We start from the raw sequence: 71,744 nt of genomic DNA, 5'->3' as shown, positions 1-71,744 counted from the left end.
TTAGGATTGTGCCCTAACTGAAGATAACATTCCTCAGTGGATGTCTGAGAGTCAGACATGGTGTAAAGGCCCTGTTTCCCTCACCCCTTTGGCTGTCAAGGTTGTTTCCATAGTTTTGTTTCTTTGTCTGCAAAGGCCGATGGTTTTGTGGCCCCAGCACTGCAAGAGTGCTGCACCTTGAGAGTCTTTGAGCACAATTGAGACTGAGACCAAGATATGCTCCTGTTCAGGCTGTTCTCGTTGCTGCTGCTGCTGCTGCTTTTGCTTCTGCCCCATGTTGTCAGCAAGAACTCTAAATCCAGTTGGGGTCTGCTGCCCGACATTCAATGCAGCCTCCGAGATTCTTCTTCTGATGATCTTGTCATTGGCGAATTTGTCCCCCTCCATGTTGCTGAACTGAAGGAGGTTACTTTCAGCAAAACTCCGGATGTGTCTTCACTGGAGGCTTAGTAAGTAGCTCTATTTTGCTTGAAAGTTGTACCAAGGGCCACACTGGCAGTCTGGTTCTCCTGCTTCCCATGTATGGTTGTGTGGTCATAGCGCTGTGAGCATCCATGTCACCACGAATGCCTTTGAGTGCAGTTTGGATGGTGGCCTCCTTTTCTCAGCCCCATCCATTCAGCTGTGTGTGTTCATTTTAATTCTCGTAGTTGCCCTGATAAGTAGCCTGGAGTCCCTGTGGTTTCTCTGAGGTGATGGGGAGAGCTTTGCAACTAAAAATAGATTTGAGTCTGGGCTACTGGTATCCAAACACAACCCTTAGTATCTGCTTAATGCTGGATTCCCACAGTTTTTCTCCTTTGAGTGAGAGGCAGAAATATCCCCAATTATTGAGTTGAACTGATAATCTGCACTTCGTTAAAACCAAGGCACAGTTTCCAATGTGGTAGTGAACCTGTGTCTGGTCAGTTCCAGTGCAGACTGGAGGCTGGGACTGCAAGATAGATTCCTGAGATGTTCAAGAGAGTCACACCACATATTGAAATCCGTATGGACGTCCTGTTAGACCTGATCAGCACTGAGGCTAAATACTCTTCTCCTGACAGGGACGTTTCTGATCATTTTCTTTCCCCATTGATTTCTGTAGTAAAGAAAAGGTGTAGAAGGGAGGTGGGGAAACTCTAAAAATAATTTAGATAATGATAAAGTATGAGAGATAATAATAGAAAGAAAACTAGAATTTCAAGGAGAACACCAGTCTAGAACCCTTGTCCTTCATATACTAGCTTTCTGCCTGCGTGGATTTTATTTTTGTACAGAGGAGCATATGAAGCAGCACAGCCAGGCACAGAATTATTTCTATACTGAGAACTACATCTGGTCTAAGAGGCAGGAAGGCAGTGAGGATCTGTCAGGCTGCTGTCAGAACAAAAACCACCCACCCCATAGGTTGGCATCTTGAGTGTGTGTTTATTGATTTAATCACCTGTTCCTTAATTGTAAAATGTACTGATTCATTTGGACTCTGGGCAGATTACAGTATTGACCAACAAATGTACCTGATCAACTGCATCCCTCAAAAGGTTCAAAATCTGATTTAGGAAATGGAAAAGATGTGGGGAAACAGCGGCAGACCAAAGTAATATAGCAACCATCTTTTCACAATGACAGAGTATTTATGAAGGTTTTGCCCTAGTGATGCATTTACACAGTGACTAGCATGCCAGTGACACAGGGGTGTGCAGTGGTGGGGAGGCAGATGAGACAGAGCCTCCCCACTGGAGTTCTTTGAGAAGCTCCGCCGCCATTTGAAGTGCCCAAGGACCCACAACCCACACACTCTGTACATGGGTTGTGGATGTTTGGGTGCCTCTTATGGCATCAATGCTTTTTGAAGAACTCTGGTAGGGAGGCTCTGCCTCACCTGCCTCCCCACCCACTTAACATCCCTTCGGTAACAGCTTCTAAGAGTCAGAAAGGCCATGGTGGGTACATTAATCCAGCAATGTGCATTGGGACCTCACACTGCATGTAAATCTCATTTCAGCATAATTCTCAAGTACTACCACCATGTCCTGGCCTTGGCATTTGCTGTGAGTGAGATCAACAAGGATGCCAGCCTCTTACCCAATAGCACGTTGGGATACAAGATCTATGAAAATGCTTACAATGCCTTAGGAACCAGCTTTGGAACAATGTCCCTCCTTTTTACAGGACAGGGGAACCCCCTGAACTACCACTGTGGTGGGAACAGGAAGCTGGTGGCCATCATTGGAGGGCTCACCCCCCAAAACACCAAGCAGATGCCCCATATCCTACATATCTATAAGATGCCACAGGTAGTTGTAATTGTCTAGATGGAGAGGTGCAACTCCAAAGAAATGAGATATTCCTCATCTCTTGGTTCAAAGCTAACTGCACTATCTATTCGAACAAACACATTCCAATGTTGATGCCTTCTTTCAAAAAGCACTTTAAGAAAGGGGGATCAGAATGGGATAATGGCAGAGGTGAGGAATTAACCTGTTCTCTGCTCACATCATATACAAATTAGCCAAGTGTTAAACTCTTCATTTAGAAAAGTAGGGGGGGAGGGGTCTTTGGGGTGAAGAAGCTCTAAGAAACCAGGGATCCCAAAATTCAGGCTTTTGCACCAACTGTAGAGTGTCTTTTGCCCTAAGCACCAAGTGAGTTCCCAGGCAGAAGGATTTATTGCCCTGATTTTAAAACACTGCAAGGCCATTCTTATAAGTACCAGAGCTATTACTACAACACTCCGCTGAGTTGCTTTGGTGAACCAAAGGTGCCTCTGATCTCTTGGTTCTTGATAGTTGGGGTGAAAAGTGACATCTTGTGGGCTTTGGCAGAAGAAAGAGAGAAGAAACCAAAGCAAGTGGAGAAGAAAAGGAAGATGAAAAAAGACCTGCCCTTTTTGGATTCTGCATTAGGGGAGAGGTTTCTTGATAACATCTCTATGTGACTGAAACACATCAATATTCAATAATTTTTTTGCCTTTATCACGTATTTGAGGCGTTCTCTCTTTCTGAACTTGAACAGTAGAGAGAAATATGTGAGTATTCCATATTATATTCCCACCCACCTTCAACCCAATCTAACCTGCTGTGCCTTTAAGATGGAGCATCGGACAGTGCAATCCTATGTGTGTGTTCTCAGAAGTAAACCACATTCGGTTCAGAGGAACTGGCTCCCACCTAAGTGCATATTGGATTGCCAGGCCTTACTAGTCTGTCACTGACTAGGTGCAATGTGACCAGCCACTCTGAATGTATCTTTATCTCCATTCCTATGGATGTTCCAAGATGAGGAAGGAGCAGTGTTCTTTAGTATCATGTAGTATCACGTCCAGGGTGCAGAATCCTTGAATTTTTAGCCTAATATATACAAGAAGATCAAATACCATGAGAACAAACTTCTCCCTTGTTTGTCATTTATATTCAGGATTAATGGTCAATGTGTCATGCCAAAGAATCCACTCTTTTCCTTCTTAGATGATTTATGGCTCCCTTGATCCTGCGTTGAGCGATAAAACTCGATTTCCTTCTCTTTATCGGATGCTCCCCCATGAAAATGATCGGTATGCTGGGATTGTTGCACTGCTCAAGCATTTTGGATGGACCTGGGTTGGCCTCATTGTTTCTGAAGATGACAATGGGGAAAGGTTATTGAGGACTCTCATTCCTCAGCTCCTCCAGAGCAATTTCTGTCTTGCTTTTAAGGAAATTATTACAACCCCGAAGTCATACTGGATGGAAGAAAAGAAGTTATATGAAAATACAGAAAGAATTAGTTCTACTCTCTTATTGACCCAAATTAACGTGTTTCTCGTTCATGCGCTTTCACGGTCTGTGGACTCTTTACGAAGGGCTCTTTTTATAAATGAACATTTTTTAAACCGCACAACCCGGACAGTTTGGATAGTAACAGCTCAGTGGGATTTTGAAACGCTGTTCAATTGGGTCTTGAACAGCCATTAAATCTTTTAATGGCACCTTGTTCTACACACCACACACAAATGATGTAGCAGGATATGAACATTTCCTGGAGACATTAAACCCTTTTCATTTTAGACTTTATTCCATACATGAGTTTTGGTCTGTTGCATTTCAGTGTTCGTATAACGGGTACACACCAGGCAGGAAAATCTGCACAAGGAAGGAGAAGCTGAGAAATGCCCTGGGATCCCGCTTTGAAATGAAAATGTCTGGCCAGAGCTATGGTATCTACAATGCCGTGTTTGCTGTAGCATATGCTCTCCATGTGATGTATTCCTCTAAAGCCAAGCAGGAAGCAATGGGCTATGGAGGCCTTCGGAACTTTCAGAAAATTCAGCCATGGCAGGTGGGAATAATTTCTCCATCTGTAGTATAAAAATCAAGAAGTATGTAGAGACATTCTGCCTTCCCGGGATGAACTCAAGGATCTTGTTATTGGAGTCAATAATAGGTTGTCTGAAACACTGCTAATGTGAAATTTGGAAGAAGAAAAAAGATGTCCTGGTGAACAATTGTGTTTTATGATTTCTGAAGAGGAGATTAAAATAATGTTGCCTTCTAATGTTAAGATGATAGTTTAGCATAATAACTAAAAAAACTGTGAATTTTAACAACTTGTCCCAGTTTATTCCTTGGTTTGTCCTCCAATCTAGCTTCACTTCTTTCTGAAAAATGTCCACTTCAACAATAGTGCAGGAGAGCAAATATTCTTTGATGAGAATGGGGAGTTGGAAGTTGGATATGATATCATCAATTTGGTTGCATTTACCAATAAATCCTTCCATAAAGTCAAAGTTGGAGAGATGTTCCACCAGGCTTCTGGAGGAAAAGAGTTTGCCATTAATGAAAGTGCCATTGTGTGGAATCACAGGTTTAACCAGGTAGAAAGAACCATTACTGTAGGTAATGAATCATTACTGTAGAAAGAACCAAACTGTAGGTTTTACAGTTGCAAGTTGTAATCCAGGTTGTTGGGTAACTGTTGAGATACTCTTGGCTGCTCTTATAAAGCTGGTGGAGCTAGTTGACGGTGGCATTTGCAATATGATATACAGTCAACCTGCATCTTATTCAAGGGTTACATTCCAGAGTTGGCATGTAAAGCTAAAATTGCACATACTCAAAATTACCTTGCAAATCCTTATATTAATAAAATATAATCCTTTATATATAATTATATATATAAAATATAATTTTATATACTATAAAAAAGTATAAAAATACTGTCTCTTTAAAAACTATGATTGGTATGTGAGAAGTGAGACTGACAGAGAGAACAGCAGCTTCAATCTCCAATGTCAGGCTCACTCTGGGGTACGCATTTAGTAAGTGGAATTGCAGGTGGTGAATAGTCTGCAGTGTTTAAACTGTTTTCCTCTGATCTTTCTTTTTTTGCCGAGTGCATGTAATATACTTAAAGAGCTATTGGAATGATTTTTGATAATCAACTGCACATGTCTTTAAATGCATAATTTGGCCCTTGCGTGCTTTTTGGATATTTTTCACATAGGAGCCAAGAGGGCAGATGGATCTGAATTGGGGCTGCACTGGGGGAAAAGTGCTAAAGTCCCTTTTCTTTACATCACCCTCCTTATGCAGATTGCCCCCAATCTGACACCTCCTGGTTACAGACACCAATGATCTGAAAAGGGACAATCTACTCATTTAATGCATTGTGTAGTTTGAACCTCAGATACCATATGAAGTGCTTAAAATCTGCTCTATGAATGTGACATATTCAGACACTGCTCTCAAACATGCTACTTTTAAAAGCAGAAGAGTGCAGGGAAACAGTCTACTGTCACCTTGCAGCTCTCCCCAGAGTGCTTCAGGACATCTAATTCCAATTCATTGGGAAGTGAGTAGAGGGACGATGCATTCCCACTACAGGAGTGCATATATCTGTAACTACATTGGGGTGGCTGATGGTATAAGTATCATGAAGCAATATGACAATTCTCCCCAGAAAACCTCATCTGTTGTTTTGAGGTGCTGCCCCAATCCACATGTGTTGAGAGTTGTCGTCCTGGCCAGAGCAAAGTGGTTCGTCAGGGGGAGCCAGTTTGTTGCTATGACTGTGCTCAGTGCTCTGAAGGGAGGATTTCAAGCCAGATGGGTAAGTAAACACATTCAAAGCTAAATGGGGAGGCCATTCCGATGTTTGTATAAGTGATGTGCGGAAAGGACTGGTTCATATAGGCATAAATGCCTGCATTAACAGTGATCACACAAATGGGTGAATGATGGGCCAATTCTACCCTCTCTTTCCTCTGGTGGAATATGTGTTGTGCCGGCAGAAAAAGAGGATAGGATTGGGCCGAAAAGCGTTTTACGTTAGGCTCAGAGTTACTGGGCTAAGATCACTTATGGAATGTTTTGGTCAAATGGTGAATTTAATCTCGATCTTCCAGGGCCTTATTCTACCCACTGCACTACACTGCCTCTCAGGTTTGCAAGCTTTCTGAAGCTGTTCCTTGTGGTCAGTTTTACTAGGTATATGTTGCATTATTTCCAGAGGAATGCTATGTCCATAGAAATGTGTGATGCTGAATTAATTAGCTAAACTGGGACATGCCAGCTCCTCTTCCACTGGTAAAACAGGAAATTCTATATTATTTATTTATTTATTTACTCCAAAATGAGAAGAAGAGATCTCACACTTGAGAGAATATGGGGATATGATGAATATGATTTTTAATTAATGCTTTGTTCATTGTTTCTATGGTATACTACAACTTATGAAGTCTGATCATGATTCTCTGTCCATGCTGTATTATTATAATGCCAAATTCAGCTAAACAAAATCTAGCCCTGAACGTTAATCTGTTATCAGAATAAAAAGGTAAGGTAAAGGTTTCTCCTGCACAGTCGTGGTGCTCATCTCCATCTCAAAGCCAAGGGAGCCGGCGTTGTCCGAAGACGTCTTCTGTGGTCATGTGGCCAGCGTGACTAAACGCCAAAGCACACAGAACTCTGTTATCTTCCCACTGAAGTGGTACCTACTTATCTACTTGCATTTAGATGCTTTTGAACTGCTAGGTTGGCAGGAGCTGAGGCAAGTAACAGGAGGTCACCCTGTACCTCAGCACCAGGGTCTTGAACTCCTGGGCTGCCAACCTTCCAGCCAACAGTCTAGTGTTTTTAACCACTCAGCCACCACACCTCATGCTATTGGACCACTAGTGATATTGACCATAGGCCATGTGTGTGATTCATCTTGTATTGGTCCAATGGCATGTTTCATACCATTCAGGGTCAACCTACCATAAGACTAAGGCACTGATGCCACTAGGCTAAGCAGGTAAGATGACCCATGCACATTTTGATGTGTTAAAACAGTGTCCTCGTTGTTCAGATGCAGATCATTGTGACAAGTGTCCAGAAGACCAGTATCCAGACAGCAACCAGGATCAATGTGTTCCCAAAATCATAACGTTTTTGTCCTATGAAGAGCCCTTGGGAAACATCTTGTCTTCTTCTGCTCTGTTCTTTTCTTTGGTCACGCTCGTGGTGATGGGGAGCTTCATTCAGCACCGGATGACTCCAATAGTCAAAGCCAACAACTGGAGCATTACTTGCACCCTGCTCTTTGCTTTGCTGCTTTGCTTTCTATGTTCCTTTGTGTTCATTGGCTGTCCTGGGAAAGTGTCCTGCATTCTCCGGCAAACTTGGTTTGCCATCGCTTTCACTGGGGCCGTTTCCTCGGTGTTGGCCAAAACCATCACTGTGGTTCTGGCTTTTGTGGCTACAAAGCCAGGAAACCACATAAGGAAATGGGTGGGGAAGAGACTGGCGGCGTCCATTGTCGTTCTCTGTTCTCTTACGCAAACTGGCCTCTGTGCAGTGTGGCTGGCCACCTCTCCCCCCTTTCCAGAGTCTGACATGCATTCTCAGATGGGCCAAATCCTCATGCAATGCAATGAAGGCTCTAATATCATGTTCCACATTGTCTTGAGCTACATGGGGTTCCTGGCCATCATCAGTTTCACTGTGGCTTTCTTAGCCAGGACATTGCCTGATACTTTTAATGAGGCCAAGCTGATCACCTTCAGCATGTTGGTCTTTTGCAGTGTCTGGGTGTCCTTTGTGCCAACCTACCTAAGCACCAAGGGGAAATACATGGTGGCCGTGGAGATCTTCTCCATCTTGACCTCTAGTGCTGGATTGTTGAGTTTTATCTTTCTCCCCAAACTCTACATTATTGTGGTGAAGCCTGAGGTGAACACCAGGGAACAGCTAGTGCAGAAAAAGAATTTTAGCACTTGATTGATCACCTCCAATCTTTTTAAGCCTCTCTTTCTTCCCATTCAATATGGTGCCTTTTCTTTTATCCAAATGTTAACCAAAGGCTGTGGACAAGCTTGTGTCTGTTGGTATGGTTGTGAAACATTTAGGAGGTTTCAACCATACAAGGAATAAACAAGGATGAACTGACTTTTCAGACTTGCTTATTAGTACTGACCCATTTCTCTCACAATAGCAGCAAAAGGGATTCTTTTCTTTAGTTCTCCAAACAACAGATGTGAAGATAATTTGTTGTGAAGCATTCATAGATTCCACTTAGACTGTAAATTGGTCCAACTGTTAGACATGGAAGAATCAGAGATGTCATTAAAGAGTTGCCTTATTTTTGCTGGTGCAGGTACTCTGCTAGTATCCGTAACAGAACTGACACAGCTGAGCAGGCTGCCTCCTTGTGACAATGGCTGTCTGATGACAGCCTTGCATCACCCCCACATCCAAAAAGTCATCCATTCCCACTTTGTCCACCCAATTGGGGGGGGCACGTATATGGGGAGTCCAGGTGCTCACTCCTTGCATAACCTTGGCACAGGTTACATGGAATTTGCCACTCAGCCACTGTCTTTCACTACAGCTGGAACTCTGCCACCACCATGGAATGCGGCTCATGCTCTATTGGTGTCCCTCCATCTGCGTGTGTGTGGGGGGAGTAGGTAGGGTTGGGCTGACTCTCTCTGAATTCTGAGTGACTTTTACATCTTCTCACTCCATTATGACTATCTCAGTTGGCCCCATGATTTTCAGTTTCTCCCGTTATCCCCAATCCCCACCATTCATTTCATTCATTCACTGCCTCAGTGCGGAAGAGTTAATGGCTGTGGATCAAGCAGACGTGTTTCTTACACTTTGCAAAGATCTGAGAAGGCTGCTAGGAAGGACGATAATGATCTATGCAGTAATGATCATAATTACTGTAATCAGGAAGTGAATACTCCAACAGCTAAACAAAGACTCCTTCCCACTTGAACAACAAAAGCCACTGCACCTCTGAGGAGCTGATGACATGCTCAGCAACATCTACAAAGGCTCCTTGCAAAAGGACTAGTTCCTTGTGCCCAGTTTTTCCACTTTGGCAGATGCGAGAGTGCTTTGAAAGTGACTGATGATGCTTGGCTAATTGAACCAATGGATGTGGCCATCAAGCAGCTGGGTGTTTACGGGACAATGAAGGAGATCATCCTAGACTGGGGACCAAATGTCTTTGGACTCAGAGTGCTGTCTTTGCTGCTGCACCTGTATCGTGTTTCTGGCAATAATTGTAACCCCAGGTGGGGTGTCCTGTCAGAAACGGAAAGCGCAGTACTTAGTCCAACGCAATATCTCATCATTGGTGAATTTCTTTCTTTCGTTGTTGTGCATTCAAAGGAACTACTGTTTAATGAACCTCCAATTACTGCTTTTCATCATTAGTAAGTTCTTTTATTGTTTGAAATGATACCCCCGGAGAATACTTGATTAAAAGTCTTGTAGTGTGATGACAGCCAAAGAATTCATTATCCAAGAATGTCTAATTGTTCTGCTGAGGGCTGGAAGTGACATCATTAAGCAGATGATGGCCAGAAATAAGCAATTTGTTTTCGTGTAGGAGCTCATTAGCTGCAGATGACAGAGGAGAAAATATGCAAATCTTAATCTTATTTTCAAGATATGGGAGAGCCCAATTTTCATGTGGGTTACCCTTCCAGCATTGCCACTTTGGCCAGGGCATCGCTGCCCAGCTCAGCAGCTGAGAGGAGCTCTGCCAAGTACTGCCTCAGTAGAGGCAGCACTGCTGAAAGAGTGCCACTGGGACAGCCCAATTGTCACATGGGCCAGATCTAGAGCTTCTGGCCTGCGGGCCCTATCAGACTTGTGGGCCTTATGTTTAATGCCCCTGGTTTAGCCAGTTGGCCACTTCTGGCAGGAACAGTACAGGTTTAGGGCTAGGAATAGGGATCTCGTGCACATCTATGGTATGTAAGGACCTCAGGGGAAGCAAATACCCATCTCCAGGTGCTGTCTTGGGGATGCTGGCTGATGACCCTTAAGGCCTGAATTGCCAAGTGCATCCTAAATGCTTTCCAGCTTGGGATGAGCTGAGCAATTTTGCTGCCTTGACCCTGTTTCCAGGGATTGGTGGGGAATCAGAGGTTGGCTTGAGCTGGTTGGAGCCAGGGTGCTAATACCCCAAGGGGGACATGAACACCTGCATCTGACTCCCTCAGGGTAGATGTCCAGACCAAAGGGGGATGGGAGGAGCTCCCCAGTCAGGATCCACAGCATGATTGAATTGAATGAATTGTGTAAGCAATGAAGTGGCCCAATTTATACAATCTTGTCTCATGCAATTTGTAGTGGGTGCTTGTGCAATGCCCAGTATGCATACAGTCCCTCAGCATGTCTTATGTGTTCTGCTGGTGAACAGGAGGAATCAGCCACAACACATTCCATCACCAGCTTTAGCAAGAGAGGGAATTCGCACCATCCAGAGTTAAAGCCTGAAAGAACTACTGCCACCTCAGTGTCTAGCCTGGTGATATTTTTTTTTTTTTTTTAAGAAAAGTTTAAGGTGCTTCCAAGAAGCTATCATGATCATAAAACTTGACCTGAGACTAACGATAGTCCATCATACATACAGTATTTGCTAATTTCCCCCAAGGAAAATTGTGCCGGCTCAGGGTGCAGTTAGGATTGCACCCTTCATGTTGCATGCAAATAGGATCCTTTAAGTTCTCTGCTTCTGTCAAGGAGATTTTGAATGGGAGGAGGAATTTGTATCTGGAAGGGGCTTCTGCAGCCACACACTTAGCGTAAGCTATTGATCATATAGTAACTATGAATAGTTATGTGCGACTTTGTAAAGTGCTGGTAAGTCAAAATCACATCTTTTTTTGGCTGCTGGGAAAGTGGGGGGAGGAGAGGAGAGGAACCCAGGAGTAAAAGCAGTCATGTTAGCAATCATGGAGACTCGGGACATTTGCACCAGCAGCTCCAAAGTGCCTGATGGTAGCACCCCTCTCGTGTCATTGTAGCAGGTACAATGGTACCTAAGTACCTAGGACTAGATAGCAGATCGAAAGATCCACTGCCATAAATGATAGAACTGACCTTTTGTGGTGTGACCAGTGGAACTGACCAGTGGAAATGTGGAACTGACCAGTGGTGTAGCTAAGAAGGTGCAGGGGGTAGCGGTTGCACTGGGCATCAAGCTTTAGGGGCGCAACAAGCTGAGCTTGACACTAGTGACCGAAATTGTGAAAATCTTGGTAAGTATGAATAATACCATCATGTTATATATCATGGGAAAGGTAATTTAATGCTGAATGCAATGAAGCAAACTGCATTGGAATATCTGTATTCTCTCAAACGTTATGGCTGATTAACGAGAAAATGAAAAGCCTTATGGAACAAAAAGTGGATTTTCTTAGCTCAAAACTGACCTATGAGACTGATTGTTCTGAGAGCCAATTACATGTTATCATGATACAGCATGAAACCAATAAGGTGATAATATGAGTCAGCTCTCATTTCCATGTACCATAATATAGTTACCCCTGCTAACTGGGTAAAAAGGCACTTTTTCAAGTGGTGCCCCTCTTATATTTAGCAGGGAGAGAATAACCATCCCTCTTCACCTCTGCACAGTGTCTTGAACCAATCAGGGGCTCACTTTTTATTTGTTTACTTAAATAAATTTGATTTTGTCTGGCAGGGGGCTACAAATCTTTGACCCCAGGTAGCAGATTGATGCCTTAGTTATGCCACTGATTGGGGGAGGCAGCAGAGCAAGTGGGTGGCAAGCTGCTGGGGGGAGAAGGCAGGTTTTCTCCCAATATTCACTTTTAAAAAAGCTCAGGCATGATATCACTTCTGGTTGTGACATCACTTCTGGGGCAATATTTTGAGCTTGGCACCAGGCTACACGATCATTAGCTACGCCACTGGTCTGTACAATGAAAAAAGGAATCATGTGCATATTAACTAAGGGAAATTGTCATTGCAGCCTTGTTCCAAAAAAATACCACCAACTCCTGAGCTTCGTATTTGCAATCAATGAAATCAACGAGAATGCTGACCTCTTACCCAACAAGACACTGGGATTTCAGATCGGAGAGAGTGCCACCAATTCACTGGGGACCTGTTTAGGCACTATGGAACTCCTTTTTGGAAGGCAAGGGAAAATTCTGAATCACCAGTGCGGCAGGGTACAGAAGTTAATGGCCATCATTGGAGGTCTGATGTCCCACAATGCCAACCATGTATAGCACTTGCAAGTATAGCACTTTAAAAAAAAACAAAAAAAAAAAAACAAAAAACACCTTTGTCTATAAAATATAACTTGGAGATGAGACACACAGAGTTCACTCTATCTTGTCTTATTTGCAACAATATAGTTGCCTTTCCTCTGAGCTTAGTCAGGGTTCAATCCTATCCAACCTTTCAGCCTGGGTGCAGCCTGGCCAACGGGGCACATGCTGCATCCTGCTGTGGGGGAACAGTCATGGAGGCCACCTCAGTAAGGGAGACTTTGTTCCCTTACCTCAGTGCTGCATATGCTGCATCAGAGCTGGAAAGCTGGATAGGACTGGACCCTGAGTGAGCACTTGGCTCTATAATGAGTGATGCAATTCAGTCCCCTCCTCTCTTCCAGATAGTTGCAAATGAAAACCCTCCATACTCTGGGATAGTTGATCTGCTGACACATTTTGGATGGACCTGGGTTGGACTCCTGGTTTCTGATGATGAGACTGGAGAAACCTTCTTGCGCATTCTGGCACCCAGGTTGCTCCAACACAGTATTTGCTTTGCTTTTCGGGAAATGATTCCAGCACTGAAGACTTACTGGTCAAAAGAAACACCACTTTATAAACTACACAAAATGAGTGTTGTTCTGTCACTGGCCGACAGCAAAGTGATCCTCGTTCATGGGAATTCACAGATCATGGAGGGTTTACTGCTGATTTTGTACAACAGTGAAGTTCTTCAGAAGAATCCAATGGAGAAGGTTTGGATCATCACAGCTCAGTGGGATTTTTCAACCGTAATAAGATTGTTCACATTCACACCCAGATCTTTCAATGGCACCTTGTCTTTTGCACTCCACACAACGGACATGAGTCACTATGATGCTTTCCTTGAGACAATAAATCCCTATGGGTCTTGGCTCCCCTTCATCCATCTTTTCTGGGCCTTTGCATTCCGGTGTAACTTCCCTGTAGAGATCTCTTTGAAAGGCCAAGGAGATTGTACTGGACGGGAGAAGCTGAGCAGCCTCCCTTCAGCTGTGTTTGAAGTGGGAATGCCTGGTTTCAGCTACAGTATCTATAATGCTGCTTATGCTGTGGCACATGTGCTCCATGCTATCTGTTCATCCAAGTCCAGTAAGAAAGCAACAAGAGCCACAGGCGCATGGAATCTGCACCATGTTCACCCATGGCGAGTAGGCTGGCACTCTCTTGTCCTTCCATGTTGTAAAGACACTTTAATTGAGTTAGACAAATTTCATCTTCTGAGCATGTTTAGAAAATCGCAGCAAAACTCCTCCTGTCGGCTATTTACCTGCCAAACCGAAATCAATGCAGGGTCCTGAAGAGATCAATGCAGGGTAGTATTTTAGTGCTGCTGTATCTGGAAGGAACACCTTCTTGTTTGTTCATCGTACAGGATATGAGCTCTGGGTCTGCAGTTAACAGAAGGCAGGCCTTTTGTGGGTAAGAACATAAGAAGAGCCCCACTTGATCAGGACAAAGACCCCTCTAGTTCAGCTTCCATATCTCAGAGAGGCCCACCAAATGCTTCAGGGAACACACAAGACAACAGACACAACCTGTGTCCTGGTGCCCTTCCCTGCACCTGGCAATCAGTATTAATCCTTTCTCCTGTTTGCCCTCATTTATTCTACACCTGCCTAAGAAAGTTAGGTAAACCAGGACTGGTCTATCAGTGAGGCCAGCTTAAAGCTTCAGACAGCAGATTGGTGGGGAGTACCTATCTCCATGCACCAGCCTGACTCCACTGCCACCCTTTCTCTTTCCACTCCCTGGATTGGAAAAGACGATGGGAGACAGAGAGAAGGAGGGAATGTGGAGGAGAGGGCTAGAACATGGGAGCACAGGAGAAGCAGAGGGTGGCAGCCACCTCAAAAGGCAGGAGGTCTTGGGCTTGCCCTGGCTGAAAGTTTATTTTGTCCTGGGGATGGTAACACTGAGCAATAAGGATACTAAGCAGTCAGAAGCATTGGTGTGTCATTGCACAGAGGTGTCAAGAGTCCAAAAGATGCCTGCAGATTACACGTAATTGCAGGAGCCCTTCATCCTCCACCACTTGCCCCTTTTCACTTATTTCCCTTCCTCCCAACCAGCTTCACTCCTTTCTGGGAAACCTCCGCTTCAAAAATAGTGCTGGGGAAGAAATAGTTTTGGATGAAGATGGAAAGTTTCCAGCCAGATATGATCTCACCATCACCTTCCACAACAAATCTTACCGCAAAGTCTGTGTTGGAAGGATGGACCCCCAGGCTCCAGCAGGAAAAGAGTTCACCTTGGATGAAAATGCCATTGTGTGGCATCCCAAGTTTCACCAGATGGGGATCCCTACTTGGAAGAACAATGTGTATGCTCAGAAGGCTTGAAATTAATACATCACTTTGAAACTTGCCAGACTGACAGATGGTATCATGAGCTCTTGTTTGAGAGAAGACCGTGGTCTATTCCGTTCCTACTGATCCATGCTTAAGAGTGGCACATGTAGCAAAGAAAAGCTTTTCAGCAGGTCATCCTATTTGCATAGCCCAATCCGATGCCAGGCTAGGCTACCGAATGGAGCACTTTGCGATATCAGAACAGAGTTCTGCTGTCACAGAATGGCTGCTGACAGTGTGCAGAGCACTGCTTGGGTGGCCATTTTGCTCCCAAATGGCTCTGCGCACTGTCAGTGGTCATTTTGTGTTAGCAGAACTCTGTTCCGATATTGTAAAGTGCTCCAGCCAGCTGAATTTCCAAGAGGCATTAGTGCTGCCTGTCTGTTGACAGACTCCACCACAGTTGACAGAGCACATAAGGCAGCAGTGGTGGCAGGGAGGGGGTGAACTGGGTGGGGTGGGGGAAACAGGGGGTGGGGAGACTGCGAGAGGGATGGATCTCGTGGCAACTGCATGCACCAGATCCTATCTTCCCCTTTTCAACCCTTCCTGCCTCCTTTCTGTCTTTGGTCTTGAACTAGCTAAAGAGGGAGGAGAAAGAAGAGCACCCAGGCACAGCAGTGTTAAATGTAAATATCTAGTACTGTCCCTTTAAGAGATTTGAGACAAAAAGAGGGTGCAGGCACAGCAATTGCTCAATCCAGGAAGTTCACAGGAGGGATACATTATGCAAGTTCCAGGAAATGTCCATGTCTTCAAAAACTTGGGGCATTTAATGTGGGGACAGGTGTTAATGGGAGATTTATGAGGGGGACTCCCTAGTGATGCTGAGGGAACAAAAGAGACTTGAGAAGTCCTGAATGTCCAAATGGATCTGTCCAGGCAGGTTCCGAGTCCACATGCTCCGTCTAACCAAAGTCCCAACAGAATGAAATCAGAACGGCCCATTATGTTTTACTGTTCATGCCAAAAGCACTGCACATCTCTATTCTGGATTGCAAGCGACTCAGGGCAGAGACCTGTCATCCTGTAAAATGTCATGGGCACATCTCTCTCTCTCTCTCTCTCTCTCTCTCTCTCTCTCTCTCTCTGACTGTCTCCTAACAATGAAGAAAAGTAACCATTGGATATACAACATCATTTCTTTCCCTCCTTCTTTTTCTTAGTTGCTTCCTCAATCCACTTGTGTTGAGAGTTGCCATCCTGGCCAGAATAGGAAGATTCTTGTTTTCATCTCTTGATGGGCATCACTTGATGAACTTCCATCTGTGAATGGGCTCTCAGAGACAGAGCACCCCAAACAGACTGCACTTCTTGAAGCAGAGACAACTCTTGCAGAGGGAGTCCAGACACTTGTCTACAAGTCTGCCATTCTATTCTGCAGAGGAATCAAGTGAGGAGCATGATGTGTGAATTATGCTGGAAGCTCCTAATCTTTCTTTCTGACAAGTACATGGACTAAGAGGAAGCTTCTTCCTTCATGCACTTGTGTCTCACAGAACCCCTTGAAAAATACTGAAAAACAAAACACATCTGTGAGAGCAATAAGAGGGGCTCTGTTCGTTATGAGTTTGCTTCTGGGTGCACTTTAAAGTACCAGGTTTCACCTTTAAAGCCATAAACAGCTTGGGGAGTGGGTATCCAAAGAATTGCCTTCACCCCCATCTCCAGTTCTGTCCAAAAATCTTCTGGGGAGATGCTTTTGCACCTTCCCCTCCTATCTGAAGGTCGACTGATTGGGATTTGCAGGAGGGCCTTCTCAGTGGTGACTCCCTTCCTGTCTTTCTGAGAACTTATAATTCCTTGAAGTTTTATTTTCTACATTTTCCTGCTATGCATATTTGTTCAAAAAAACCTCAAACCACCAACCAGTGGCATAGCTAGTGAGGGGCAGGGGGGCGGCCCACCCCAGATGTCTCCCTTGGGGTGGGGTGACACCACAAATGAACCAACATCACTAACATTGCGGAGGTTTTGAATAACCCCATCATGCTATATACCGTTGAATGTGGAATTTCCAGCAGAATGCAATGGAAAGAACCGGAGTAAGATATCTCCTTTTCATCAAACTTTGTGCCCCAAAACATGGAAAACAAAAAATGCATGGAGTCCTATGGAAAGCGAAACTGAGCCATATTGCACGTTTACTTGCAAAGAGGCAAACTTGCCTTAGTCCATTGGAATGGGCAGGCTGAGAGAAATCCACCAACACCAGAATGGTTCCTATCCAATGAAGGCAACTCCCATAAAACACCCAAGAAGGAAGTCCCTCCCTCCAAGCAGACCAATGTATTGAGCCCTATGGAAAGTGCAAGTAGGCCACACGGTCGTGTTTACTTGTGAATAAGCAAACGTGCCTTGGCTGCTGGTCAAGTCAGGCACAGGGAAATGCAAGGATAGCAGCAATGCCCCAATTTGATAAAAGTGGAGCTCAGAAAATGCTCCAGAAGGCAGCACCCCCCTCCCAAGAATAAAACCGAAGCTTCAGCTGGTAAGGTCAATTTCTATTTGTTTTATATTTGCAAAGCCAGGTGGGTCCTGATAGTGATATGCTTGCAACAGAAGAACTTACACTGAACTGGGCACTGGGGAGGGCTGAAAATCTCACTGATATTTTTGTGTGTGGGGGGGGTATTATTGCAGGCAGGCTACAGAGAAAATTCACTTGCTGAAACAGGGCTGGCTTCCCATTATTTAATTATTTGTTTTTCTTTAATTCAATTTTTTATAAATATTTATTTTATTTTGCTTGATGATGTCACTTCCAGCCATGACATGACTTCCGGTTGGCGGTGGGGGTGCATCTTGGGTGGGGAGGAGGAATAACAGGGAATGTTGGGGAGCAACTGTGCCGGGGAGTAGGGTAGATTTGGTGACATGCTGGATTCCCATTTTTATTCTCTCTCTGCCCCTTGGCTGTCCATGGACTTGTGCCAACAAGTGATTACGGTGATTAATATTTATATACTACTTTTCAACAAGGGAAGATCACAAAATCATTCTTTTTGGATCAAATGGTCCTGATCCTATGAATACTTGCCCAGGAATCTTCCTAACAGTGCAAATGTAAGCATGTTTATTCAGAAGGAGAGTCCAATGAAACTGACTCCCAGGAAAGGTTGTATATAAGATTGCAGCCTATGTGCATCTGACTCCTGTCTGGCAGGAGAGAAGCAGCTTTCTCTGGTTCGCACCTCTTTTCTCCTCTTTCTTTACACTGAGTAAGACTCAGTTGGCTGCTGTCAAAAGTGGTAAGCCTGGATGTGTGGGACACCAATGGGCTTGACCCATTTGCCTCAAGCTCCTTGAGAAGTAATCTCTTAGTCAACATGTTCATCAGAGCATCAGAGCTGGTGATCTGGAGGCATGAATTCTGCTCCACCTCCTTGGAAATGGAATTCACCTCCTCATAGCCACTCTGCATTCCATTAGCTTGCCAGATTATTAAATGTACAGGACAATGTGGTTCTTTCTATCTTCCTGTGGATTTTACTATGATGAATCAGCTTCATCCTTTTCTTCCCCTTTTTTCTCCTTAACCTGACGATAAACTTTTTGATTCTGATGTTCTGGAGTTTTTAGACCATTGCCCCTAAAGACTCAGGAGTCTGACTTCTTAAGAGCAGAATCTGTTTTGTCCATGCTATTGGGGGGTGGGGACTAAACTGCACCATCACTTCTGGCAGCAGTGACTGGGGGGGGGGATTTGTCCTTTTATCTTCAGCAAACTCTTTCATGAAATGTTTATCTACTTAAAAATCCAGTTTGATCTTGTAGTGTGCATCACTGGCATAGCTGGAGGGAGAGCAAAGCACAAATTTTGCAGGGAGCCTCACTGCAAGATGTGAGCAGACCCACTCCCATTCAGAGCCATTCTGGGTCACAAGAGCAAAACAGAGGCAACTTAGTACTTTGCAGCCCCTGTGGTGTGGATAACTGTTGAATTGGTGGAAGTGAACATTAATTAAGGTGACCAGACATCCTGGTTTGACTGGAGCAGTCCTCAATTCTGCATGCATTCCAAAGTATTTGGATATTGTGTGTTTCTTTTTATTCATTAATTAGTTAATACATATAATTAAGATATTCATTTTAAAAACCCATGTCATTTATATGGGATCAAGACAGAGTACATCCAGTTCAAACCAATGGATCCAAAGCATCAGAGCCTCAAAATGTTTGTAAGTTTAATATGGTTGTTAAAGGTCTTGAGTAAACAAAAAAAGGGAAACACAAGTACAAATGCTCTAACTTGCATAAGGCATATGAAGACATTTGCACTGCACTGCCCCACTGACTGGTATATCAGAAATAATTTCTCACCATGAGAAACGACACTGGTTGTACAGAAATTCAGAAGTTGTGCATGTCAGAACCCTAACACTCCCTGAAATCTCCTTTGCAGCATAGTGCCTAACAACTACCACCATGTCCTTGCCTTTTGGTTTGCCATGAGTGAGATCAACAGGAATCTTCACCTCTTACCCAACAGCTCACTGAGTTACGCCTTCTATCTAACTGTTTTCAATGCAAAAGGATCCTGCGCTGGCACGATGGAAGTTCTTTTCTCAAGACTTCAGAGTCCTCTCAATTACAACTATGAGAAGAAAGACAAGCTAAGGGCCATCGTTGGAGGGCTCACCACTTACAACTCCAGGCAGATGCCTCAGATCTTAAATCTCTACAAGATACCTCAGGTATGTGTCTTTACCCATAAGTATTGGTGCAACAGGTGGAAGCCTCACAACACAATCCTATGCCTGTCTACTCAGAAGTAAGTCTTATTGAATTCAATGGGATTTACTCACAGGACAATGTGTATAGGATTACAGCCTTGGGGGTGGAAAACCTATCTTTAGTCCGAAGCATGTTTCCCATCAAGATTTATGAGTTAAAATGGCTCTGCTCTGTTTAGCCCACAACATGTTAGATATTCAGGTATTCATCATCAGGTATTAAATAATGCAGTACCTGAATTTCTGTGTATAATGTGTACTAGAGCCCTGGTGACTTTTTTTTTTAATAAGCAGAATCTAATCTCCTTTGCTCTGTTGCTTGAGAAGCACTTTTATTTCTTTTTATTTTGAGCCCCATTTGCACATGCATGTGGTGCTGGGTGCCTCCCAAGAGAGCATGACCCAAGCCAGTAGTGTGCCTTGAAGCAGGACTGATGGCAAGAGGTCTCAGATCCTCCAGGCCTCCTTTGGTTCAGGCTACAGGCAACTATAAAAAGATCCTGCCTTCAGCTGCAGCCCAAATTCCAGGAACCCATCTTCTTCTTTGTCTCTCACCCATAGCTTCTCTCCTCTCCCCCTCCTTCCTGGCTCCTGCTGGACTCCAGCCTCAGTTCTCCCTGGGAAACCCCTAACATGTGTTGGCCTTTCTTTGGTATCTTGAGGGGGGAAAAATACAAGTGAATTTTTAGTAGAGAAACTGAAAGTAGGGAAAGAGCTCAGCACATATCACCCAATTCTCTGCTCCAAATCCCTATTCCTAAACGTTTTAAAAATATTAATTAGACTCTGACATGTGAAATTATGCAGAACTATAATTAGGACTCCAGTAGTCCTGCGCAGACTGCAGCATCAGAAGTCTCCACAATATTTGCTGGACAATGAACACAAACTGAAATTAAACTTCTATTGTGTCATACATTTTGGGGCATCGATTGACATTTGCAGATTGTGAAAGATTTTACTGTGCTCTGAAAATATCCCTGGCGTTCCCTTCAGCTCAGCTACGGCTCCTTTGATCCAGCCTTAAGTGACAAAACTCAGTTCCCTTCCTTATACCGGATGATCCCAAATGAAAAGGCTCAGTACGATGGGATTGTGCAGCTGCTTCGGCATTTCGGATGGCCCTAGGTTGGCCTCATTGTCTCAGATGACAAAAGCGGAGAGACCTTTTTGTGGATCCTCAAGCCCAGGCTTCTCCAGAGCCACATTTGCATCGCATTTAGGGAAGTTGTTCCAACGCTCAAGTCCTTCTGGGGAGACATAGAGAAGCAGATTCATGACCAAATGGAACAAACACGTTCTACCATCTCCTCAGCCAAAAGCGACGTGATTCTTGTTCATGGGGGTTTACGCTCTATGGAGGGTTTGCGCAAGATTCTGTCAAAAAGTGAACGTGATGAAATGAAACCAATAGAGAGGGTTTGGATCATAACAGCTCACTGGGATTTCTCTTCCGTATTCCATCTGGATCTGTTCACACCACAGTCCTTCAATGGCACTTTGTCCTTTTCACTGCACAGAAATGATGTGGCAGGATATCAGGGAATCCTTGAGAAAATAAATCTTAACAATTTTAATCTTTATCACTTCAAACTCTTCTGGTCTTCTGTATTTCACTGTCCTGTACCTTCAATTGGTCTACATATACCAGGAGCAGAAGATTGCACTGGGGAGGGGAAATTGAGCAGCCTGCCCAAGTCCATCTTTGAAATGAAAATGTCTGGGCAGAGCTATGGTATCTACAATGCTGTTTCTGTTGTAGCGCATGCTCTCCATGCCATGGAGTCATCAAAGTCCAAACAGAAGCTGATGGGGGATGGAGGCACATGGGATCTTCGGAATGTCCAGCGGTGGCAGGTAGGGTGGATTCTCTTGGCAATTGCAACTGTCTGGGAGAATTGATGTTGTCACCAGGTATGTTATGAATAGCACTCTCCATGTATGCTGCTCCTTTCTCAGGTTGCAAAAATGGGGGGTTATTTGGAAGCGTTACTGAGACCTGCAAAACTACCACACCTTTTTGGGGGCCGCATATAAATTCTTCTTGATTCACTGCTGATCTGACCAGTGACTGGTTCCTGTTGGCAACCACATTCTGACCTCTAATCTACCTATGTTGTGAAATATCTTCAGGCCCCAGTACAGTCAAGGTTAAAAAAAGGGGGAGGGGGCTGTAGGTGCTGGTCAATAGGAAAAGAAACAGTTCCACTGTCGGGATTGGACTAGTTGACCAATTAGGCCCCTTCCAACTCTATGGTTCTATAAAATGGCTGCTGTCGGCGCAAGGAGTGCCCTATCGGCAGACATTTTGGGAGTGCTGCCACAAGAGGGAGCAGTGCTCCCCATCTGTTGACAAACCTGCCAGCAGCAGGGGCAGGGAGGAAGCGAAATGGGGCATGGAAGGGGAGGAATGAGATGTGAGGAGGCTCCAGGATGGGGAGAAAGGATAGGACTGGGTCCAAAGTGCTTTATTCAAGGGGCAGGTGGGGCTTGTTCACCTTAGGTTTTGTGCTGGCACCATTTATTACTGTTTTATGAAGACTGCATGTTGAGCTGTAACTTGGAGAGTTTTGGGGGAGTGGACCTGTGGGTTTCATCAAGAGTATCCTGCATTTCCCCCTTAGTTCAATCACTAAATATATTCAACATTCAACAGAGAAAACTAAGGGCCCAATCCTATCCAACTTTCCAGCTCCGGTGTAGCCACAATGCAGCCCCGTGGTAAGGGAACAAATGTTCCCAAACCTTGAGAAGACCCCAGTGATTATCCCTCCACCACAGGATGCAGCACACACCCCACTGACACAACAGCACCAGCTCTGGAAAATGGGATAGGATTCAGCCCTAAAACAGCACAGGAAATATGGTAAATATTAGAGCCCATCAGATATGAAGAGCCTGGGAGATTAGAAACAGCTTCACCTGCAACCAGAAAGCATATTTGAAGATGTGAGAGGCATATAGGAAAGAACATTGTTTAAAAGGGGCTCCTCTCCCTGCATCCTGTCACCCTGTTCACCTTGGACTGAAGGAGTGCCCAGCGGGTGCCATCCCTTGATGAGTGCAGCGAATAAGGGATGAATCCTATCCAATTTTCCAGTGTCGGTGCTGCTGTGCCTATGGGATATGCACTGCTTCCTGTGTAAGAAAGAGGCTTTAAGTGTTAGCTAGTAAGATATTTTCTAGAAAAAGTCAAACGTCAAAGAAATTGCATTCAAGCTTGTTCTTGTTCATTGACCCAAGTTCTTTTCTTTTTTCCTCTCCTCCAAGATAGTTTCACTCCTTTCTGAAAAACATTCACTTCAACAATAGTGCTGGGGATGAAATATTTTTTGATGAAAATATGGTTTTTGCTGCTCCGTTTGATATAATGAACACAGTCACTTATCCCAATAAGTCCTTTCATAGAATCTGCGTGGGAAAGATGGATCCCTTGGCTTCTGAAGGAAAAGAGTTCACTATCAACCAAAGAGCCATAGTGTGGAATCACAAGTTTAAGCAGGTGGGAAACACTAGCATGTTTCTAAAGTATACAATCCCCAGTTCAAAAAGAACAGAGAAAGGCTCTTGCCTTTTCTCCCTTCCCATTCCCTACTCTGATTTCAACTTTTCAGGGATGGGGTTTGGGCACCCCTGGTCTAGAGGGACCATGTATCTAGCACAACGATTTTCAACCCTTTTCACCTTATGGCACACTGACAATGCAGTGAAGTTGTCAAGGCATACTATCAGGCAGTTTTTTCGCCTACCCCAGACTGTTGCGGGCCAGGGGGTTACACTCCCCCTGTTTGCAAGCTGCCATTGGTCACTTTAAGAGGGCAGGTGGTGCGGGTTAGGAGGCGTGAATGGGACTTTTGTCATGCACCTTCAGGCGGCATAGGCAGGGCGGAACCCTATTTCAGTCCTCAGGGGCTCGGCGGCACGAGGATGTAGACGGGGCCCTGGCCGGGACCGCGGGCATATCAGTTTTTTGAGAGTTGACAAGGCACCTCATGTGGCTGAGGGGGGCTCACATCCCCAATGGCCCCACAAATAAGTGACCCTCTCCCAAATTCCTGCGGCATACCTATGGACCGTTCATGACATGCTAATGTGCCATGTCACACTGGTTGAAAAATCACTGGTCTGGCAGATGGTATAAGTTCATATGGCTGGTGAGGCTGAACTGCAAATGGAAAACACAGCAGAGAGTAAAAGATAAAACAAAATGTAAAATGTAGAAAGACAAATCAAAAGGCTAGTAAATCACAGAGAACATTGCTGTGAACATTGATTGCTCCATAGATATTCACTATGGATTAGTCATTAGTGTGTTCTTGTGTAAAATGGATGGGAACCTCACTTTGTGGAGCTGAGGAAAAGAAACAGATGATCTCCACTCTCAACCCCATCCCTTCTACTTATTGACAGACGCTTCCACAGTCCACATGTGTGGAGAGTTGCCTTCCTGGACACAGCAGGATTGTTCGTCAGGGTGCTCAGGTGTGTTGCTATGACTGCGCTCAGTGCTCTGAAGATAGCATCTCGGTCCAGACAGGTAAGTAAAAGAATACAAAGGGACATCAACCCCTGTTGCCTCTATGCCCCTGATCCTCCCCCTCCTCACCCGGTTTTGCCAGTAGCCACCCCTCCCCACCCCCACCCCCACCCCCGCTCCTATCCATCACCTCCCCCCACTGTGACCTTACTTGATTCTGCAGAGTCTGTTTGGCTGAGCTGCAGCACTGCTGCCTCTCTTGTTTCCGCACTGTCCAATGAACACTCGAGACAACAGATATGGGAGAAAGGGCCACTTTATTGCACATTAGCAAGAGAAGCAGAGGCTGAGACCTGCAGCATCCGAGGCAGTGAAAGCCCCTGTGGTGCGGGAGGGACTTCTGGGCGGTACCAGAAACCTCTGCTCCCAGGCGGGCATGCACCCGACTCCAAGTCGTGCCCCACTGCTGGGCGGCGTGTCTCATCCATGTCTATCCCTTAAGGGGAAGGCAGCCGGGCTGCGGACTGTGCCTCCTTGAGCAGCTGAGCCTCTGAGGTGTGCCCGCGGTCCCGGCCAGGGCCCCGTCTACATCCTCGTGCCGCCGAGCCCCTGAGGACTGAAATAGGGTTCCGCCCTGCCTATGCCGCCTGAAGGTGCATGACAAAAGTCCCATTCACGCCTCCTAACCCGCACCACCTGCCCTCTTAAAGTGACCAATGGCAGCTTGCAAACAGGGGGAGTGTAACCCCCTGGCCCGCAACAGTCTGGGGTAGGCGAAAAAACTGCCTGTCCTTCAGCCAATCTTGGCAGGCAGCAAAAAATTCCTGCCCGGCCCCAAACGGCGACCAGTTAAACTCAGACTGCCTCCAGGGCAGGCGGGTGGGCGGGCGGGTATTCCCACAGTGCTCTCGTGCAAAAAAGGAAGAGGGCTGGGTCTCGTGCCCTTTTAAAAGGTCTGCTGTAGCTGCCAGACCCAGCCCCTTTCTCCTACCCCTTGGGGAGGGACTCTTGTGTCCTGGCCAGGACAAACAAACTCCGATCACCTTTTAATTGGGCAATCGGGAGAAGCAGCGCTCACAAAATGGCCACCAACGGAGTGCTACGTACTCTGCTGGCAGCCACCTTACGACAGAGGATGTGTCTTCTGCTGTCATAAGCAGCTCCACGCAACAGCCCAATCCTGGTGATGAAAGGTTTGCCATAATCCATAGAGAGAATATGACAATACTTACATAACAGTATGTGTATATATAACTAACAGCACAATCCTAACCCCTTATGTCAGTGCTTTCCAGCACTGACATAAGGGCAATGCAGCTCCGAGATAAGGGAACAAACATTCCCTTCCTTTGAGGAGGACTCTGTGAGTGACACCCAACTGCAGGATGCAGCACACGTCCCATTGGCACCACTATGCCAGTGCTGGAAAGCACTGACATAAGGGGTTAGGATTGCACACTCAGTAAAATCACAAATTGTATGCAAGTTCTCCTGTACTATATTTGCATGAATTTGCTTGTTATTTCCAGATGCAGAAGAATGCCACAAGTGCCCAGAAGATCACCACCCAAACAGGAAGCAGGATCAGTGCATCCCTAAAACAATAACTTACTTGTCGAGTCAAGAGCCCTTGGGAATTACATTGATTTCCTTGGCTCTCTTCTTTTCTGCAGTCACTGGAATAGTGATGTGGGTCTTCATTCAACACCACGATACTCCCATAGTCAAGGCCAACAACTGGAGCATCACCTGTGCCCTCCTCTGCTCTCTGCTGCTTTGCTTCCTCTGCTCCTTTCTGTTCATTGGCCAGCCTGGGAGGGTGACCTGCCTTCTCCACCAAAGCGTGTTTGGCATCATCTTCTCCATTGCTGTTTCTTGTGTTTTGGCCAAAACCCTCACCGTGGTGGTGGCCTTCATGGCCACCAAGCCTGGAAACAGGATGAGGAAATGGGTAGGGAAAAGGCTGGCAGTGTCAGTCATCATACTCTCTTCTCTGACTCAGAGTGGCATCTGTGCAGTGTGGTTGACCACGTCTCCCCCCTTCCCAGAATCAGACATTAATTCTCAGCCCACTCAGATCATAGTGCAATGCAACGAAGGTGCACCCACCATGTTCTACACTGTGCTTGGCTACATGGGCTTTCTGGCCATCATCAGCTTTGCCGTGGCTTTCTTTGCCAGAAAACTGCCAGATACTTTCAATGAAGCCAAGCTGATCACCTTCAGCATGCTGGTGTTTTGCAGTTTCTGGGTATCATTTATTTGATACCTACTTGAGCACCAAGGGGAAATACATGGTGGCCGTGGAGATCTTCTCCATCTTGGCCTCCAGTGCTGGATTGCTGGGTTGCATCTTCATCCCTAAAGTCTACATTATTGTACTGAGGCCTGAGTTGAACACCAAAGAACAGCTAGTAAGGAAAAAGTAATTTTGGTCCTTACCTAAATTCTTCCTTTCCTCTTATCACTGTTGCACTTTCCGTATTGTCTATTATCTTGTTTAAGGCTATAGGCCATGTGCAAAATCCGGTCCACCTTTATGCTTGTGAAGCACCTCATAGTCAAAAGATAATCAATGGTGATGTTGAATGAAGCCATCTCTCTATAAACATTACTCTATTAACTAAAGCAAATGAAACTTTTCCATCTGTTTGATGGGAAGTTAAATTGAGGGCTGAGCTGAAGTTGCCACTCAAAAGTTGCACTCTGCCACTCAAAAGCCACCTTCCGCTTTTGTTTCAGCATAGGAAAGGCAGGATACAAATGTTTAAAATAAATAATTCACAGGCAACAAAAAGATTTGTAGTGCCTCCTTGTTCCATGGAAGTTCTTCAGGAGAGAAAATTGGTGGGCTCACAGACTCATGGAAAAAAGCAGTCGGGCAGCCCAATTCCATAGAGAGCCCACGGCAGCAGATCTCACACTCTAGTGCTGTTATGTCCTCTTAACCATGTCACAAAAGCTGTGGTGACGTTGTGAACTTCCAGATGCACAGCTGGAACAGATAAGTCAGAGGTGGAAGGAAGTTGTGGGTCGTGAGGGCAGGTTATTATTTGGGGGAGGATTGAGGGAAGATTGGCTGGAACAGGTTGGATAGGTTGTGCAAGCAGCACCAGGTGTAGCAATTGGTCTGGACTGAAGTATGTGGCAACCACATACGGGGGAGGGGGGGAGCTGGGAGCAGCAGACCATAGCAGCACCCTGATGCACACCAGCGGGACAAAAAACATTGGTCACATCCCACGGGGCTCATTTTTCCATTGGGGAAGCTCTTTGCAGTGACACTCCTCCCTCCCAGCAATTGTCAGGACCCCCTGCATGTGCCACTCCTGCACACTACCTCGTTGAGCGAGAGGAATGGCATACATGGTACTGCCCCTAGAGGACCCTGCCTCTCATCCATCAGGCCCTTCTTACAGATGTGTCCTGCATCCAGGCATACCAGCTGGATAGGGACTGTGCCAGCTCTTCAGCCCCAGGATCCAGTCTCAACCCGGAAGAGCATCCCCTTCCTCCGGAAATTCCTGATGGCCCTCCACTACCTGGGGACTGAAAGCTTCCAGGGGTCATCACATGTCAATACAGGAACTGCCTAATTATCTACCAGTTGATGTGTTGATGAGTTCCTCAATGCCAACTTCCTGCACCTGTCTGTCTATGTCACTTTCCTCACTGCTGTCGCATAGCTGCATCACCTGCATTAAGAATACTATGGCGTTGTGGTGTTTCTCAAATTCATCTCCATTGTTGATGTGACACATGTGGGTATATCCACTCCACCTGATGTGCCCAGGATGAACTGCAGCAGACATCAGCAGCACACCCTGAATGTCTAGGCAACCTGTGATGCCTGGGGACTCTTCACCACCATCACTGCCAATTTCCTTGGCAGCATCCATGGTGCCCAGGTTTTCAACAGCTCTGCCATCAAGTCCACCTTGGCATCATGGCCAGAGAGGAATGGCTGGCTCCTAGGTAGGTGTTGGGACTTGGGGTTGGAGGGCCATTCAGTCACATGGTGATAGCCAGCTGCCTCCATCTTAACCATGGCTACCCCCATGGCCTTAGTCCATGATGCCTTATGTGATGGAGCCCCCAAGGCCTATGGCCAGGTTCAACATGGCGTACCATCCATGACTGTGATGTGTGTTTGGGATGCTGAAGATGTTCTTCTGGTGCCTGCAACTATCCAGGGGGCTTCTGATGAGGACCAAGGTCGCCAAGGTGTTTGTGCCATGTTCCACAGTATGGCCTGCAGAAGAACACAGCAGCCCTGGCTGATGGGGAAGGGGGCTCAGGGCTGTCGTATACTTATCATACACCCCCAGGGATTTGGGTGCTCAGAGTTCTTGGTTCTTGAACCCTAGAGCCTCAAGGATCCCTGTGCGGTAGAACTGCCACCACCCTGTATGTGCCAGTGTCTCTGTCCAGGGACCCTGAGACCCTCGAGGTTTAATTCTATCCCTTGCAGGCACTGAGTACTTTCTTTAATTTAAAGCCTCAGACCTCAAGTTACTAGTCCTCGATGAGTATTTGGTAGCTTGCTGAATGGCTAGGCAGGATTCTGAACCTTTGTCCCCAACAGACAATGAACAACTTAGTAAAAGGAATTTTACTTAATTAAGTACATAAGGTTACATAAAGTTCCAAAAGGCAGCAAATACTAGAGGCATGAAACTTCTAGGAAATATCTCAGCATTAAAATAATAAAGCTAACTGGCTATCTCTATTATTCCCTAACTCTCACCTGGGTCAGCTTCTGTTGTAGATCTTCAGCCCCAGTTACCTATGAGGCCACATGGCCCTGGTGGGGCAGGATGAGCACCCACCACCTTTCCCACCAAGAGAGAAAGACCAAAGAATAAGAGACAAGGCACCCCTTTGGGCTTTGTTCTTATACTTCTCATGCTACAGGATGAGGTGACTCTGTACTTTTTTGAACTGACCAATCAGAACTCTTGGGGACAGAATCTTCTCGAAGTGGGGCTGGATGCTAGCCCTCTTAGTTCTCCCCCTCCCCACTGGGGATTCATGGGCACCTCTCGGTCTGCTGAGGTGTACATTTTCACCTTTCATTGAGTTGTAAATTCCTTGCAGCTAGGATACAAGCCTATAGCCAGGGAGACAGACCAGGGACAGACTGCACTTGCTCCCGGTGTGAAAGGGACTGTCACTCCCGAATCGGCCTTTTCAGCCACACTAGACGCTGTTCCAGAACCACCTTTCAGAGCGCGATACCAGAGTCTTTCAAGACTGAAGTTTGCCAACATGGAGGATGCAAGCCACTTCTATGTTACTGGGTTACTTTGGTTCAGGCTTTGCAATGCAACTAGGCCTAAACTGCACATATTCATGACAAGGGCCATGGACATCCCACCCACCGATGCAAAGCCTGCCCAGCAGTTCCTGGGGCACTGCCATCCAGGAGCACATCACAGCCCAGTACATTAGCTAGTGAAGGTGAGTGCAAAGTGGGCCAGGGACTACACCACCCCAGGGACAAACCCTCCCTCCTAGGGCCCATAGAGAGCCCTATGAGAGGAAGGCACCCATCTACCCAAGAAAGGCCCCAGAAAGACCCAAGAAGCAGGGCAGGGATCGGATTTGGCACTGCCGTACTCCGTGACAAACCCATGGAATACCCTCATGCTGCTGGGATTGCACTAGCATCTCGTCTGTGTTTGATACGCGGTGGTGCAGCATTTTGGCTGGCACTAGGTCTACGTCTGTCAGCAGAAACTGTCTTCTGCCAGCAGAGTGCTGGCAGGGCTCCTTTATACCAGCTTGTCTCACACATAGGATCGGGTTGTTAGCATTTTCTATACTAGGCAAAAAGCTAAATGCAAAATATGAAAAGAAATAAGTACGATCTCAATACGGTATTTCTCTTATCCTGTTATCTGGGGTGACTTTTTGGTTGGCTGGCTAACAGTGGTGGACTTCCCCAGCCCCACGCTCAGGGTCAAGGTCCGTGATGGCTCCCCCGCAAGATGCTGCCACCGCCCTGTGCTCGAATCCACACACACCCCACTCATGGGATCACTACAGAGCCTCGCACAACTCCAGAACAAACCAAGGAGGGCATCTGAGGTTTCCCCGCATGTTCGACCACGTCTGGAGTCTCAGTAAGGCTTCTGCGTGGTCCTAGAGGCATGCAGAGCTTTGCATCTGGCCATTAGCCCTTTTCAGTGAATGGTAGGTCCACTACTGCTGGCTAAATGCCACAGATGGAAATCCAAACTGGTCACCTGTGGTCACTTCTTCCTCCTATTTCCACTGTTCTCATGCTAGTCTAAATCAATTCAGAAACTTCTACTCAATACCCATCATGCAGTGCGTCTGGCCCCTGGCTGTATAGCCAACAGACATAACTTCTTGAGTTTTGAAGAGAACTGAGCAAGTTGGAAATGGCAATTCTCAACCCTGTAATTCAGATAATTATACTTATCTAGCTCCAAAAGTCCCATGGCTAACCAGAGACCACAAGCAGAATTCAAAACAGAAACAGATGAATCCATCCCAGGAGCTGATGAGGCACTCCATCTATGAAGGCTGGTTCCAAAGCAACCTGTCAGCTACCAGCTTCTTCAAGGTAAATTGGAGGCAGGCAAGGAAGGATCAACTGAATGTTTGAGACTCCAGGTGGGGAATTGGGTGCAGCAGTGTCTTGGTTTTAGGAGCCTCTTTCAAGACTGATTCTTGTGGCAATTGCGCAGTTGGTGTGTGTCGCACAACAAACTTCGACCGGTTTAGCTGTGGACAAGAACTGCGGGCAGATGGCATTGCTGCTGCTCCTTTTGCTGCCTCACGTTTTTTGCAAGCACCAGGACTACCAATGTGGCTGGAGGCCAAGGTCTCCAACTCCTATTGAGGTTTCTCCAGATGAAATACTGATTGCTGAATTTGTCTCTATTTACCTTAACTTTTGGGATGAGTTCCACTTTAGTACACGCCCACTTTTCTCACAAAGTGGCTTGTAAGTAGTTCCTCAGTGTGTGAAAATGGACATTCTCAATATTTCTGTGACTAGAAGGGGGAAAGTCGTCATTATCTTTGATCTCGTTATAATGGGGCCATTTAATGCCGATGAATTCAACTGCATTCCCCATTATAAACACTCCATTAATTGTAATATGAAAAAATATTGTCTGAACTGTATCAACCAATGCTCAGAGAATATACTGACAGCACAATCCTATGCATGCCTGCTTAGAAGTAAATTCCATTGTGCTCAACTGGGCTTACTCCTAGGAAAGTGTGTATAGGATTGCAGCCTTATTGTGCAGCATACACTGGTCAAATTTCAGAGGAATCAGATGCGGAGCGTTTGAGGTGCAGAAGTTTAAAAATGTGCATTGACTTTCAATATCATGCAGTGATGGCTAGATATGTAGTTTCTGGAAATGCTGAAGCCAGGGGTTCTCTGCTCTCGTTTCTGCTCTGTTTCAGGCTTTGCTTCTTCCCTCCACCTCTTCCCTCCTCCTGGCCTCCACTCCTTCCCAGTCTAGAGTCTTCTGCATTAGGGCTCCCGTTTCTCCAGTGCCATCCTTTGCAGAACTCGGGACCTTGGTGGCCACTCCTTGGTAATAGCCCTCTTCCCCTCTCAAACTCCCCCAGTCTCTAGGGCAGGGGTGTCAAACATAAGGCCCAGGGGCCGAATGTGGCCCCCGGAAGCTTTTTATCTGGACCTCAGTCTCTCAGCTTCTGAGGTGTTACTGCTGAAAAGGCGGTCCACATGAAAATTGGGCTCTCCCAAATCTTGAGATATGATCAAGATTTGCGTACTTTCTCTTCTGTCATTTGCAGTTAATGAGTTTTTATATGAGAACAGGGTCTGATTTCTGACCATTAGTTGATTAATGATGTCACTATCTGCTTACTGACATCACTGCCGGCCCTCAGCTAGAGCCCTGAATGCTAACTTCGGCCCTCTGTATGAAACGAGTTTGACACCCCTGCTCTCGGGTGCCTGCCCTCCTCTCTACATCAGGCCACGCCCATTGCCTTGTAGTGTTCATCTGTTTCTCCTTCCTGCTACCACTGCCCCACCTTCTCTTCCTCTGCCCTTCTTCTCATCACTCCAGTTTAGTAGCAACTTCTCTCCCCCCTCCTTCTTTTCCTTTGCTTCCCCAATGGTGCCTGTCCCATTCTTGCCTCTTAGCCTCCACCGCATCCTTCTTTCCTTTCCAATGATGTACCAATGTTCTAAAGCAGGAGTGGCTGACCTGTGCCACATGTGCCGCTAGTGGCACGTGCACACTTTCCAAGTGGCACTCACAATGTCACCATGCATTTCTGAAAAACATGTAAATCATAACAAAGAAAGCATTGCAGCAGTTGATGGTTTGCTTGCTTCCTTTGCAACTCCTTACACAGCATGCCCCCAAGTTTCTAACACCGTAATGGGTCCATTCAGGGCAGCCACGCCCACTCCTCTTCGTTTGCTCTAGTTGGAAAATGGGGGAAGGGGAGGAAAAGAATGACGGACAGGACAGAAAACCAATAGGGCAGATGCCAGTGAGTTGCATTCCGCCAACTGGTGGGTTACTTTCTTACCTGAGAAGGCTGGTATTGGTAGAGCACTGAAAAGGCAAGGGGTGGCTGTAGAAGGTGGCAGGGATGGAATGGGGTGGTGCCAACGAGAAGGTGATGGTGCCAACCAGAGATGACCAACAAGATCAGCAAAGCCCAGTTCGGCAAAGATCACATCTTCAGAAAAACCATCTGCAAAGAGATCCTGGCTAAGATCATCTCTGAGGATGAGAAGATGGGCAGGCAGAGGGAGGCTCCGCTGTGCAGAAGGGCAATGAACATACATTACATGCACCTTGGAACAAGTCCTGCTGGGCTGGACTCAGGGTTGATGCAGGCCACCTTTCTGGTCTCAGTCAGATGACTTTAGAAAGCACCAGACAGCACTCCCAGCCTTCTGGCTTTGTACCTTCTGGCACTGGGAGATATACTGCCCTTAAATTTGGAGGCTCTAATAGCTCTACTTATCTGTCATGGTAATCGCTAAAAGTGACATTAAAGTGGAGTTGCACAATGAAGATTCTCTACATAAAATATGGCATGGGGTATGTTGCGGGTTGGCCATCCCTGTTCTAAAGGATCAAAATACAAAAGACCTACTATGAGATATTAAGTATTACAAACCTCAGTGCCTAGTAGCTATACCTTAGTTCAGAGATACTATGCTTGTCTACACGTACAAGGTCTAATATTCAACGAGCATACTTCTTTATATCTTAGTGCCTCAGAACTTCCACCATGTCTCTGTTTTTTGGTTTGCCGTAAGTGAGATCAACACAAATTCCAACCTTTTACCCAACAACTCACTGAATTACACAATCTCCCTAAATGCTTACAATGCAAAAGGATCCTGTGCTGGCACCATGGAAGTTCTTTTCTCAGGATTTCAGAATCCCCTCAATTACAATTGTGGAATGAAAGTCCAGCTAAGGGCTATCATTGGAGGACTCACCACTTATAACGCCAGGCAGATGCCCCACATTGTCATTCTCTACAGGATACCACAGATATGTGCCTTCATCTCTGTGTATATTTTCAAGCAATGGAAAAGTTAGGGAAGGCAAACACGCTGTATTTCTACATATGTCTCACCCAGATTGATGGGACAAAGGACTCTGTTTTGCTCTTTTGCTTAGCATTGGTCATTCATGTTTCAATCAGGTTCTAATTACACTTTGCATGAGAATATGTGCATACAGGATATTAGAGTTAGGTTGCTTTCTAGTTAGAAAACCAGAAGCTAAGCCCTTCTGCTACCAGCAATGTGTCAACTGGTAGTGTTCATAACATGTGCAGGCCTTCATTTTGTACACTGAGGGGAAGGGGAAAATTGGAGAAATTGGTAGTAAAGAAGCAATGGGCAGGGAAAGAAAGTACAACCTGCCCATTTTCTATGCCAAATCCTGAACCCTTTAAAAATTTTAATTGGACTCTGACATGTGGCATTGTGCATAAGGTATAATTAGTACTCCAGTAATCCTGCCCAGACTGCAGCATCAGAAGTCTCCACAATATTTGCTGGGCAATGAAACAGAAATTGAAATCAAACTTCTATTGTGTCACACATTTGGGGCATCGACTGACATTTGCAGAATGGTTCTTAGCTCTGAAAATATCCCTGGCATTCCCTTTAGCTCAGCTACGGCTCCTTTGATCCGGCATTAAGTGACAAAACTCAGTTCCCCTCCTTATACCGGATGATCCCAAATGAAAAGGCTCAGTACGATGGGATTGCGCAGCTGCTTCGGCATTTTGGATGGACCTGGGTTGGCCTCATTGTCTCAGATGACGACAGCGGAGAGACCTTTGGGCGGATCCTCAAGCCCAGGCTCCTCCAGAGCCACATTTGCATTGCTTTTAGGGAAGTTGTTCCAACACTCAAGTCCTTCTGGGGAGAAATGGAAAAGCAGATTCATGATCAACTGGAACGAACACGTTCTACCATCTCCTCAGCCAAAAACAACGTGATTCTCGTTCATGGGGGGTTTCGTTCCATGGAGGGTTTACGCAAGATTCTGTCAAAAAGTGAACGTGATGAAATGAAACCAATAGAGAGGGTTTGGATCGTAACAGCTCACTGGGATTTCTCTTCTGTATTCCATCTGGATCTATTCACACCACAATCTTTCAATGGCACTTTGTCCTTTGCACTCCACACAAATGAAATGGCAGGATATGCAGATTTTCTTGAGACATTATATTTTAAAGTACTTCATCAATTTGTGTTCCAGCTTTTCTGGTCCGATATGTTTTACTGTTCATTGCCTTTAGTTGCTCAATATAAACCAGCAGGACAACGCTGCACGGGGAGGGAAAAGTTGAGCAGCCTCCCCAAGTCCATATTTGAAACAGGAATGCCTGGTCATAGTTATGGCATCTACAATTCTGTTTATGCTCTGGTACATGCACTCCATGCCATAGATTCATCGAGGTCAAAACAGAAATTGATGGGAGATGGAGGTTCATGGGACTTCAGGGATGTTCAGCCGTGGCAGGTAGAGTGGTTTCTCCTATTAATTCAGTTTAATAAGAAACGTCATACAGGTCCAGCCTTGTTATTCATGGACTTTTTATACACGGATTTGACTCAACACAAATGGCCACTGCAGATGAGAAAGAATGTGCTGATCCCTGGAGAAGGGGAAAAACGCATCCCTTTAAATTCAGTTTAAAAAACTGACCAGTCCTTTAACAATAGCCTCCTTAATAAGAGAGAGAGAGAGAGAGGGCAGCTGGCTGACAATCCATCAATCCTTCTCTCTCCAGGGGACCCCTCCCTTCCCCCTGAGCATGTGAAAGAAAGGTAATCACTTTGCATTGGTGAAGGGAGGGACTGAGTGAAGCACCTTTGTAAGCCCTTGCAGGACGACTGATTAATGGATTGTCTTCTTAATGATTCTTATCTTACATCACAAAGGTCAGCAAGGTTGTTTTTAAATCGCCAGAGCAAAGAAATTTGGTTTTTTGCATTGATTTGCTATAGTGCATTTTTTACCTTCTATGTGAGTGCTTGGAACAGAACCCACACAAATAATGAGGCTCAACCTGTAATTGGCAAGAGTACCTTGCCCTACTGCAGATATTACTGGCACCCTCTCTCTTTCCTGCTGGTTTCACATATGGCAAAAATGGAAGTGTTTTCTCAGTCATTTAACTAGGACTGGCAAAATCATCTTAGGTTTTGTGCAGTCCCCTTTCGGGCGCAGTCCTAACCAACTTTCCAGGACCGAGATAAGGGCGATGCAGCTCCGAGGTAAGGGAACAAGCATTCCCTTACCTTGAGGACGCCTCCATGACTGCCCCCAACTGCAGCATATGCCCCACTGGCACAACCATGTCAGTGCTGGAAAGTTGGTTGGGATTTCGGCCATAATTAGTCTTCTCTAATGAGTCATTTCTAAGAAGACTACATGGTGGGCCATAATTTGGACAAATTTGGTTGGAGTTTGGGAGTGTGCTTATGAATGTCATCCAGGACGTGGTGCATTTCCCCCACAGTTCAATCACTGATTCTCAGGGCATTCTTATGCATGTCTACATTTACAGGAATGTTAGACTGAGTTCAGATGGGGTTACTTCCAGGCAAATGTGCCTCAAATGGCATCTAATAACTATAAACATTCCATCACTTTACAGTACGTTTGTGATGGCTGCTGCCAGGGCCGCACACTTAAGACTAGTGCTGTGGCCCTGGGGATAGGGCCATTAACTTATGTGTGAATGTAACAAATCCAATAGTTTCAGGGAAGTTGCACTAGGTTTTGACAACTGAAAGCAGCTCATTCACATTTCTCTCACTTCCAAACTAGCTTCACTCCTTTCTGAAAAATGTTCACTTCAACAATAGTGTCGGGGAAGAAATATTCTTTGATGAAAACATGGATTTAGCAGCTCCATATGACATCATGAACACAGTCACATATCCCAATAAGTCCTTTCATAGAATCCGTGTTGGACGGATGGACCCCTGGGCTCCTGCAGGAAAAGAGTTCACCATCAACAGAAGTGCCATAGTGTGGAATCACAAGTACAACCAAGTGAGGATTTCTATTATCTTCCTGAATTGTAGATTCCACAGCAGAAAAAGATCAGAGGAAGGGTGTGCTCTGACCCAGAACCCTTCATTCTCGGTGCTGTTGTTGTCTCAGGCCCTGTTGCACCATGGTATTTTGAGTGTCACAGAGACTCTTTCAATCCCTCTTAGAACCTCAGTGGATAAATAGGTTGAACTCAACATGACAGAACACAGGAAGAAATGGCTGGTTTCAGGTTCTCAATGTGATGCTTTTCTACTTGTTGATAGATGCTTCCACAGTTCACTTGTGTTGACAGTTGTCCTCCTGGACACAGCAGGATTGTTCTTCAGGGTGCCCAGGTGTGTTGCTATGACTGCACTCAGTGCTCTGAAGATAGCATCTCGGTCCAGACAGGTAAGTAAAAGAGTACAAAGGGACATCAACTCCTGCTGCCTCCACGCCCCTGTTCCTCCCCCTCTTCACCCAGTTTTGCCACTAACCACCTCTCCCCACCCACCCTCCTATCCATCCCCTGCCCCCACTGCTACCTTACTTGGTTCTGCAGGGTCTGTTTGGCTGAGCTGCAGCACTGCTGCCTCATGACGCAGCGCTCATAAAAATGGCCACCAATGGAGTGCAGCCTGCTCTGTTGGCCGCCATTTTCCAAAAGTGGATGTGCCTTCCACCATTGTAAGTGGCTTCATGTGACAGCCCAATCCTGGCGATGAAAGGCCTGCTATAATCCATAGAGCAGAATATGACAATATTTAAATAACGGTATGTGGAACTATAACTAAATAAAATCACAAACTGTGTGCAAGTTCTCCTGTACTATATTTGCATGAATTTGCTTCTTATTTCCAGATGCAGAAGATTGCCACAAGTGCCCAGAAGATCACCACCCAAACAGGAAGCAGGATCAGTGCATCCCTAAAACAAAAACTTACTTGTCATGTCAAGAGCCCTTGGGAATTACATTGATTTCCTTGGCTCTCTTCTTTTCTGCAGTCACTGGAATAGTGATGTGGGTCTTCATTCAACACCACGATACTCCCATAGTCAAGGCCAACAACTGGAGCATCACCTGTGCCCTCCTCTGCTCTCTGCTGCTTTGCTTCCTCTGCTCCTTTCTGTTCATTGGCCAGCCTGGGAGGGTGACCTGCCTTCTCCGCCAAAGCGTGTTTGGCATCATCTTCTCCATTGCTGTTTCCTGTGTGTTGGCCAAAACCCTCACTGTAGTGGTGGCCTTCATGGCCACTAAGCCAGGAAACAGGATGAGGAAATGGGTAGGGAAGAGGCTGGCAGTGTCAGTCATCATACTCTCTACTCTTACTCAGAGTGCCGTCTGTGCAGTGTGGCTGACCACGTCTCCCCCCTTCCCAGAATCAGACATGCGTTCTCAGCCCACTCAGATCATAGTGCAATGCAACGAAGGTTCACCCACCATGTTCTACACTGTGCTTGGCTACATGGGCTTTCTGGCCATCATCAGCTTTGCCGTGGCTTTCTTTGCCAGAAAACTGCCAGATACTTTCAATGAAGCCAAGCTGATCACCTTCAGCATGCTGGTGTTTTGCAGTGTCTGGGTATCATTTATCCCAGCCTACTTGAGCACCAAGGGGAAATATATGGTGGCCGTGGAGATCTTCTCCATCTTGGCCTCCAGTGCTGGATTGCTGGGTTGCATCTTCATCCCTAAAATCTACATTATTTTTCTGAAGCCTGAGCTGAATACCAGGGAACAGCTAGTAAGGAAAAAGGATTTTGCTACCTGACTGAAATTCTCTTTCTTCTTATTTGTCTCGTTATTTTCCCCCTCACTTTTATGGTTTGTCTTTTAAAAAAATTGTTAAGTCCAACTACTTTGATGTTTGTAAAACACTTTGGATCATGCATGCATTTAATACATTAGAAAAGTTTCCTCATATGTCATTTTTTTGCCCAATTATTGTTCCAGCAGAGCCCTGCTTTTAACTTGATGAAAAAGAATGTGTATACACACACAAGCAAACACAGAGATAGATAGATAGATAGATAGATAGAGAGAGAGAGAGAGAGAGAGAGAGAGAGAGAGAGAGAGAGAGAGAGAGAGAGAGAGGTTGATTACCCCTTATCTGGAATTCCAAAATCCAGAATGTTCCAAAATCTGAGTCTTTCGCATGCTGACAGGACCTTGGTGGGAATAGCACAAAACGTGCAAAGGGAGTAGCTGGCCCCAGAGCATACATCTCTTCAAAGCCCACGAGATCTCCGCCATGTCGCCCAAGTCGAGCTGGGTGCCAAATTCCAAGGCCGCTGCCCTCTTCCTTGCCCAAAACACAGTGGAGTGTCCAATAAGAACATAAGAATGATGCGGACACAGGTGGGGAACACTGTGCAGCGACCTGAAAATACAGAAAGGAGTGTAAGTAACCTGAATCTGTAACCGAAGACCTGTAACAGTACGCCTTAAGTGTCCATCACACTGGGCAAAAGAACTAGGAACTATCACACCAGTCCCTGACCAGGCCGCAGCCATGGCCCCCACATGGGACGCCCATCACACCGGGCACCCAAACACTCACTCAGTGGTACCTATCACACCAGGTACCGTTCATCCACAAGCCAGGCCAGCACATAGCCTATTGGCCTAGTACTTACTTAGGTAGAACTTAGAAGCGACCAACCTCCACTGGCCGATGCATTAATATCCACTGGTGAAAGACTAATACTGCTGCAACAGATGCTGCCCCAATTCTGAATGAATGCAGCCCACCCATGTAGGGTGCTGAATACCAACCAGCCACTGCAAGGCAAACACTGGGCAATGAAGGCCTACTTCACTTGCAAATGTAGCCCATACAGTGTGCTGAATGCTTGCCAGCCACTGCCAGGTAACCAGGGGCCAATGAAGTCCTCTTTCACTCACAAAAACCTATTCCTACAACGAGTGCTAAATGCCCACCAGCTACTTCCTGGAAACCATTGACAACTAAAGAACATCACTTGTAAGTGTAGTCCCATATAGGGGAATGAAACTCTCTGGTTACTGCCAGGCAAACACGGACCAATGAAGACCTATTTTACTTGCAAATTCTGCTGCATCTGGGGTCCTGAATGCCCACCAGCCACTGCCTGCCAAACATTGGCCAATAAATACCATTTTCACTTGCAAACATAGCCCCATATAGGGTGCTGAATGCTTGCCGGCTACTGCCGGGCAACTATATGCTAGTAAATGCCTACTTCACTTACAAATGTAGTCCCATATAGGGTGCTGAATACTTGCTGGCTATTGCCAGGCAACTATGGGCCAGTAAAGCCTACTTCACTTGCAAACATAGTCCCAAATAGGGTGCTGAATACTTGCTGGCTATTGCCAGGCAACTATGGGCCAGTAAAGCCTACTTCACTTGCAAACATAGTCCCAAATAGGGTGCTGAATACTTGCTGACAACTGCCTTGCAACCATGGACCAATAAAGGCCTTCTTCATTTACAAATGTAGACCCACATAGAGTGCTGAATGCCCAGCAGCTACTGCCGGACAAACATGGGCAAATAAATGCACCTGCAGATATAGCCCCAGAGAGGGTTCTGAACGCTTGCTGGCTGCTGCCAGGCAACTATGGGCCAGTATAGGCTTATTTCACTTGTTAATGTAGTCCCATATACTGTGCTGAATGCTTGCTGGCTACTGCAATGAAAACATGGGCCAATAAAGTAATATTGAACCTATAAAGGAACTCCTATATAGGGTGCCAAATGCTTGCCAGCTATTGCCAGGTAACTATGGGCCAAATATAGCCTCAGATAGGGTGCTGAACTGTCATTAGCTACTGCCAGGCAATTATGGGCCGTTGAAGGCCTACTTCACCTACAAAGGTAGCCCCATACAGAGTGCTGAAAAGAGAGTGGCACTGCCAGGCAACCAGGGGCTATTGAAAGGTTGGACTAAACAACTTACAAATGTAGTCCAAAATAGGGTGCTGAATGCTTGCTGGTCACTGCCAGACAACCATGGGCCCATGAAGGCCTAATCTACTTGCTGGCATAGCCTGTGGCGTAGCTAATGATCATGTAACCTAGTGCCAAGCTCAAAATGTTGCCCTGGAAGTGAAGTCACAACCGGAAGTGACATCACACCTAGGCTTTTTAAAAAGTGAAAATTGGGCGGAAACCTGCCTCCTCCCCCCAGCAGCTCATCACCCACTTGCTCTGCTGCCTCCCCCCAGTCAGTGGCATAGCTAAGGCATCAATCTGATAGCTGGGGTCAAAGAAGATTTTGTAGCCCCCACATGATAAAAACAAATTTAATTAAATAAATAAAAAGTTATTGGTTCCATGCTGTATCATAAGAACATCTCGTTGACACTCAGAACAATCAGACTCAGGTCCGTTTGGAGTTAAGCAAATCCACTTTTTGTTCTATAAGACAGTTGTGCTTTCATTTTCTGGTAAATTTTCCATAACTTTTGATAGAATACAGATATTCCAATCTGGTTTGTTTAACTGCATTCTGCATTGAATTACCTTTCCAATGATATATAATATGATGGTTTTAGTTATACATAGCAAGATTTTCACAATTTTGGTCACTAGTATCAAGCTCAGGTTGTTGCCCCCCTAAAGCTTGATGCCCGGTGCAACTGCTACACCCTGCACCCCCTTAGCTACGCCACTGGGCATAGCCCATATAAGATGGGGATGAATTAACCACCTGAATGCAATTTGGTCATGAGTGGCCTGAGCTAAGTCTGACCTAAACTTATGGGGAAATAGTGAAGGAATGGGAGAATTCTGATGCAAAATACAGAGAATGTGACCGATCAATCCCCTATACATATCTAATCTTGCTGCTCAGGAACACGTTTTGCCATAGTAAGGAAGACCAAACATAGGAGTCTATGAGACCTGAGCCTCCATCTAATGGTCTTAGTAATGTCAAGCAAGCATGGTGTGCAGTAAGTAAGCTGCTGCTATGATTATGATTATGATTATGATTATGATTATGATTATTAAAAACACTGTAAATTAAAGGGCATGTCCCCAATCATGTGTGTAGAAATCTTCATTGATGATTAAGGAGTAACCTGTAGCACTTCTGATAATCCAGGAGTGCTGACTGAGTTTACAAAACATTTGAGAGTGCTGTATAAAGACATACGCAGCCAATGATAGCACTGACACTATTCTGGGCCAAAGGAGTGGCAAACAAACCACCCTGATATCAATGCCTTCCCAAGGGACCACTTAGGACCCAGTCCTATCCAATCCTCCAGCACCACTGCTGCTGCAATGCAGCCCTGAAGAAAGGAAACAAATGTTCCCCTATCTGGAGGAGGCCTCCATGACTGCTCCCCCACTGCAGGATGCAGTGGGTGTCTTATTGGCACGGCTGCACCAGCGCTGGAAAACCAGACAGGACCTGGCCCTTCTTTATTTCTCAGATGCTATACTACCTTTACTTGAAGGAGCTCAGGTTCTGAGCTCCTTCAGACATGGTTCTGTCTCTCCCTTGTCCCCTACAGCAACACTGTGAGTGAGGTTAAACTGAGAGACAATGACTTGCCAAAGTCACCCCAAAAGTATCATGGCCAAGCAGGGGCTGACCTGGATCTTCAAGATCCAGCCCCTCCCCAGAGCCACCACCCCTCAGGCTCTCTGGTTCCAATATTCAAATAGATCCTAATTTTTCCCCAGGGAGGTCTCTCCCCATAAATGAAGCAAGAAATGACATACAAAGAGGGTTTGAAAGGGGCTGTGCAACCCTCATGATCTGACTTTCCTGATTTTGATTGGCTTTGCCTTGCAGAAGTTCAGAGGTGGCCTCACTCCAATGAGCAGTTCCAAGCAGGCCTGAATCCTCTTGCAGAGACAGGCAGCCTCCTTAACCTGTCCCCTTATTCCCTGGACATCATATCATCTACCCAGGAAGCCTTATACTGATCACTCCCTGGCCGCTGCAGTTGGACAAGCTGGGTGGGGAGAGGAAGCAACTGGGGCAGCACAAGCAGCACACACAGGCCTCCCTCATCCTGACAGACACTCACATAGAAGCTTTAAGAATCCACACATTTGTTCACTATGTAGAACAACCCAACAGTGAATTCTAAGTTCCCCCTTTAATATATATGCCACCTTTTGTCATCTGATATTACTCTATAGTTGTATGCCAATAAATTCACATATTAAGAGTAAGCAGTGGGAGGTCAACTTGTGTCTCTGCAACTCTGAATGCTTGTGCTGCCAAAGGGGAGGGAAGCGGCCAGGCAGAAACAAGCACAGCAAATGGGAAAGTTCCTAAGAAGTCTACGCGGCCTGTGATCAGGACCCTCCCCAGGCTGGAGGAGGAAAGAGCCAGGAGCTCAGCTCCTCAGAGGGAGTGGACTCGCCCAGGACGAAAGTGGCTGCCTGAGGAGAAAGCCATGAGGCAATTGGCAAGTGGCTGCCATGAAGAGCACCGGGAATGGAGGAGCTTGTTAAGGGCAAAAAGGCACAAACAGGCAAAGAAAACACTGCCAGCAATTGAAGAGAAGTGAAGGGGGCAGAAAAGTGCCAGAAAAAAGGGACACCGAGGCAGGAGGGCAGGGCTGGTGCAGAAGCTGGTTCACCTGGCTGTGACCAGACTGTTAGCAAGAGCTAGTTTTGTAGCACTGACAGAAGGTGACAGAATGGATAAGATAAATGCTTAAAAGAGTGCTATGCTATTATGGCAAATGTTTAGAAGCTGAGATGCTTAAAAAGCTTAAAAGCTAGTCTCTGCTTCAACCAGGTCTGAAAACTGCAGGCTGGCAGCTAGATTTGGCAGAATGTCAGGAAGCTCTTGGCAGTATACCAAGGCATCAGATAACAGTTCCAAACAATGCGCACATTGAAGGCACTGTCTTGTGAAAAGGGAGGGTGAGAGAGGGAAACTCCCAAGTCATCTCAAGCTCTTTGCTTGTAAACAGAGAACAATGAGCAAATGAAAACCCTTGGCAAAAAGCATTTTTGCAGATTTAAAATCATAATGCTTTGAGGTTTCCTTTCTAAACCAAAAAGACAGTCTCATATACATAAATTAAACACTGGGAGAGCTATTTAGTGGGTATTATACCAAAAGCATCTTAGCAAGTGCTAAAAAGATTACTATGATGGCTTGGTTGCCAATAATTCTTCAATATTTAATAGTTAGTGTCTTTAAGAGTGTAATCAACATATATATAAAGGCATGGTAGTATGAAAGTGAGTTTTAACTGTTAGAATGTTTAATAAAAATACACAGAATAGCAAAAAGCTATTAGATTCTATTATTAGAAATGCTTAAGCCACCAGTCTCAAATGCAACCTTGGCAGAGGCAGATGTCTTGGCAAAAGCATTCCTAAGCCTGTATCTCTGAGACCTTGAGAACTCAAAGACTTGCAGAATTTGTTGCATCTCAGATAGACTTTTGGCAACTGCTTATGGACAGAGCAGGGAAAGTACACGGCTCTGCAACATTTTGGTGAGAGAGGCTTATCTGTTGACAGGTGAAATAGGATTTTCTAACAAACAGAGATACAGACACCTGCAGAACCAGCTAGACAGAAGATAACAGAAATATCTATGAGAGCCTTTGTCTGGGCTACAAGAGACTGTAGAGGGAGCTATAATTTGGTCAAAGTAAAAGAGAAAGTTTTCTGAAAGCAATCCTTTTTACAATAAGGATTTTGTTTGTCTTGTATTAAATAAATTACACTGTACATCCAAAGGTAACAGGTCACATACAGGGAATCACAACATGGAATAGAGGAAAGTCAGAGAGCTCAGCTTAAACAAAGTTTGGCAGAGAGCCCCATGGTGTCTAGCAGAAGGAATGTAAGAGATAAACAGATGGCTCCTAGCCAAGGCCATCCAAGTTAAGGATGCCAAGAAATAAGTACAAGGACATGCCAAAAGCCAGTTCTGAATATAATTGAGGTTACAGTGCAGGGACAGACTGCACTTGCTCCCAGTGTGGAAGGGATTGTCACTCCTGAATTGGCCTCTTCAGCCACACTAGACGCCGTTCCAGAACCACCTTTCAGAGCACGATACCATAGTCTTTAGAGACTGAAGGTTGCTAACAACACAGCACACTCTACTGGTACTTGGAAACAAAGTTTTCTATATGTTTAAATGTATGGTATTGCCTTATTTGAAACCTGTAACTTGAAACCAACCAATCAAATGTTTGTAAGGCTATCTCCGGCCAACCCAGAGCAAGCCCCATCTATGATGTCAAACTCCAGCCAATGGAAAGTGCAAAACTCCTCAAACAAAGGAGCCAAAATGAAATATAAGGGAGAGGTTCAGACTGGGAAAATTGATCTCACTGCTTCAGACTGGAGTCCCTTGAGATGCCTGTTGCTGGCAAAGAAATAAAGCTTGCAGACGATCACCAGTCTTGCCTACTGAGTTTGCTTTTGAATCTTGCAACACCTTGCAACAGCACCAGTTACTATACTTTATACCTGCCTAGACTGACTTGGATTTATTTTTGAGCACCACTGGAGGTGCTCATGACTGACTTCAAACACTCAGGGCACAATCCTCACCCCCTTTTCAGCTTTGAGGAAAGGGAACAAAGATGGCCCTAACTTGAGGAGGCCTCCATAGCTGCCCCCCAACTGCAGGGTGCAGCACATGCCCCACTGGCACAGCTATGTCAGTGCTGGAAAGACCTAAATGGTTCCGAGTCAGGCCATCCAAATCCAGCCGGAGAATCCTGCTCACCCTACAGGCCCTCTGCAGTACAGTGGCAGGAATGAGGAATTGGTTTCTCATCCAAGTCCGTATTCTTCAAATAAAATCAAAGAAATGATGGAGCTGCTCATCTGGCACCTGTGACTCTCCCTGCTCCACGTTACCTCTTTCTCAGAAGTTTGGAGTGTCAGCATGGAAGAGCTGCGACAGGGAGCTTGCCAGATTGGTGCAGACTGAAGCCGGGCAGCCTGCCAGCCCCAGCAACAGCTGCACCACAGCCCTCAGTTCCAAAAGGCAGCCCATTGCAATGTCTGTATTTTCCCACCTATACCACATGTGCTGAGAGGGAGGGGCAGTGCAAATGGCGGCGGGGCTGCAAGGGCCCCACCAGGATTATTCCCGTCTAGTAGGACTAAGATCTATTCTCTCTGCGTCCAAAAGCAACATGATTGTTCTTCAGGGAGATTCACAACCTATGGAGAGTTTGCGATTGATTTGTCAGGGTTAGAACATAATCCAGGTTAAATTTGCAGGCCTGAATAAGGTAGGGCCTAATGTTTGTGAAGTGCTGAGTCACCAGGACTCAGGTGTAGAGTGAGCCAGCTGATGACGCATGTAGCATGAGACAGGGTGTGGAGACACCACCCATCCTGATTCGTGCACAGAGCTTTATAAGAGACTGTGAGAGCCCTCATGTGTGGGTCGTTGGTGGTCATGTGTGTTGTATGTTTTGCTGTCTCTGCTTTGTTTTGCTTTGCTGCTGCTATTATTGTAAATTTGTAAATACAGACTGAAATGGTGATGGATTTCCTTGCGTCTGTGCACTCTCTACGTTGTGGGCTGTGTCCTTGAAGCTGCATTTCGCTGGACAACCAGATAAGGAGCTACTCCCTCCTCGACAAGATTCTAGTACTTTATGAAGATGCAAAGCAAGACCCAACAGAGAAGGTTTGGATCATGACATCTCAGGGGGATTTTGCAACAGTATTCCACCCGCTTTTATTCACACCCAAATCTTTCAATGGTACCTTGTCTCTCATACTCCACGCAAACCATGTGCCAGGATAGGAAGATTTCCTTAAGGCAATAAATCCGCATCAGCCTATGTTTTCTTTCTTGTATAGTGTCTGGTCAGTTCCATTTGAGTGTTCATTCCCCACATTTAACTGGTATCTACCAAGCACTGCACTGGGAACTGCACTGGAGAGGAGAAACTGAGCCGTCTCCCCAGTTCTGTATTTGAAATGAAAATGTCTCATGAGAGCTACAGTATCTACAATGCTGCTCATGCTGTAGCACATGCTCTCCATTCCATGTACTCTTCAATATCCAAGAACAGATTAAAGGGAAATGGAGGCACAGGAGATGTCTGGGAAGGTGGGAGTGACAGACAAACAAACCAGGCAGGGGGCAGACAGTGGACACTTTTGGGGACTCCGTGAGCACACCGTAAGCATTGCAGGGAGAGGGGCGGGACTGGTGGATCTCTGCTCCGCTGGATCAAGAACACTGCATCGGGCATCCATGCAGTGGATCCATGCAGTGGAGAGGTCTGACATGGGACCTCTCAACACTGCGCCGGTTATTTTGCAGGCACATACATGGAACTCAGGATGCAGCGGTTGCCTTTAGGTGCTGCTGCTCCTCTGGATGTCCAGAAGCTCAAAATTGGACTCTAAGGGTGCAATCCTAACCCCTTATGTCAGTGTTTTCCAGCACTGGCACAGCGGTGCCAATGGGATGTGTGCTGCATCCTGCAGTTGGGTGTCACTCATGGAGCCCTCCTCAAAGTCTGGGATTGTTTGTTCCCTTACCTCAGAGCTGAATTGCCTTTATGTTGGTGCTGACATAAGGGGTAGGACGTAAGCACTGATGTAAGCACTGACTTAAGGGGTTAGGATTGCGTCCTAAACCTCCTCCACCTGTTGATCACCACCCACCCATCCAACATGAAACATTAGGTCCTACATGTGTAGGGCTCTTCACACACACACACAGCTTCTTCAGCCTTGCAGACATCTGAAAAAGTTTCTCAATGTGATCATCTGCCTGGTCATTATCAAAATCACTGCCTTCCGTTAGAGAAGTCCCAGGGATAATCTGAAGCCACCTTCAAAATTCATAACAAAAACAGCTGAATCCACTTGGGAGTTGAGGATAAAATGTGCACTTCAGCTTTTGAAAAGCCAGCTACACGAGGCAGGTGTAGGGTATTCACTGCATACAGCCAGGTGTCTGTCGCTTGAGTATGAAGACCTCATGTGAGAAACTTAGCAGTGGGGCTTTGCTCAGCCCCTCTACGGTCATTTCTCCTCATGACTGATGATTGTGTTCATGGTGCCTCATGTGTGGAAGTCACTGGAAATTGGTAGAATGCTGTGGGGCTGAGGTTCAGACATGCTGCTGTTCAGATGGTCAACAGTGCTGCTGCTGCAACTGCCTTACAGTGTCATCAACAACTGCCAGTCCAGGTGGGGTAGGCAGAAGAACACCCATCAGTCTCCAGACGTAACTATTGGTGTCTTTGCCTCTTTCGGTACTGTTGAGCAGAAAGATCTCTCTTTTAAAGAAACTCCAGATGTATCTTCCCTGGAAAGATTGTAAGTTGGGTTGTGGTTTTGATGTCTAGTAATTCTGATTAAAATCAGTGTTGTAAATATAGAAAAATTCCTTGGGATTACATACTTTTGGACTGGTGGCAATAGTGGGGGCACTAGAGGTGGCTTGGAGTGAGTTCAAGTTCACATATACCAAAAGACCCCTGCATCTAGAGAACTAGGATGTCAGGGTGAACACTAGTCTTGAACTCATTTGATGTTCCCTGCTCATTATCCTTGTGTGGAGAAGTTTTTTTGTAGGAAGGAACAGAACATTTGGTTATGTGAGCTGCAGCCGGTGCACTAAAGTGGTTTGCTAGTGGGTGTGCTTTTAAAGACATCTGGAACATGACCACACATGGAGGAAAGCTAATATGCCTGCAGGTTCGAGTGTGAAGGTCAATGGCACAACTTAGTGGAATGACACACAAGAGCTATGGGGCACAATGGTGACGGTGTAACAATAGATCACTTTTATTGTGGGGATAATAATGCAACTGCAAAAATGTGCATTCAAAATACAAAGCAATACAGTGTATAGGATATTTTCAACCTTTTTCAGCTCATGGCACAGTGTCAGGGGTGTAAAATTGTAAAGACTCACCATGGGTTCTTGGACAAGGCACACCCAGCTGCCAGTCAGAGTGCCCACATTCCCCAGTGGCCTAATAAATGACCCTCCCCAAACGTCCATGGCACACATGCAGACCGTGCGTGGCACACCAATGTGCCACTCACAGGGGTTGAAAATTGCTGCAGTGTATTCACTACTCACTCATACAACTTGGCCTAATCATAAGCAGTTGCTAGGGCTGCAATCCCATAAACACTGACCACATGTTTATATCATATGTTGAAAGCTTGGGGCTGATCTCAGGCCTCCCCTTAAATGATTCCAACCTAGACAAGAGTCCTGGACTCAGATATGTCAAGGAGAACATGATGGAGGTGCTAATTGTGTCCTCAACTTGGCTGCAAACGTGACAAGAAGCTAGAGAGGCTAAGTGAGTCACTGGCCAGGCTTGTTAAAGGTGATCTATCTGTATCTGCTACAGGAGTTTGAAGAGTTGTAGGAATCATGGGGCGAATTTGCCAAGACTACTGGCCTGTGTGATCCGGGACTTGTGCTGATGGCACTTGCAATCCTTCAGCCCAAGGCTTGGGCTGAGGCAGTGCACAGGCCCCCAGCACAAATGGCTGGAGGCCCCTGAACACGGAAGGAGTGCAGATCCCATTCCAGAGCAGGCGGGTCAGCAGAGGAGGGTCAGAGGAAGGATCAGGCTGGGAGGCATGTTGAGGGAGAGCCTCAGTGACAGTGGTGGTGCCAGTAGGCTAAGCCCCCAGACCGGGTCGAATGCAGTCACTTGGATCTATGTCAGCAACAAAGCTGGTTTCTTAAAAGCTGGAAGAGTTTAAAATGCAGAAGGAAATAGATCAAAAGAGGCAAAATGGATACTTGATTAGAGAGACTTTGTCCAATCCCATCCCCTGCCACTCTCAAAGGTGGAGGTGCACACTGCATGCTCTGGGGGGAGCTTGAGGTTTCTGGTGGTGCACACACACGGTCGCCAGCCATTCACACTGGTGGCTCCATTGCATGCCCTGTCACTGCTTGTGTAGTGGAGAGGGATTCCAGTGATGGAACACTTGCTCCATCAACAGAAGGTGCCCATAGGATTAGGCCTTAGGGCTGCATGGCTATTCACATTGACCTGGAAGTAAGCCCCATTGAACACAATGAGGAGACATGCATACAGTGGCAAAGTAAAGAATAATAGAATCTTAGAGCTGGAAAAACCTAAAGCACCATCTAGTCCAAACCCCTGCCTCCAAGTAGGAAATCCTCTTAGAGCATCTTCAAAATAACACAAAACCAGTTTTTAATGAAACAATCCCTGCACTATAAGGGGATCTGTTTGTCACTTTCTACCCTTGAAGTTCATCTAGGCATGAGCAAAGGGCTCTTCCATGACAGAAACAAAACCTCTCAAGCCAGCCTTCCCTTGTCAGGAGTTGGGGAACTGAGACTCCACTTTCCTCATTGGCTTGTTCCAGGAGAAGAAAATGTCATCCTGTTCAACCACCCATAAACTATGGGAAGATGAGTGGACACATCCAGCAGGCCAGGTGACCAGATCCCTTCCGACTTTTGTTCAGAAGGAACTAGTGTGATAGGATTATATTATTTTCCATCTCTTTTCCTTGTTGGGCATCAAAAGATGTTACCAGGAATTCCTTGCCTGTAACTGAGCATAGTGAGAGCTAGAAAGTTCAGAAAAGCAGAGCTGCACGTGGGCCCATCAACCTGATTTTAAGCACAAGTAAGGGCTATGCAAAGAGCATGAAGCATTTCCATTCACCATATTGACTATGAACCAGAGCCTAAGACTACATGATTGTCTCATTTCAGCGTAATTCTGAAGTACTTCCATCGTCTCTTTGCCATGATGTTTGCCAGGTTCGAAATCGAGAAAGATGTCAACCTCTTGACAAACAAGACATTGAATTTTTTACCGATTGAAAACGCTAACAATGCCAGGCGGTCCTGTTCTGGAACTATGCGTCTCCTTTTCACAGGTCAGGGGCATCCCCTTAATTACGTCTGCAGCAAGGAAAAGGAGCTCATTGTCGTCATTGGGGGGCTCATTCCTCAGAACTCAAAGTTGATGCCCCACATCTTAAATATCTACAGGATCCCACAGGTATGTGTGTTCCCTAATCTAGAGAGAGGTACAGACACTAGGATTGCTAGGAGAGCAGACAATCTGGGCTACAACAAGTGAAGACAGAAGACTCTTCTCTATCCATTTAGCACAGAGTTGGAATCAAATGTTAATCAAGTGATGTGTGAAAATGTCAAAACCTGATTAAGTTCTTAAAAAACCACTTTAAGGAGGGAATAATTTGTACTGAATTAGCGGCAAATGTATGTGGGCAAAATATTTTCTCCAGTACCTTCCCTTGAGGAAGTCTCCATGAATGCCCCACACTTCAGGATGCAGTGCATAACACATTGACAGCGGAATTAAAGCTGGAAACTTGGACAGGAGTGGGTTCTGAGAGCCCAATCCTATGCCTGTCTACTCAGAAGTAAATCCCATGATAGTCAATAGAGCTTACTCCCAGGAAAGTGTGGACAGAATTGGAGCCTGAATGAATTATCCTAAGCCTCTTGGTCATCCTGCCCAAAACACTACACCCCAGAAAATGGAGACTTCCAAATTTTTGTTACAGGATCAAGTACAAAAAACTCTACTATATAACCTGCCAGGCATTTGAGAGAGGACCTTTTTATTTAGCAATCATCAGATGTTTGTCTGCCCTAAAAAGCTCATTTCATTTCCCCTTAGCTCAATTATGACTTCTTTGACTCTACACTGAGTGACAGAACACAGTTCCCTTCCCTCTACCAGATGGTCCCAAATGCAAGATCTCAGTACACTGGGATTGTTCGACTGATTCGGCATTTCAAATGGAACTGGATTGGCCTCCTTGTTTCAGACAATGACAATGGAGAAACATTTCTGAGGACTCTCATTCCCAGGCTCCTCCAAAACAACATTTGTGTGGCTTTTACAGAAGTTCTTTCAGGACTAAAGACGTATGTGGAAGTGAACCAACCCTTTTATGACCGTTTACAAGGCGTAAGATCTATTGTCTCCATGTCCAGGAGCAACGTGATTGTTGTTCATGGAGAGTCACGATCTATGGAGAGTTTGCAATTGATTCTAACATTTTATGAAAAAGCAAAGCAAGACCCAACAGAGAAAGTTTGGATCAAGACATCTCAGTGGGATTTTGCAACAGTATTCAACCCGGTTCTATTCACATCCAAATCCTTCAATGGGACCTTGTCATTCACACTCCACACAAAGGACGTGCCTGGATATGAAGACTTCCTTGAGGCAATAAATCCACATCAGCCTGTGTTTTCTTTCATACATAAGTTTTGGTCAGTTGCATTTTGGTGTTCGCTCCCCAAGTTCAACTGGTATCTACCAAACACAGGGAACTGCACTGGGGAGGAGAAGCTGAGCAGTCTCCCCAGTTCCGTATTTGAAATGAAAATGTCCGGTGAGAGCTACAATATCTACAATGCTGCTCATGCTGTAGCACATGCTCTCCAATCCATGTACTCTTCAATATCCAAGCATAGATTAAAGGGAACTGGAGGCACAGGGGATGTTTGGGCTGTTCAGCCATGGCAGGTAGGATTTTCCTGTAAGCCTTTAATGTGTACAGTCACCCCTGCATTCCCGTGGATGGACTTGGATCCACTCTTGCAATGCAACTGGACTGAGCGAGAAGTGAGACAATATTTTCACTTTAGTTTGTCTAAGCCCGAGTCCTTTCCATTTGGAAATGGGCTTAATTTAGAGGAGCAATAGATTGAAGGATAACTTTTGGGGTTATTAAATGAATTGTGAATTCTGGTGGAAATGGGGACTGGGAGTAGGAGGAGGGGTGAGAATAACTCTGAGAAAGTTTAACTATCTAATGTTTATAATCATCACATAGAAAAAAATGTTCTCATAGGTTTTGCTTGTATGCAGTCTTTCAGGAAATGTTCACAATATTTATTTTCTGGCCCTGATTATTATTCATTTCATGTCATGACTACTACAGAAAAAAATTATGTCATATACAGGGGGAGGTGTCAATAATGTATGGGCCCCAGGTGTCCAATGACCTAACCATGCGCCTGCATGTATAATCACAGTCTCTTCAGTGCCAGAAGGTCAAGGTCGCAGATTCCAGTGATATCAAAAGAACTCCTGCTCAACAGTTTACCCCTATTATTTTTCTTTTTCTTCAATCAGCTTCACCACTTTCTGAGAAATGTTCGCTTCAACAATAGTGCAGGCGAAGAAATATTCTTTGATAAAAATGGGGAACAGGCGACAGGTTTTGATATTGTCAACACCATCACATTCCACAATCTGTCTTTCCATAGAGTCATGGTGGGAAAGGTGGACCCCTGGGCTCCTGAAGGAGAAGAGTTTGCCGTTAATGGAAGCGCCATTGTGTGGAATCAGAAGTTTGATCAGGTGGGAAGGATCTTTTATGTAATTGCTGAGCTATAGTTCCACAGTTGCAGAAGAACATGGAAGTACCCTTCAGCAGATGTCTGGGAATTAATCTTCCAGTGCATGCTGCACTTACTCCGAAGCAAGCCCTATGGTACTCACTGGGATTTACTCTGGATCTGCCAGACTTCTGTGGTTATCATAACAGTGATGCAAGAATAACACGGACAAATGGGGCAGGTTTGTTGTAATGCTTGTGCTTGTAGAATAGGATGAATAACCATGGATAATACATGCAAAGCTCATGCATGCCCAGGCATATGATATCTATGCTCTTTTGTCTTTGTGTTTATCCATATCTTCCTATGAATTGTGATGCTGAATTGAATATCGTGAAGGGATGGTACATAGGGTAAGTAACCAAGGAGCGAAAACATCTTGATTCATATATAGAACAATTTTGAAAGGACACTTATTGGGTCTACAGCCTGCCTACGTAAACCACCTTGAGTAATATCTGGCAATAAACATATATAAATATAGGAGTAAATTAATCAGTATATGAGGTCAGAGGAGCACATGTCGAATATAGATGTTTACAGAAACGTGACTTATATGTCATTACTGTATTCTCAGTACCAAACCAAACCAAACATCACAGCAAAGAGAAAACAGTTGATTTCCATATTAAACCAATTTCCTCTGGGGTTTTTTGAAGATGCCGCCCCGATCGACATGCACTGAGAGCTGCCATCCTGGACAGACAAAGGTGGTACGCCAGGGGGAGCAGATCTGTTGCTATGACTGTGCTCAGTGCCCTGAAGGGAGGATTTCCAGCCAGCTGGGTAAGTGAAGAAGGTGATGCTCCATCCAATCGGTGTGCCAGAAGTTTGTGGAAATGAGCTGCTCAAAGGTCTTCCAGCCCAATCTTTTCTTTCCCAGCACTCAGAGGAACTGTGGCATCCAGGAACTTTTGTCCCCTTCCCCCGAGGAATGTCTCAGGTCCCGCTATGGGGTTTCTCATGTTTGCACCAGCTATTTTGCAGGCACTGATGTGAGAACCTTCATGTCAAGCTATTGGTTGGCAGGTTGGACACAGAGGATGGGATATGGCGGAGGAGGCCTCTGCCACTCCCACAACCCTCCCACCCCATCTCTTCCCCAATTCCCCCTTCCCCCGCTCACAACGCCATCCCAAAACCAAAAGGCCATACCACTGCCTGGCAGTCCCACTTTTCTCCACGCAGTCACATGGCATTCTTCATCCAGAACTACCTACTCCAAGGGTGCCGTAAATGTGCTTAACGACATGTTTACAACACCCAGTGTCAGCACTGGAGCTCAGCACCGGTGCTAGGAACCTTTAGGATTGGACTATTAGGGACGAATCCTCAATTCATCATACTGATACAGTCAGTAAAGCAACAATTCAGCAGAGAATATGGCCCAGTCCTATGGGACTGTTATGACAGTGGGGCAGGTGTCTACTGTTGCCAAAGGCCCAGTGATGGCGTGAAGCTGGTGTCACCACTGGGCCAAACCAAGCATCTGCTTCAAAGCAGCTACAGATCTGGAACCACATTGCTGCAGATGCCGGTAAGTCAGAAGTGGGGCATGTTGTGGGTGAGGAGAGATCAGGCCAGGGGAGAGAGGAGGTGGATCCTGGTGGCAGCAACATGCACCAGGATCGAATCCTTGAACCTTGCCTCGGAACACTCCCTGACTCTCCTCGGAAGCGCATCAGCAAAATGGAGGAGGAGACCTACAGGTGACTGGGCAGCCTATACGCAACTCTGCTGGCCAGCTGTTTGCCCCCCATGACAGCACACACTTCCTAGGCACAGCACAGCTGACATTTGGGTAAAGCCTGATGCCAGATTTATTGAGGGTTGACATTCAAAGGATACCTAGATATGTTACATACATGGATGTAGACAAAGAAACATTTGAGTGAGTGATTTCTTTTGTATGTATTCATTAGCACACTTCATCCTATGATTGCACTGCACTGTTGCCAGACAGGCTCAGGTGACGCAAGTATACTTTGAACTGTTGAATCCCTGCATGTTTCTTTTAGATGCAGATCATTGCAGTGACTGCCCAGAGGACCAGCATCCAAGCAGGAACCAGGATCACTGTATCCCCAAAGCCATAACCTTTTTGTCCTATGAAGAGCCCTTGGGAATTGTTCTGGCTTCTTCTGCTCTTCTGCTCTCCACCATCACACCTGTGCTCGTGTGGAGCTTCATTCAGCACAGGAACACCCCCATTGTCAAAGCCAACAACTGGAACATCACCTGTGCCCTGCTGTTCTCCCTGCTGTGTTGCTTCCTCTGCACATTTCTGTTCATTGGCCAGCCCAGAAAGGCATCCTGCATTCTCCGGCAGACCTTGTTTGCCATCACTTTCACTGGGGCAGTTTCTTCAGTGTTGGCCAAAACCCTCACTGTGGTCCTGGCCTTCATGGCCACCAGACCAGCTAACAGGATGAGAAAATTGTTAGGGATGAGATTGGCCATGTCCGTCATCGTGGTGTGTTGCCTGATCCAAACTGGCCTCTGTGCAGCATGGTTGGCAGTGTCTCCCCCCTTCCCAGAGCTTGACGTGCACTCCCTGATAGGTCAGATCATAGTGCAGTGCAATGAAGGCTCAACCTTCATGTTCTCCATTGTTCTGGGCTACATGGGATTTCTGGCCCTTGTCAGTTTTTTGGTGGCTTTTTTGGCCAGAAGACTGCCTGATACTTTCAATGAGGCCAAGCTGATCACCTTCAGCATGTTAGTCTTTTGCAGTGTTTGGGTGTCCTTTGTGCCAGCCTACCTGAGCACCAAGGGGAAATACATGGTGGCCATGGAGGTCTTCTCCATCTTGGTCTCTAGTGCTGGATTGTTGGGTTTCATCTTTCTCCCCAAATTCTACATTATTGTGTTGAGGCCCCAGCTTAACACCAAGGAAAACTTAGTAAGGAAAAAGAATTTTGTCACCTGACTGAATTGCTTGAGTACCTTCGTCCGTAGCATTGTGCATGAACCCCTTGAGATATGTCCATTGTTTTATAGAAACTCATGTGATTTCCTTCTATATTCCCAACTATTCCTCTTGGACATAATCCTGAGATTCATTTCAACTTTCACCAATCTGACATTTCAGGGTCAATCTAATTTCTCATTCCTCCCTTCTCCTCCAAGGTGTTGTCCTATTGTTCTAGATAGATGTTCTATCTAGTCCTGAGCTACCTGGGGCTTCTGGCCTTCATCAGCTTCACTGTGGCTTTCTTAGCCAGGTCATTGCCTGATGCGTTTAATGAGGCCAAGCTGATCACCTTCAGCATGCTGGTCTTTTGCAGTGTTTGGGTGTCCATTTTCCTAGCATATCTGAGCACTAGGGGGAATATATGGTGGCTTCTCCATCTTGGTTTCCAGTGCCGGGCTACTAGGATGCATTTTTCTCCCCAAGTGCTATATTATTGTACTGAGACCTAACCTAAATACCAGAGCGCAGCTGGTAGGAAACAAGTATCTGCAGTACTGACTAATGTTCCCAGTTCATCACATGCTTCCTCTTTCCTTGTCTATTTCACTGCATTTTAAAATGTAATCCTATGGACAAGGTTGTATCTTCTTCATAATTAGAAAATCATTTAGTATGTTTTAAGCAATCACTAGATAATAAAATCATGATGAGTGCCTTTCTCTGTTGATGCATTTATTGTTGGCCCATTTCCCTTCCAGAGATAGCAAAATAAGTTCCTGTTTGTGTTCTTATAGTGGAGTACGAAGATCTTTTGCACCAGACATTATGGAGAATCCAAGCCAATAAAAGCGTAAATTAAAGACATTTATGTAGTTTGAAGATGAAGCAATACTGACAGGCCCTGGTAGCGCTGCAGTAATCATGACGCCATGGCGACCCAGGGGCTTTTCACCTTACCTGGGAGGATTGCAGTGGCCTCTAGCAGGGTCCAGGAGGCTCACAGCCCCCATGACTGCACAGAGCTCCAATCTCAGAGTCTCCTGGACTTTTCTGGAGGCCAGCATAACCCCCCACCCCCAGGTAAAGTTAATAGCCCCAGGCTGACTTTTGCAGTGATTGGGTGTCCTTCGTGCGAACCTACCTGAGTACCTGTCTCCCAGGACTTACCCTGACAGTGATCCACAACAGGGAAGGAGGAGGACGAAGGAAGGCAAGCTGAAGGAGGGGGAGCACAGCCCAAGGGAACCCCACAGGGGAATGCCCTGGGAGGACAAGGAGCCAGCCAGAGGGGGTAAAGCTCCTGGGCCATCCCTACCCATTGGGTGGGGCAGGAGCTAGTAAGTAGTACCTAATATTTGAAAAGTGAACTTCTGTCCAAGTGAAAAGTCTGATCAAATATCCTCCTGTACATTCAGAAAAAAAATACTTCATTACTAAATTTATCTTTAGTCCGAAGCATGTTTCCCATCAAGATTTATGAGTTAAAATGGCTCTGCTCTGTTTTGCCCACAACATGTTATTTATTCAGGTATTCATCATCAGGTATTAAATAATGCAGTACATGAATTTCTGTGTATAATGTGTATTAGTGCCCTGGTGCCTTTTTTTTTTTTTTTTTTTTTACCAAGCAGAATCTAATCTCCTTTGCTGTGTTGCTTGAGAAGCACTTTTATTTCTTTTTATTTTGAGCCCCACGTGCATGTGGTGCTGGGTACCTCCCAAGAGATCATGACCCAAGCCAGTAGTGTGCCTTGAAGCAGGACAGATGGCAAGAGGTCTCAGATCCTCCAGGCCTCCTTTGGTTCAGACTACAGGCAACTATAAAAAGATCCTGCCTTCAGCTGCAGCCCAAATTCCAGGAACCCATCTTCGTCTTTGTCTCTCACCCATAGCTTCTCTCCTCTCCCCTCCTTCCTGGCTCCTGCTGGACTCCAGCCCCAGTTCTCCCTGGGAAACCCCTAACATGTGTTGGCCTTTCTTTGGAATCCTGAGGGGGGGGGAGATACAAGTGAATTTTTAGTAGAGAAACTGTAAGTAGGGAAAGAGCTAAGCACATATCACCCAATTCTCTGCTCCAAATCCCTATTCCTAAACATTTTAAAAATATTAATTAGACTCTGAGATGTGAAATTATGCATAAAATATAATTAGGACTCCAGTAGTCCTGCGCAGACTGCAGCATCAGAAGTCTCCACAATATTTGCTGGACAATGAACACAAATTGAAATCAAACTTCTATTGTGTCACACATTTGGGGGCATTCATTGACATTTGCAGATTGTGAAAGATTCTACTGTGCTCTGAAAACATCTCTGGTGTTCCCTTCAGGGAAGTTGTTCCAATGCTCAAGTCCTTATTGGGAGAAATGAAGAAGCAGATTCATGACCAACTGGAACGAACATGTTCTACCATGTCCTCAGCCAAAAGCAATGTGATTCTTGTTCATGGGGGTTTACGCTCTATGGAGGGTTTGCGCAAGATTCTGTCCAAAAGTGAACGTGATGAAATGAAACCAATAGAGAGGGTCTGGATCATAACAGCTCACTGGGATTTCTCTTCCGTTTTCCATCTGGATCTGTTCACACCACAGTCCTTCAATTGCACTTTGTCCTTTTCACTGCACAGAAATGACGTGGCAGGATATCAGGGGATCATTGAGAAAATAAATCTTAACAATTTTAATCTTTATCACTTCAGACTCTTCTGAATACAGTCTACTGTATTTCACTGTTCTGTACCTTCAATTGGTCTACATATACCAGGAGCAGAAGATTGCACTGGGGAGGAGAAATTGAGCAGCCTGCCCAAGTCCATCTTTGAAATGAAAATGTCTGGGCAGAGCTATGGTATCTACAATGCTGTTTATGATATAGTGCATGCTCTCCATGCCATGGAGTCATCAAAGTCCAAACAGAAGCTGAAGGGGGACGGAGGCACATGGGATCTTCGGAATGTCCAGCGGTGGCAGGTAGGGTGGATTCTCTTGGCAATTGCAACTGTCTGGGAGAATTGATGTTGTCACCAGGTATGTTATGAATAGCAGCCTCCATGTATGCTGCTCCTTTCACAGGTTGCAAAAATGGGGGGTTATTTGGAATCGTTACTGAGACCTGCAAAACTACCACACCCTTTTGGGGACAGCAAACAAATTCTTCTTGATTCACTGCTGATCTGACCAGTGACTGGTTCCTGTTGGCAACCACATTCTGACCTCTAATCTACCTATGTTGTGAAATATCTTCAGGCCCCAGTACAGTCAAGGTTAAAAACGGGGGGGGGGGGCTGTAGGTGCTGGTCAGTAGGAAAAGAAACAGTTCCACTGTCGGGATTGGACTAGTTGACCAATTAGGCCCCTTCCAACTCTATGATTCCATAAAATGGCAGCTGTTGGCGCAACTGTCGGCAGACATTTTGGGAGCGCTGCCACAAGAGGGAGCAGTGCTCCCCATCTGTTGACAAACCTGCCAGCAGCAGGGGCAGGGAGGAAGCAAAATGGGGCATGGAAGGGGAAGAATGAGATACAAGGAGGCTCCAGGATGGGAAGAATTGATAGGACTGGGTCCAAAGTGCTTTATTCAAGGGGCAGATGGGGCTCATTCACCTTAGGTTTTGTGCTGGCACCATTTATTACTGTTTTAAGAAGACTGCATGTTGAGCTGTAATTTGGAGAGTGTTGGGGGAGTGGACCTGTGGGTTTCATCAAGAGTATCCTGCATTTCCCCCTTAGTTCAATCACTAAATATATTCAACATTCAACAGAGAAAACTAAGGGCCCAATCCTATCCAACTTTCCAGCTCCGGTGTAGCCCCAATGCAGCCCCGTGGTAAGGAACAAATGTTCCCAAACCTTGAGAAGACCCCAGTGATTATCCCTCCACCACAGGATGCAGCACACACCCCACTGACACAACAGCACGGCACTGGAAAATGGGATGGGATTCGGCCCTGAAACGGCACAGTAAATATAGTAAATATTAGAGCCCATCAGACATGAGGAGCCTGGGAGATTAGAAACAGCTTCACCTGCAACCAGAAAGCATATTTGAAGACGTGAGAGGCATATAGGAAAGAACATTGTTCAAATGGGGCTTCTCTCCCTGCATCCTGTCACCCTGTTCACCTTGGACTGAAGGAGTGCCCAGCGGGTGCCATCCCTTGATGAGTGCAGCGAATAAGGGATGAATCCTATCCAATTTTCCAGTGTTGGTGCTGCTGTGCCTATGGGATATGCACTGCTTCCTGTGTAAGAAAGAGGCTTTATGTGTTAGCTAGTCAGATATTTTCTAGAAAAAGTCAAACGTCAAAGAAATTGCATTCAACTTGTTCTTGATCATTGACCCAAGTTCTTTTCTTTCTTCCTCTCCTCCAAGATAGCTTCACTCCTTTCTGAAAAACATTCACTTCAACAATAGTGCTGGGGATGAAATATTTTTTGATGAAAATATGGATTTTGCCACTCCGTTTGATATCATGAACGCAGTCACTTATCCCAATAAGTCCTTTCATAGAATCTGCGTGGGAAAGATGGATCCCTGGGCTTCTGAAGGAAAAGAGTTCACTATCAACCAAAGTGCCATAGTGTGGAATCACAAGTTTAAGCAGGTGGGAAACACTAGCATGTTTCTAAAGTATACAATCCCCAGTTCAAAAAGAACAGAGGAAGGCTCTTGCACTTTCTCCCTTCCCATTCCCTTCTCTGATTTCAACTTTTCAGGGATGACTCTATGCCAAGAGGTTGAACAGTTGCCCTCATGCTAAGAGCAGTTGCATCAGGCCAATGCAGACTCCAGCAAGTCTCTGGACGGCCAGAGGCTCATTGGACACAGGGTGCTCCCTGGGGGCCAAATTGGGAGTCCCGAAAGGTCATAAGTGGCCCCTGGGCTGGGGTTTGGGCACCCCTGGTCTAGAGGGACCATGTATCTAGCACAACGATTTTCAACCCTTTTCACCTTATGGCACACTGACAATGCAGTGAAGTTGTCAAGGCATACTATCAGTTTTCTGAGAATTGACAAGGCACCTCATGTGACAGATGGGGGGCTCACATCCCCAATGGCCCCACAAATAAGTGACCCTCTCCCAAATTCCTGCGGCATACCTATGGACCATTCATGACACGCTAATGTGCCATGTCACACTGGTTGAAAAGTCACTGGTCTAGCAGATGGTATAAGTTCATATGGCTGGTGAGGCTGAACTGCAAATGGAAAACAGAGCAGAGAGTAAAAGATAAAACAAAATGTAAAATGTAGAAAGACAAATCAAAAGGCTAGTAAATCACAGAGAACATTGCTGTAAACACTGATTGCTCCATATATATTCACTATGGATTAGTCATTAGTGTGTTCTTGTGTAAAATGGATGGGAACCTCACTTTGTGGAGCTGAGAAAAAGAAACAGATAATCTCCACTCTCAACCCCATCCCTTCTACTTATTGACAGATGCGTCCACAGTCCACATGTGTGGAGAGTTGCCTTCCTGGACACGGCAGGATTGTTCGTCAGGGTGCTCAGGTATGTTGCTATGACTGCGCTCAGTGCTCTGAAGATAGTATCTTGCTCCAGACAGGTAAGTAAAAGAATACAAAGGGACATGAAATCCTGCTGCCTCCATGCCCCGGATCGTCCCCCTCCTCACCCGGTTTTGCCAGTAGCCACCCCGCCCCACTCTCATCACCTCCCCCCACTGCGACCTTACTTGGTTCTTCAGGGTCTGTTTGGCTGAGCTGCAGCACTGCTGCCTCTTGAAGCAGCACTCACAACATGGCCACCAACGGAGTGCTGCGCACTAAGCTGGCAGCCACCTTACGACAGAGGATGTGTCTTCTGCTGTCATAAGTAGCTCCATGCGACAGCCCAATCCTGGTGATGAAAGGTTTGCCATAATCCATAGAGAGATTATAACAATACTTACATACCAGTATGTGGATATATAACTAACGGCACAATCCTAACCCCTTTCCAGCACTGACATAAGGGCAATGCAGCTCCAAGATAAGGGAACAAACATTCCCTTTCTTTGAGGAGGACTCCGTGAGTGACACCCAACTGCAGGATGCAGCACACGTCCCATTGGCACCACTATGCCAGTGCTGGAAAGCTCTGACATAAGGGGTTAGGATTGCACACTCAATAAAATCACAAACTGTGTGCAAGTGCTCCTGTACTATATTTGTATACAATATACAGTGCTCCTCTGCTCTCTGCTGCTTTGCTTCCTCTGCTCCTTTCTGTTCATTGGCCAGCCTGGGAGGGTGACCTGCCTTCTCCGTCAAACCGTGTTTGGCATCATCTTCTCCATTGCTGTTTCTTGTGTGTTGACCAAAACCCTCACCGTGGTGGTGGCCTTCATGGCCACCAAGCCAGGAAACAGGATGAGGAAATGGGTAGGGAAAAGACTGGCAGTGTCGGTCATCTTACTCTCTTCTCTAACTCCGAGTGGCATCTATGCAGTGTGGCTGACCACGTCTCCCCCCTTCCCAGAATCAGACATGCGTTCTCAGCCCACTCAAATCATAGTGCAATGCAACGAAGGTGCACCCACCATGCTCTACACTGTGCTTTGCTACATGGGCTTTCTGGCCATCATCAGCTTTGCCGTGGCTTTCTTTGCCAGAAAACTGCCAGATACTTTCAATGAAGCCAAGCTGATCACCTTCAGCATGCTGGTGTGTTGCAGTGTCTGGGTATCATTTATCCCAGCCTACTTGAGCACCAAGGGGAAATACATGGTGGCCGTGGAGATCTTCTCCATCTTGGCCTCCAGTGCTGGATTGCTGGGTTGCATCTTCATCCCTAAAGTCTACATCATTGTACTGAGGCCTGAGTTGAACACCAAAGAACAGCTAGTAAGGAAAAAGTAATTTTGGTCCCTCCCTAAATTCTTCCTTTCCTCTTATCAATGTTGCACTTTCCGTATTGTGTATTATCTTGTTTAAGGCTATAGGCCATGTGCAAAATCCGGTCCACCTTTATGCTTATGAAGCACCTCATAGTCAAAAGATAATCAATGGTGATGTTGAATGAAGCCGTCTCTCTATAAACATTACTCTATTAACTAAACTTTTTCCTTCTGTTTGATGGGAAGTTAAATTGAGGGCTGAGCTGAAGTTGCCACTCAAAAGTTGCACTTTGCCACTCAAAAGCCACCTTCCGCTTTTGTTTCAGCATAGGAAAGGCAGGATACAAATGTTTAAAATAAATAATTCACAGGCAGCAAAAAGATTTGTAGTGCCTCATTGTGCCATGGAAGTTCCTCGGGAGAGAAAATTGGTGGGCTCACAGACTCATGGAAAAAAGCAGTCGGGCAGCCCAATTCCACAGAGAGCCCACGGCAGCAGATCTCACACTCTAGTGCTGTTATGTCCTCTTAACCATGTCACAAAAGCTGTGGCGATGTTGTGAACTTCCAGATGCACAGCTGGAACAGAGAAGTCAGAGGTGGAAGGAAGTTGTGGGTCGTGAGGGCAGGTTATGGTTTGGGGGAGGATTGAGGGAAGATTGGCTGGAACAGGTTGGATAGGTTGTGCAAGCAGCACCAGATTGTGCAAGCAGCAATTGGTCTGGACTGAAGTATGTGGCCAGCACAGCCGGGGGTGGGGGGGCTGGGAGCAGCAGGCCATAGCAGCACCCTGATGCACACCAGTGGGACAAAAAACACAGGTCACATCCCACGGGGCTCATTTTTCCATTGTGGAAGCTCTTTGCAGTGACACTCCTCCCTCCCAGCAATTGTCAGGACCCCCTGCATGTGCCACTCCTGCACACTACCTCGTCGAGCGAGAGGAATGGCATACATGGTACCGCCCCTAGAGGACCCTGCCTCTCATCCATCAGGCCCTTCTTACAGATGTGTCCTGCATCCAGGTGTGCCAGCTGGATAGGGGACTGTGCCAGCTCTTCAGCCCCAGGATCCAGTCCCAACCCAGAACAGCATCCCCTTCCTCCAGAAATTCCTGATGACCCTCCACTACCTGGGGACTGAAAGCTTCCAGGGGTCATCACATGTCAATACAGGAACTGCCTAATTATCTACCAGTTGATCTGTTGATGAGTTCCTCAGTGCCAACTTCCTGCACCTATCTGTCTATGTCACCTTCCTCACTGCTGTGGCATAGCTGCATCACCTGCATTAAGAATACTATGGTGTTGTGGTGTTTCTCAAATTCATCTCCATTGATGATGTGACACATGTGGGTATATCCACTCCACCTGAAGTGCCCAGGATGAACTGCAACAGACATCAGCAGCACACCCTGAATGTCTAGGCAACCTGTGATGCCTGGGGACTCTTCACCAGCATCACTGCCAAGTTCCCTGGCAGCATCCATGGTGCCCAGGTTCTTGACACTTCTGCCATCAAGGCCACCTTGGCGTCATGGCCAGAGGGGAAGAGCCGGCTCCTAGGTAGGTGTGGGGACTTGGAGTTGGAGGGCCGTGCAGTCACATGGTGATAGCCAGCTGCCTCCTTCTTAACCATGGCTACCCCCATGGCCTTAGTCCATGATGCCTTATGTGATGGAGCCCCCAAGGCCTATGGCCAGGTTCAACATGGCGTACCATCCATAGCCCATGATGCCTTATGTGGTGGAGCCCCCAAGGCCTATGGCAGGTTCAACATGGCATACCATCCATGACTGTGGTGTGTATGTGTGGGATGCTGAAGATGTTCTTCTGGTGCCTGCAACTATCCAGGGGACTTCTGATGAGGACCAAGGTCACCAAGGTGTTTGTGCCATGTTCCACAGTATGGCCTGCAGAAGAACACAGCAGCCCTGTCTGATGGGAAAGGGGGCTCAGGGCCATGGACATCCCACCCACCGATGCAAAGCCAGCCCAGCAGTTCCTGGGGCACTGCCATCCAGGAGCCCATCACAGCCCAGTACATTAGCTAGTGAAGGTGAGTGCAAAGTGGGCCAGGGACTGCACCACCCCAGGGACAAACCCTCCCTTCTAGGGCCCATAGAGAGTCCTATGAGAGGGAGGCACCCACCTACCCAAGAAAGGCCCCAGAAAGACCCAAGAAGCGGGGCAGGGATCGGATTTGGCACTGCCGTACTCCGTGACAAACCTATGGAATACCCTCATGCTGCTGGGATTGCACTAGCATCTCGTCTGTGTTTGATACACGGTGGTGCAGCATTTTGGCTGGCACTAGGTCTACATCTGTCAGCAGAAACTGTCTTCTGCCGGCAGAATGCTGGCAGGGCTCCCTTTATACCAGCTTGTCTCACATACAGGATCAGGTTGTTAGCATTTTCTATGCTAGGCAAAAAGCTAAATGCAAAATATGAAGAGAAATAAGTACGATCTCAATACTGTATTTCACTTATCCTGTTATCTGGGGTGACTTTTTGGTTGGCTGGCTAACAGTGGTGGACTTCCCCAGCCCCACACTCAGGGTAAAGGTCCGTGATGGCTCCCCCGCAAGATGCTGCCACCGCCCTGTGCTCAAATCCACCCCCCCACTCATGGGATCCCTACAGAGCCTCACAGAACTCCACGGCAAACCAAGGAAGGCATCTGAGGTTTCCCTGCATGTCTGACCACGTCTGGAGTCTCAGTAAGGCTTCTGCGTGGTCCTAGACCTGGGGTCGGCAACCTGTGTTTTCAGAGCTGCACGCGGCTCTTTCACTGGTCTGATGCGGCTCTCAAGTGGGGGCTGGAAGCGGGGCGCTTTCCCCACGGCTGCCACCCAGCCAGCTCAGCCCTGAGGTTCAGCCCGCTGCAGGGCAAAGGAAGGAAGGTCGCAGGGAAGAGGTGCCTGGCTGCCCTGTGTGGGAGGGTCCCCGTCCCCTTGCCCAGCTGGGTGCTTGCTCACAGTGGGGGCGGAGAGCTGGTCTAGGAGAGCACCTCCGCCCCTGCCTGCCAAGGAAGGAGCTGCTGTGGGCGAAGGCGGCGCCCCGGCCCCGCACTCACCAGCAGCCTGCACCCGCAGCACATCGCTGCAAGGCGCCCCCTGCGCATGCCACCAGCGGCTCTCTCGGACCTGCTCTCTGCCCCCCACTGTGAGCAAGCACCCTGCTGGGCAAGGGGGCAGGGACCCTCCCGCACAGGGCAGCCAGGCACCTCTTCCCTGCACCCTTCCTACCTTTGCCCTGCAGCGGGCTGAACCTCAGGACAGAGCTGCTGGTGGCGAGCGCGGGGGGCTCCTTGCAGGGACCCCTGTGGCTGGGCAGGGAGAGCTGGCAGCGCTGGCACGGCTGCGCATGGGCTCAGTGGGGAAGGGCATCAACGGAAGGGCTCCAGTAGGCGGTCGTCTCCCGGGCTGCTGAGGGAGGGTGCTGCAAACTGCAGTCCAGGTTTGAGGGGTAGGTGGGAGCCCCTCCCCTCAGGTGAAGCACGAGGGATGGTCCCTGCTGGCTGCCTGGTGTCTTGGGCCTCCCTGGGCGTGAGGGGAGCCCTGTCCTTTTCAGTGGGGCTCACTACTCAGTGCCCACAAAGCCCCTTTTTTCCCCCTCCTCCTCGAGACCTTAGGGTCACACCTGTTGGAGTTTGGTGCAACTCCGTCTGCTGTCCAGAGGTGGCAGGATACTGTCCTGAAAGGGTTAAGTAAGCCATAGCCCAGTGACCCTAGCCTACACTTTACCTGTCTCCTTTGGATGACCTATGTGGGGGTGTGGCCCAGACCCTGGCCTATAACCTTCCCTTCACTCCGAGCATGCCCTCTCTTCCTCACTGAACCTGACAAGGTGGCACTCAGCAGGGCTTTGCTGGTGACGCCATCTTGACGACATGGCACACACCAGCATCATTCAGTTGACAAAGTGCGCCAAGAAGGAGCAGAGAAGAGAAGATCCAGGGACCAGGACAACAGCAGAGCAAAGGTAAGTAAATAGTAAATAAAAAAAATATTTTCTTGGTGCTGCATAATAAAAGGACATAAGAACATAAGAACAGCCCCACTGGTTCAAGCCATAGGCCCATCTAGTGCAGCTTCCTGTATCCCACAACGGCCCACCAAATGCCCCAGGGAGCACACAAGATAATAAGAGACCTCATTCTGGTGCCCTCCCTTGCATTGGCATTCTGACATAGCCATTTATAAAATCAGGAGGTTGCACATACACATCATGGCTTGTATCCCGTAATGAATTTTTCCTCCAGAAACTTGTCCAATCCCCTTTTAAAGGCGTCCAGGCCAGATGCCATCACCACATCCTGTGGCAAGGAGTTCCACAGACCAACCACACGCTGAGTAAAGAAATATTTTCTTTTGTCTGTCCTAAATCTCCCAACACTCAACTTTAGTGTATGTCCCCTGGTTCTGGTGTTATATGAGAGTGTAAGGAGCATCTCTAGTCTATGCACTCTGTTCATCCCCTGCATAATTTTGTATGTCTCAATCATGTCCCCCCTCAGGCACCTCTTTTCTAGGCTGAAGAGGCCCAAACGCCATAGCCTTTCCTCATAAGGAAGGTGCCCCAGCACCTACAGGGGACCTACAATAGGGGGCTACATTATAAAAATGGGACCTATAAGAGCATAAAGGTAAAAAAAAACAACAACAAAACTATATATGCAGTGTTATCTTCATTTTAAATGTCAAAAGTGTTTTGTGGCTCCCGAGGTTTTCTTTTCTCCAGAAAACGGGTCCAAATGGTTCTTTGAATGTTTAAGGTTGCCGACCCCTGTCCTAGACCATGCAGAGCTTTGCACCTGGACATTAGCCCCTTTCAGTGAATGGTAGGTCCACTACTGCTGGCTAAAAGCCACAGATAGAAATCCAAACTGGTCATCTGTGGTCACTTCTATTTCCACTGTTCTCATGCTAGTCTAAATCAAAACTGTTCAGAAACTTCGACTCAATAGCCATCATGCAGTGAGTTTGATCCCTGGCTGTATAGCCAACAGACATAACTTCTTGAGTTTTGCAGAGAACTGAGCATGTTGGAAATGGCAATTCTCAACCCTGTAATTCAGATAATTATACTTATCTAGCTCCAAAAGTCCCATGGCTAACCAGAGACCACAAGCAGAATTCAAAACAGAAACAGATGAATCCATCCCAGGAGCTGATGAGGCACTCCATCTATGAAGGCTGGTTCCAAAGCAACCTGTCAGCTACCAGCTTCTTCAAGGTAAATTGGAGGCAGGCGAGGAAGGATCAACCGAAAGTTTGAGACTCCAGGTGGGGAATTGGGTGCAGCAGTGTCTTGGTTGTAGGAACTTCTTTCAAGACTGATTCTTGTGGCGACTGTACAGTTGGTGTGTGTCACACAACAAACATCGACCGGTTTAGCTGTGGACAAGAACTACGGGCAGATGGCATTGCTGCTGCTCCTTTTGCTGCCTCATGTTTTCTGCAAGCACCAGGACTCCCAATGTGGCTGGAGGCCGATGTCTCCAAATCCTATTGAGGCTTCTCCAGATGAAATACTGATTGCTGAATTTGTCTCTCTTTTCCTTAACTTTTGGGATGAGTTCCACTTTACTACACGCCCACTTTACTCACAAAGTGGCATGTAAGTAGTTCCTCAGTGTGTGAAAATGGACATTCTCAATATTTCTGTGACTAGAAGGGGGAAAGTCTTCATTATCTTTGACCTCGTTATAATGGGGCCATTTAATGCCGATGAATCCAACTGCATTCCCCATTATAAACATTCCATTAATTGTAACATGAAAAAAAATATTGTCTGAAATGTATCAACCAAGGCTCAGAGAATATACTGACAGCACAATCCTATGCATGTCTGCTTAGAAGTAAGTTCCATTGTGCTCAACTGGGTTTACTCCTAGGAAAGAGTGTATAGGATTGCAGCCTTATTGTGCACCATATGCTGGTCAAATTTCAGAGGAATCAGATGCGGAGCGTTTGAGGTGCAGAAGTTTAAAAATGTGCATTGACTTTCAATATCATGCAGTGATGGCTAGATATGTAGTTTCTGGAAATGCTGAAGCCAGGGGTTCTCTGCTCTCGTTTTTGCTCAGTTTCAGACATTGCTTCTTCCCTCCTTCTCTTCCCTCCTCCTGGCCTCCACTCCTTCCCAGTCTAGAGTCTTCTGCATTAGGGCTCCCATTTCTCCAGTGCCATCCTTTGCAGAACTCGGGATCTTGGTGGCCACTCCTTGGTAATAACCCTTTTCCGCTCACAAAGCTCCCCCAGTCTCTAGGGCAGGGGTGTCAGACATAAGGCCCAGGGGCTGGATGCGGCCCCCGGAAGCTTTTTATCTGGCCCTCAGGCTCTCAGCTTCTGAGGTGTTATGACTGAAAAGGCGGCCCACATGAAAATTGGGTTCTCCCAAATCTTGAGATATGATCAAGATTTGCGTACTTTCTCTTCTGTCATTTGCAGTTAATGAGTTTTTATATGAGAACAGGGTCTGATTTCTGACCATTAGCTGCTTAATGACGTCACTTACGTCATAAAGTGGCACTCACAAAGTCGCCATGCATTTCTGAAAAACATGTAAATCATAACAAAGAAAGCATTGCAGCAGTTGATGGTTTGCTTGCTTCCTTTGCAACTCCTTACACAGCATGCCCCCAAGTTTCTAACACCGTAATGGGTCCATTCAGGGCAGCCACGCCCACTCCTCTTGGTTTGCTCTAGTTGGAAAATGGGAGAAGGGTAGGAAAAGAATGACGGACAGGACAGAAAACCAATAGGGCGGATGCCAGTGAGTTGCATTCCGCCAACTGGTGGGTTACTTTCTTACCTGAGAAGACCGGTATTGGTAGAGAAATGAAAAGGCAAGGGGTGGCTGTAGAAGGCGGCAGGGATGGAATGGGGTGGTGCCAACGAGAAGGTGGTGGTGCCAACCAGAGATGACCAACAAGATCAGCAAAGCCCAGTTCGGCAAAGATCACATCTTCAGAAAAACCATCTGCAAAGAGATCCTGGCTAAGATCATCTCTGAGGATGAGAAGATGGGCAGGCAGAGGGAGGCTTCGCTGTGCAGAAGGGCAATGAACATACATTACATGCACCTTGGAACAAGTCCTGCTGGGTTGGACTCAGGGTTGATGCAGGCCACCTTTCTGGTCTCAGTCAGATGACTTTAGAAAGCACCAGACAGCACTCCCAGCCTTCTGGCTTTGTACCTTCTGGCACTGGGAGATATACTGCCCTTAAATTTGGAGGCTCTAATAGCTCTACTTATCTGTCATGGTAATCGCTGAAAGTGACATTAAGGTGGAGTTGCACAATGAAGATTCTCTACATAAAACATGGCATGGGGTATGCTGCGGGTTGGCCATCCCTGTTCTAAAGGAACAAAATACAAAAGACCTACTATGAGATATTAAGTATTACAAACCTCAGTGCCTAGTAGCTATACCTTAGTTCAGAGATACTATGCTTGTCTACACGTACAAGGTCTAATATTCAACGAGCATACTTCTGTACAGCTTAGTACCTCAGAACTTCCACCATGTCTCTGTTTTTTGGTTTACCGTAAGTGAGATCAACACAAATTCCAACCTTTTACCCAACAACTCACTGAGTTCCACACTCTGTCTAAATGCTTTCAATGCAAAGGGATCCTGTGCTGGCACCATGGAAGTTCTTTTCTCAGCATTTCAGAATCCCCTCAATTACAATTGTGGAATGAAAGTCAAGCTAAGGGCTATCATTGGAGGACTCACCACTTATAACGCCAGGCAGATGCCCCACATTGTCAATCTCTATAGGATACCACAGGTATGTGCCTTCATCTCTGTGTATATAAAAGTTAGGGAAGGCAAACATGCTGTATTTCTACATATGTCTCACCCAAACTGATGGGCCAAAAGACTCTGTTGTGCTCTCTTTGCTTAGTATTGGCCATTCATGTTTCAATCAGGTTCTAATTACACTTTGCATGAGAATGTGTGCATACTGGGTATTAGAGTTAGGTTGCTTTCTAGTTAGAAAACCAGAAGCTAAGCTCTTCTAATAATAATAATAATAATAATAACAATAACAATAACAATAACAATAACAATAACAATAACAATAACAATAACAATAACAATAACAATAACAATAACAACAACAACAATACAGGTATTTATATACCGCCTTTCTTGGTTGTCAGATTCCTCCTCAGATTTCTCCTTAATTCAAAATGGTTTACGTAGGCAGGCTGTTTAAATCCCCGTAGGGATTTTTACAATTAAAGAAAGGTTCTATTTTTCAAGAACCACACAACATTTCAGATGGAACTTTTGCGGTCTGTTATCACTTTCTGGCCTCCTCCCACACAGGCTGACAAGCAGCTCCTTCCGAAGAGCAGGTGGAATAACTCGGCTCAGCTTGTCAGCTGCTTCAAGGTCTTGCCGTTCTTGGTGCTGGTGGCCTCGAACTGGCGACCTTCATCTTCAGGCAGTTGGAGGCTCAGCCCTCTAGACCAGACCTCCTGCCCTCCTGCTACCAGCAATGTGTCAACTGGTAGTGTTCATAACATGTGCTGGCCTTCATTTTGCACACTCAGGGGAGGGGAAAATTTGAGAAATTGGTAGTAAAGAAGCAATGGGCAAGGAAGGAAAGTACAACCTGCCCATTTTCTATGCCAAATCCTGAACCATTTAAAAATTTTAATTGGACTCTGACATGTGGCATTGTGCATAAGATATAATTAGCACTCCAGTAATCCTGGCCAGTCAGCAGTATCAGAAATCTCCACAATATTTGCTGGACAATGAAACACAAATTCAAATCAAACTTCTATTGTGTCACGCATCAGGGGACGCAATTGCTATTTGCAGATTGTGAATGGTTCTTAGCTCTGAAAATATCTCTGGCATTCCTTTTAGCTCAGTTACGGCTCCTTTGATCCGGCCTTAAGTGACAAAACTCAGTTCCCCTCCTTATACCGGATGATCCCAAATGAAAAGGCTCAGT

General features: G+C 46.2%; 2 protein-coding genes and 1 pseudogene across 2 annotated transcripts; all 3 read left to right on the top strand.

The window, feature by feature from the left end:
- Positions 1-19,428: 19,428 nt before the first annotated feature.
- On the top strand, positions 19,429-26,517 carry LOC136653917 (vomeronasal type-2 receptor 26-like; annotated as a pseudogene).
- Positions 26,518-30,596: 4,079 nt separating this feature from the next.
- Positions 30,597-38,411, top strand: LOC136653915 (vomeronasal type-2 receptor 26-like). The gene is made up of 7 exons (XM_066630786.1): positions 30,597-30,680; positions 31,538-31,671; positions 32,539-32,605; positions 34,255-34,677; positions 36,430-36,657; positions 36,924-37,050; positions 37,501-38,411. The coding sequence occupies exons 1-7, from the start codon at positions 30,597-30,599 to the stop codon at positions 38,409-38,411; spliced, it is 1,974 nt and encodes a 657-aa protein (XP_066486883.1).
- Positions 38,412-39,152: 741 nt separating this feature from the next.
- On the top strand, positions 39,153-66,192 carry LOC136653914 (vomeronasal type-2 receptor 116-like). The gene is made up of 7 exons (XM_066630785.1): positions 39,153-39,222; positions 55,023-55,838; positions 56,382-56,449; positions 61,361-61,432; positions 62,164-62,304; positions 64,186-64,324; positions 65,723-66,192. The coding sequence occupies exons 1-7, from the start codon at positions 39,153-39,155 to the stop codon at positions 66,190-66,192; spliced, it is 1,776 nt and encodes a 591-aa protein (XP_066486882.1).
- Positions 66,193-71,744: the final 5,552 nt, after the last annotated feature.

Source organism: Tiliqua scincoides, chromosome 5 (genome assembly GCF_035046505.1).
Source record: "Tiliqua scincoides isolate rTilSci1 chromosome 5, rTilSci1.hap2, whole genome shotgun sequence".
NCBI classification, from domain to species: Eukaryota; Metazoa; Chordata; class Lepidosauria; order Squamata; family Scincidae; genus Tiliqua; species Tiliqua scincoides.
The sequence above is the reverse complement of the archived record's forward strand: the minus strand, read 5'-3'. Positions and strand labels throughout refer to the sequence as shown.

Excerpts from the sequence above, each read along its gene's own strand:
- LOC136653915 (XM_066630786.1), top strand. The coding sequence starts at position 30,597 with ATGAATCCATCCCAGGAGCTGATGAGGCACTCCATCTATGAAGGCTGG. Across the intron at positions 32,606-34,254 it reads AACCAATAGGGCAGATGCCA|CTCAGCTACGGCTCCTTTGA; the intron begins GTGAGTTGCATT and ends CATTCCCTTTAG. Across the intron at positions 36,658-36,923 it reads GGAATCACAAGTACAACCAA|ATGCTTCCACAGTTCACTTG; the intron begins GTGAGGATTTCT and ends ACTTGTTGATAG.
- LOC136653914 (XM_066630785.1), top strand. The coding sequence starts at position 39,153 with ATGGCCCCCACATGGGACGCCCATCACACCGGGCACCCAAACACTCAC. Across the intron at positions 55,839-56,381 it reads CTCTAGTGCTGGATTGTTGG|GATGCATTTTTCTCCCCAAG; the intron begins GTTTCATCTTTC and ends CCGGGCTACTAG. Across the intron at positions 64,325-65,722 it reads GGGGAAGAGCCGGCTCCTAG|CTGGGTGCTTGCTCACAGTG; the intron begins GTAGGTGTGGGG and ends CCCCTTGCCCAG.